At 40.1% G+C, this 72,089-nt stretch overlaps 4 protein-coding genes across 5 annotated transcripts; all 4 read right to left on the bottom strand.

The window, feature by feature from the left end:
• Positions 1-21,667: 21,667 nt before the first annotated feature.
• On the bottom strand, positions 21,668-22,703 carry LOC103433029 (cyclin-dependent kinase F-4-like). Its single transcript, XM_008371253.4, has one exon. It carries the CDS (start codon positions 22,604-22,606, stop codon positions 21,668-21,670), a length of 939 nt encoding a protein of 312 aa, XP_008369475.2. The 5' UTR covers positions 22,607-22,703.
• A 28,114-nt stretch (positions 22,704-50,817) lies between these two features.
• On the bottom strand, positions 50,818-54,310 carry LOC103432981 (putative F-box/FBD/LRR-repeat protein At4g03220). The gene is made up of 4 exons (XM_008371201.4): positions 54,102-54,310; positions 52,186-53,210; positions 51,501-51,674; positions 50,818-51,217 (listed from the first exon to the last, which is right to left on the bottom strand). Exons 2-4 carry the CDS (start codon positions 53,191-53,193, stop codon positions 50,900-50,902), a joined length of 1,500 nt encoding a protein of 499 aa, XP_008369423.2. The 5' UTR covers positions 53,194-53,210; positions 54,102-54,310; the 3' UTR covers positions 50,818-50,899.
• Positions 54,311-58,280: 3,970 nt separating this feature from the next.
• Positions 58,281-61,029, bottom strand: LOC103408276 (phospholipase A1-IIgamma-like). Its single transcript, XM_017324960.3, has 2 exons — positions 59,739-61,029; positions 58,281-59,008 (listed from the first exon to the last, which is right to left on the bottom strand). Exons 1-2 carry the CDS (start codon positions 60,273-60,275, stop codon positions 58,409-58,411), a joined length of 1,137 nt encoding a protein of 378 aa, XP_017180449.2. The 5' UTR covers positions 60,276-61,029; the 3' UTR covers positions 58,281-58,408.
• Positions 61,030-61,473: 444 nt separating this feature from the next.
• Positions 61,474-67,180, bottom strand: LOC103432980 (deSI-like protein At4g17486). Of its 2 annotated transcripts, none has more exons than XM_017332019.3 (4): positions 66,738-67,180; positions 65,014-65,301; positions 64,692-64,772; positions 61,474-61,863 (listed from the first exon to the last, which is right to left on the bottom strand). In XM_017332019.3, exons 1-4 carry the CDS (start codon positions 66,907-66,909, stop codon positions 61,727-61,729), a joined length of 678 nt encoding a protein of 225 aa, XP_017187508.2. In that variant the 5' UTR covers positions 66,910-67,180; the 3' UTR covers positions 61,474-61,726. The 2 variants fall into 2 exon arrangements, with proteins under 2 accessions (XP_017187508.2, XP_017187507.2); XM_017332018.3 differs by having other exon boundaries at positions 65,008-65,301; positions 66,738-67,164.
• Positions 67,181-72,089: the final 4,909 nt, after the last annotated feature.

Below are 72,089 nucleotides of genomic sequence, written 5' to 3'. Positions count from 1 at the left end.
CGAGAACGGTCGATTACCTATCCAAGTCTCGGTCGAGAAGGGTTTTCGAATCCTTGTTGGTCGAGGTCATCTCATTAGCCTTCTCGGCGAGGTGAGGTGTCACAGTTATTACATTCGGCACATTGCAAGCCGAATTCGGTTCGTGAACTTTGTAAGAAATAGCAGCCTTGTCTTCAGGCTCGAGAACCCAAGAGGCCGAGACGTGTTCCTTTCTCGGCCGAATCGCAAGACGCAGAAGTCAGTAGCGCGACCCAACGCAGCATCATCAAATTTACTCCTCGGCCGAGCCCCGGCCGACGAGTTGGCACGCCCGCAATCACCGAAGGACGTAGTTAGCTTAGAATATACTTGGCCTGCGCGCCACGTAGGCTTTGTAATTTCTAGGGTCAACATTTTGGCACGCCCAGTGGGACCCAGTGCTAAACTACGAAGTTCATGCCAATTGAAACACGATCGGTAAAAAAGAAAATCACTATGGGAAAGTCGGTAGCTGATTTGCCGAATCAAAGCATGGGACAAAGTGTGCCACAAGCGCAGAATCCCCTTGGCGCCGTGACACCTGAGTCCACGAGTGCGACCCGCCGAGAGAAAGAAGTTAATCTCGGCAGTCAACTCCGCGGTCCAGAAATCCCTAACCGGAACACCTGCATTCTCACTGAAGGGATAGTAGAAGAGTGTGACGAGGATGGTGGTGAAGGATCTGATCCACCAACAAGGTCGTTTCTTCGAAAGCGACTGGACGAGCAGTCTCGGTCAGTCGAGCAGACGTTTAGTCGAGGCATTGACAAGCTGCATGACGCGATACTCAGTTCCAATGATCGACAAACCAGGCTGCTTGAAATGCTGGTTAGTCAAGTTGGTGGCAGCAGGCCTTTCGATCTTCGCCAACATTGTTTACCAGGAAACAACTCGGTACCGGTTGTACCGGCCGAACCTATTCCTGCCCCGCTCAAACCAATTAACTTGGAGAAGGGAGGAGGGTCGAATAGTAGGTTAGACGGGACCGACCAGAGGGTCGAAGCAACACCTGTTGATATGACCGAAGTTCAGCGGATGATCGACTCGGCCATGAAGAAAGGGCCGAAGTTTCCCAAGTTTATTCATCCGTACCCAGCTTACGTGGAGACGTTTGGATACCCAAAGGGTTTCAAGATCCCAGATTTTAGTCTTTTTGCTGGTGAATCGTCCCTGTCTTCGTTGGAGCATGTGGCTCGTTTCACCGCGCAATGCGGAGATGTTAATAGTGATTTCCACAAGTTACGGCTGTTCAATTTTTCATTGACCGGCTCGGCGTTTGCCTGGTACATCAATCTCCCACCTAATTCTGTCCAAAATTGGGAGGAGTTGGTCGAGAAGTTCCACGAGCAGTTTTATCGGCCGGGGATGGAGATGTCAGTCTCTTCGTTAGCACGGATGGCTCAAGCATCTGATGAGTCACCAATGGATTATCTTACCAGGTTCAAATCGGCTAGGAATTGGTGTCGAGTGCCTTTACCCGAAGTCGAATTTGTCAGGCTTGCTTTGAATGGCCTCGACGTCGAATACAAAAATAAATTCTTGGGGGCAAATTTTCGGGATATGTACGAATTGGCCCAACATGTCGAGCAGTATGATTATTTGCTCCGCGAGGAAAAGACTTCGAAGACTCCAACTCGGGGAACGATTTACAAGAACCCTACTGTTAATTATGCATCAACCGAGGATGAATGTGTTAGTGTGGACGCGGCTGAGATAGTAATAGATAAGCCATACATTTGCAAGGCATTGACTCAGGTTGATTCTAGAGAAGCCAAAAGTCGCTCGGCCACTGAAGGAACATCGAAACCGTCAAAGGTTTATACTTTTGATATCACCAAGGCTGACGCAATTTTTGACCAACTGTTATCAGCAAGAATCATTAAGCTTCGGCCCGGTCATAACATTCCTAAGGCCGAAGAGCTTAAAGGAAAGGTGTATTGCAAATACCACAATTCGAGCAAACATACGACAAACAATTACGTCGTATTTCGTGATAACGTCCAAAGCTGGATTGATAATGGCAAACTGAAGTTCCCCGAGAAGAGGATGAGTGTTGATACTGATCCGTTCCCCACGGCAACAGTAAATATGGTCGACGCGTACCTGCCCAAGGACAAAGGGAAAGGCAAGGCTGAAGTGGTTGAGACACAACGCCCGCGGAATCAGAATGTTCGGCCACGGTTCATGGCCGATTCGCGTTCGAATAAACCATCCGCGGCCTTAACGGGGCCCGCTCTTGTCAAATCTATGACGGAGTGTAGCGCCGATGAAGATGGTAGAACGGCGGTTCTGTGCAGGAAATGTAAAGCGAAGGTCGACAATGAACCAGAGGAGAAGCCTTCTTCGCAACCCATGGCCGTAACTCGGCAAAAGATAGCCAATGAAAACCAACATCATGGGGTTTTTGGGAGGCTCGGTCCTGAAGCACGGGTGGAAGAGACACCCCCGGTCAGGCGGCGCCTCGATTTTGATGCTTCATTTTATGACGATGATTATTATAAGCGTAATTCTAGCGGTTCAGGATCATCGCGGAGTCAAAAGACCTTCAAGCCTCCCGAGCCTAGAGATCAACGTTGGTATACATACCATTCTTCGAAGGGCGTTTACACCGCGTTGTCCAAATCTCAGAAACGCCGGCATCAACGGATAGATTGCATGGCTCGACGACAAGTAGCCCAAGAAGCTTCGGCCCCTAAGTGGCGGCCGAAGGATACAGTTGCCACTGAAGAGGAGCAACCACCTCCAGCAATTATGACAGAGTTGGCTCAGGGGAAACGGTTGGTCGATCAAGATGTCGAGACCATGTTTGAAGCAGCTGATAAACGGATCAAACTTCTCATTCGACCGGGGGAAATGAAGGCACGTCTTGAACATTTCAGGCAAGAGGCCGAAAGCAAATTATCCCCGCTAGCTATGCAAGAGCCTTTGGTCAAAATTAGACGGAGTTTGCATCCCCCGTTCCTTGGGGAGTCTTTAGAGTATATGCGAGAATTTCATAAGAGTCATTCGGCCAACGATCTATATGGTTTGTCGAAGGCATGCCAGGACACCATTGATCTGATCCTGACTTGTCCGGATGCCGAGCGGATCATCCAGAAAACCTCAGACCCCGGATTGAAAGCAAGGTTCCAGCACATACGAGAAGCTCGTGTTTTTGGGTTTGAAGTCGACCCGTACATCGATATCAATGCAGCCGACCTTCCTTTCTCGCTGGAGGACCTTCAGTATTTACGGTATCACTTTGAAGTATTTTCGGCGGTTTCTCTCTTCGGCCTTACGACCGATGAAATCGCACGTATTGCCCGTCTGGATGCTTATCTTGACACTAGGGATGCTCGGCTACACTACCAGGAGCAGGTTCAGGTTTTGACCCCAAGTTCATTGTCAATCTCGACCTTACCTGAGGCGGTCACGCAGAACCAACAAGTGGCCGAAGCGGCTCCGCCGAGTGACATTATTGAAGAAGGGACGGAAGAATCTCATTGTCCGACTCTGACGATAACTGAATACGTAGTCACTAACCAACCGAACGAGGAAGGTCTTGACCAGTTGGGCCCGTCAGTCTTGGATAATATGGAAATCAGTATGGTTCATGTGTTACCTGCTGATTTTCAATCAAGCACGGCTCAGCCAAATTTCCTCGATGAAGATGTGGTTGCTGAGGAACCCGGCCATGTGGATTTTGTGTCAATTGCTGAAGGCGAGCCAACAACAAAAGATGATAGTCTAAAGGCTGCTTTGGCCGAATTGTTCCCTCGTTTATCATCCGCCAAGCTTCACCATTTAAAGCCATTGTATGTAACGGCACACATCGAGGGATATCCGGTTTCTAAAGTTTTTGTCGATTGTGGAGCTACTGTCAATATCATGCCCCTGAACATCATGAAGGCCTTGCGTCGTTCAAATGACGAACTTATTCCGTCGGGGATCACAATGAGCAGTTTTGTCGGCGACAAGTCCCACACTAAAGGTGTGCTTCCGTTAACTATGAATATTGCCGGTCGCACCCATATGACCGCCTTTTTCGTGGTTGATTCCAAAACCGAGTATAATGCACTGCTCGGTCGAGATTGGATTCATCAAACCAGCTGTATTCCTTCCTCGTTGTACCAAGTGCTTGTCTTTTGGGACGGCAAATCGGTCACTGTTCATCCGGCCGATAGCCAGCCCTTCGAAGCCAACATGATTCAAGCACGGTATTATGACGATCACGTCGGCTATATTACGTTGCAAGGCTTCAATGAAGAGGGACGGCCGACTCGGATTTCCGTTCAGAAAGCTATCGAGGTTGGCGCCGAGACTGTCCAGCAGGATTCGGCGATACTCGGATTAGCTAATTTTCTCCCCGAAACCGATGTTTGACGCCGATCGGGAAGCACGTAGGGCCGCGGTTTCATCTACTATGGAACGACTGCTGGCTCATTGGTATACGATATCTAAACAACCAAATTCGGGCGTCAATCTCGTCGAGTTCCTTGCTGAGGGAGATAATGGGCCTGTATTATCTTTTGATAAAATTCGAGCCGCCCCGGCCGAGTTCGAAGATCATCGGCCCCTTGTTAAGGACCCTTTGGAAGAGATTAATGTTGGGACGGCCGATGAACCACGACTTTTGTTTATTAGTTCGTTACTTCCTCAACAAATGAAGGACGAGTTGCGGGCCTTGCTTACGGAATTCAAAGATTGTTTTGCTTGGAGTTATCATGAAATGCCCGGCTTAGATCGTGCTTTAGTCGAGCATGAATTACGTATTAAGCCCGGTTTCAAGCCTTTCCGTCAGCCACCTCGTCGATTCTCGACCGAAGTACAACTCAGTGTCAAGGACGAACTAGTTCGGCTTTTGAAAGCCGGGTTCATTCGGACAGCTCGATATGTTGAATGGTTGGCGAATATTGTTCCTGTATTAAAGAAAAGTGGTGCACTGCGCATCTGCACCGATTTTCGAAATCTGAATCTGGCAACGCCCAAAGATGAGTATACAATGCCGATTTCAGATCTGTTAATCGATGCCGCGGCGAATCATGCAATCTTATCCTTTATGGATGGACATGCCGGATACAACCAAATATTTATTGCCAAAACCGATGTGCACAAAACTGCTTTCCGTTGCCCGGGGGCACTCGGCACTTACGAATGGGTTGTCATGCCATTCGGCCTCAAGAATGCCGGCGCCACGTACCAACGGGCGATGAACACCATCTTCCATGATTTAATTGGCACCATCGTCGAAGTTTATATCGACGATGTTGTCGTCAAATCTAAACGCCGACAGACGCATCTGGACGACCTCCGACAGGCTTTCCTCCGTATGTGTCAGCACAACCTCAAGATGAATCCTGCCAAGTGTGCCTTCGGTGTATCGGCCGGGAATTTTCTTGGTTTCCTCGTACATCATCGTGGGATTGAAGTCGATGAGAATAAGGCACGCGCAATTGTCACCGCCCCACCCCCAACAACGAAGAAACAATTACAGTCCTTACTCGGCCAGATCAATTTTTTACGCAGATTTATTGCTAATTCGGCAGGTAAAATGAAAGCATTTTCCACACTTTTGAAGCTCAAGGACTCAGACAAGTTCATATGGAATGAGGAGCACCAGGCGGCGTTCACACAGATCAAGGTTTCCCTTACAAACCCACCTGTCCTGGTCCCTCCTCAGCGCGGTAAGCCTCTCAAGCTGTACGTTTCGGCGGCCGACGAGTCCATCGGTTGCCTCCTCGCGCAAGACAACGATGCCGGACGGGAACAGGCTATCTTTTACCTTAGCCGTAATCTGAGTCCTCCGGAGATCAATTATTCCGCCGTTGAGAAGCTCTGTCTCGCCGTGTTCTTCGCTGCATCCAAGCTTCGGCATTACATGCTCCCGTCGGTCACCCAAGTCATTGCCCAGACCGACGTTATCCGGTACATGCTTACCCGGCCAATTGTGAAGGGCCGAATTGGGAAATGGACGATGGCGTTGTCCGAGTTTAGTTTGCAATACGTGCCGCAGAAAGCTGTGAAAGGACAGGCGTTGGCCGATTTCCTTGCCCAGCACCCTTCGCCTTACGATTTCGGGGGTGATGATGTCGAGATTGGCATGGTGGTGACCCGCGACAACTATTGGACGATGTATTTCGATGGTTCCAGTACTTCGTCCTCGGCCGGCGTAGGCATCGTCATTCAATCTCCTCACAATGATCGTTGGTATTTTTCGCTCAAATTGGATTTCGACTGCACCAATAATCAGGCCGAATACGAGGCTCTAGTCATTGGTCTAGGCCTCCTTCTTGACCTACATGCCACTCGTGTCCTCGTCCTCGGGGATTCTGAACTAGTGATTAACCAAATTAATGGGTCTTTTCATTGCATGAGTTGTACTCTGGCGCCTTACCACATGGTCGCCAGCTATTTGGCCGAGTCTTTTGACGGTATTACATTCGAGCATATTTCTCGGGTTCATAATACCGATGCAGACGAGTTGGCTCAAATCGCCTCCGGTGCACAACTCCTGGGGGGCAAGCTAGGCCGGGAGATACCAATATTACAACAATTATACCCGGCCTTGGTTGATCAGCAAATCCTCTGTCGAGACAATGTGATACGCACCAGGGTCATGTCCTTGCCTTCGTTGTTAGATCGGCAGGACTCTATAGACATTTGCGCAGCCGAGGCAGTACCAGATGATTGGAGAAAGCCCATTATGCAGTACCTTGACAATCCTAACGGAAAACATAGTCGCAGGACACGGGCTCACGCCACGAACTATGTCACGTACCAGAACGAGTTGTACCGAAAGGGCGAAGATGGTTTGTTATTGCTATGCCTTGGCCCCCAAGAGAGTGCTCGAGCGATCGCAGAGGTTCATGAAGGGGTATGCGGAGCTCACCAGTCTGGACGAAAAATGCGATGGCTACTCCGACGACACGGTTATTTTTGGCCGAGAATACTGAAAGATTGTATCGAGTTTGCACGAGGATGCGTGCAGTGCCAAATCCATGGGCCTATACAAAGGGTCCCGGCCGAATCGCTACATTCGGTCATTAAGCCGTGGCCGTTTAGAGGATGGGCCATGGACGTAATCGGTAAAATCACACCGACTTCTGGAGCTGCTAAGCATGCATGGATAATAGTCGCAACTGATTACTTCACTAAGTGGGTCGAAGCAAAATCATATGCCGAGTTAACATCTAAAGAAGTTTGCGATTTTGTGGAGGAACACATTGTGACCCGGTTCGGTGTGCCAGAAACGATCATAACCGACAATGGAACAATCTTCACAGCCGAAAGGTTTAAGGAATACACGGCCAATTTGAAAATTCGGCTGGAACAGTCCACACCGTATTATCCACAGGCGAATGGGCAGGCCGAGGCAAGTAATAAAGTGTTGATTGGCATCCTCGAAAAAATAATAAAAGAAAGGCCTGGCATGTGGCATTTGAAGTTGAACGAGGCATTATGGGCATACCGAACGTCGCCCCGATCGGCGACTGCAACAACCCCATACGCATTGACTTATGGACACGATGCAGTGCTACCAGTCGAGTTGAGCATAAATTCGTTGCGATTAATTGAACAAAGTAGTTTGTTTAGCGCCGAATATAATCAGTCCATGAGACAGGAACTAGAAGATTTGGAAGAGGCGCGACTTGACGCTTATAACTTACTGGTGGCACAAAAACAGATTGCCGAGCGAGCCTATAATCAAAAGGTACGACAGAAAACGTTCGGCGAGGGTGAATTGGTGTGGCAAACAGTGTTGCCCGTAGGAATAAAAGATCCTAGGTTCGGCAAGTGGTCGCCGAATTGGGAAGGGCCGTTCATTGTGCATAAGGTATACGGCAAAGGGGCGTATCATCTTAAAGACCGGACTGGAGTAGGTCACAAATTACCGATTAATGGGAAGTTCTTGAAGAAATACTATCCGGTCACATGGGAAATGCGTGAATAATTTTTTTTTTTTTTTGTAGAAAAATCATTCCATTAAAATTGATAGGTATTACAAAAATGAGTAGGTCGAATACATTCAAGGAGACGAGGGAAGAAGAGTGCTGAGCAGAGTTTTCAACTCCAACCACCGCACGTCGGCCATGATGACTTCGGCTTGCCGATTCTTTTTGTCCAGCCTCAGGCGCTCGACCCGTTTTTTGGCCGCCGCGTACTCAGTTAGGCGATCCTTCCCGCCTGACTCGAAGTCCCTCGCAAGCTCAGAAGCAACGACCGAACGGCGTTTTGCTAGTTCGGCCATTTGACGGTCGAGCTCGGCTAACGCTTCTCCTTTTGCCCGTAGATCGTCAATCTTCGGACGGAGGGTGTCTTGAACGGTCGTGGCGGCTTGTAGGTCCTGTTCGGCCTTCAGAGCAGTCTGGAAGATGCTAAATGTCTCCCGAACGCGCTCCAAGGCAGACGATGCCCGAACAATGGCATCTCCACTCAGGCGACCGTCGGCTCCAAGGTCGTTCAGACACACGCCGAGCAGATCAAGACCGTTGCGCTCAAGTACTTGCGATGATGAGAGCGACATGACTTCTCGCAATTGGGCTAGGGCGCTTGGATCGGCAGCCTCAGTCGGAGCGGCCGAAGGACCGGACTCTGCGGTCGTGCTGGAGAGGAGAGCTTTGAATTCAACCTCCCATGAAGCCTGCACGAATAGACAAGGTTAAGCTTAAAGGAAGTCATGGCAAGACTAGTAAGAAGGTGTCGTTTTTTTTAACCTGCCGAGAAGAGACCTCGGCCATGTCCCCAGGGTCGTTGCTCGAACCTAAAGAACTCAATGGCCGAGCCCAATGTTTCAGATTGCTTCTCACTTCACGCGGCCGATGGAGATTATCTACGTTTGATGGCCACTGAGGCGGCCAGGAAATATAGATAACGCCCTTCGGCGCATAGAATTGACGGTGAAAAGAATGTACAGGCACCTGACATTTAGTTTTTCCTTGTTTAGAATTCTAAAGCAGAAAAGCAATCAGGAGGAAAATTGAAGGTACTTACAAAAGCCGAGGTAACCTCCTGTGGAGGAATGTGGAAGCCTTGGTCTTGAGGGTGGACCGGCGATTCCGCCGTGGCCTCGGGTTCCTCGAGCAGCCGTTTGCCACGGTCGGCTGCCGATGGGCCAATTGGCGCAGCTGCTTCAGTGGAGGCAGGGACGTCCTGGTCCTGAGAAGGAACAAGAGGTTCAGCCACCAGGGTCGGTTCCTCGACTGTGCGCTTGCCACGATTAGCCGAGGAGGAGCCGGTTTGGACCGCCATCTCGGATACTGGAGGAGGTTGTTGACGAGTATGAGGACGACGCGCCAGTGGGACCTCGTCGCTCCCCTCACTTTCTTCCAACACGAAGACCGTGGGCTTTGGATTCTTAGGAGAGGTTCCCTCGGTCGTAGGAACCGCCTGTTGTGAGACAGGTGCCTTCTCGACAGAGGGAGGTACAATTGATTCGCCGGCCACAGAGGCAGGCCGCGCTGGGGCCGTTTCTATGGCCAAGGCCGGCTGTTTCTTGACCCCAGAATGGCCGGCGGCGGGAGAAGGGGAAGCATTGGGAGTCGTCGTGTGGCTGGAGACAACGTGGATCTCCCGTGCACCTTTCTTCGCCAGTTGTTTGACCCGCTTGGCAGGCGGGGAAGGCTCGATGGCCGGCCCGGCTTCCTGGCGAGGCCATTTGATCAGCACGGCCCTACCAGCGGGTTTGTCCTTTTGGGCCACGACCGATTTTTTCCCGGCCGTAGCAGCGGCAACTGCTTCCGTTTTTCTCAAAGGCCGATTACCTAAAAAGATAAAGACAATTCAGTAAGGCAAATCAATGCGCAAGGTTGATGGAAATGAGGAAAATGGAACAGGTACCTTGAGTATGAGGGGCCGGAGCCTTCTTGGGTCGGTCGCTGAAGAGTCTGCTCACCACATCTTCGACCGACGCACTAAAAAACTCTTGGGTGTAATTTTCCCACCACTCACCGAAGGTGTCGGTGCAATGAGTTTCTGGGGTGGCTGGTCGAAGCCGGAATTTTTGGCAGTGCTCTTGGAATTCCCTCACGGCGGTTCTACATTCCTTCTCAGAGGAACGAGGTTCGCGTCCACGGCTTAGGACCGTTCGGGAGGAGAGAAGAGGGATAGGGCAGCCCTGAAGGTAGCCGAGCTGTCGGGCAAGGAAGTTCGGATGATATACTTCCCAACCTGACCGTTTCCCATCACAGCCAAGAGGGAGGTCACGAGCAAGCACAAACGACCCCCAGGTCTGACGAAGATCGGCGTCCTCCTCCGCGCTCCATGGGGAGGTAGGCAGCCTGATGGAGGAAGGGTAGTCTCGACGACGACATATTAGGAACTCGTCGTTGGAGAAGTCGTCGAGAGCGAAGAGGTACCGAAATACCTCTTCGGCTTGATGGGGAGGTGTCGGTCGAGAGGCCAGTTGAGGTCCAAGCGCCTCTGTTGGTGAGAATTCAGCTATGGCCGGCCGAAGGGAGGCGAAGTATACCTGCAACCAGAGTTGGAAGACCCAGAGAGGACCATTCTGGTGTGGGTCGACCTTGTGGAGGGTCGCTTCGGCCAGGCAGCGGAAAAGTTGGGCGAGAATATTGGAACTCAGTGCCAAGACATGACCACTAGCCAGGGCTTCGGCTACCGGCATGTTCTCAACCAAACACTTGTTTGACCTGGTACAACAAACGTATTTGTTGTACCAGTAGAAGAGGAAGGCTTCATGCTCTCCTTCTCGCAGGTCCTCTTCTCCTCGGCCGGCGAAGTGAAGATAGAGGGTGTTGTAATTGCAGAAGTTCTTGTGGAGCTTCTGAATATCTTCCTTCGACGGGATATGACCGTCACGGTTCAAGGTCTCGAAGGCCCGATGGTCGAAGAGCGTTTTCAGGTCGATATTCGACGGATGCCCAGAGAGGGTCGCGTCGACGGGGATCCCGGTCGTCGAAGTCCCCAGAATAGCAGTGATATCCATGACGGTGGGACCAATGGGACCCAGAGGAAGGACCATCGTGTTGGTGGCCGAGCACCAGAAGCACAGAGCGGCTTGGAGAAGCTCCTTGTCGGGGACGATTTCCATAGACGAAAGGAGGATAGCATCGTAGATGCCAAGGGCTTTCCATTGCTCGTCGAAGAGTCGTTCCATTCGAACGACCCAGGCTGCCTAGGATGTGGTCGTCGAGGGCCAAGAGCCCTGGGGTTTAGCCGCATCCCATCGCGACCATTCAAACCCTTGAAGCAAGGGTGTTAGGCAGTGCTCCTGGAGAAGGCCGATGATAGTCGGCGGTATTGTAGCCTTGAAGAGAGGACCCAGGATTTGGTACTGGGTGCTCATGTCGTTTTCAAACCGGATGGTCTTGATCGAGCTCCGATCAACAATCTTCTGGTGTTGGTCACATTCCCTGGAAAGCTTGGAGATGAAGGATGCCATTGTGAGAAAGAGGCACGGAGTAAAAGGTTTGTCTGGGGTGGGGATTTAAAGACGAAGACTTGGAATAGGAGGAATGCACTAGAAATCAATGGCAGAGGATTTCAGGAAGTTTGAGAGCGTAAAAGTACAAATGAGGGAATTTCGGTATTTATAGAGTTATGAGGGGGGAAGAGCAATCGTTCGAAATTCAAAACAAAGGGCAAAATCGACCGGAGGAATCGTTGATCATGATGAACGTTTGGGAAATGCGGTTGAGAAGATCGACGGTTTTAGGTTTTGGGGGCGCACGATCGCGTGTGACGGCGAAGTTAATGACGAAAGACGGTTCGACGCCTGCACGAGGACAGGTGGGCTCACGGACTGATGTAATGGCTCGCGGATTGAGATAGTGGTCATAATGGCAAGACGGTTCGAGCAGGCGCACGCTTCAGACGTCATTATCGGGGATTGGCCATGTTAGAGGATGCCACGTGGCGAGGGGTTTAGCAGGATCAAGATCGTGCGATCGTGTTCAATAAATGCGCCTTGGAACTCGGGTATTAGGATTCTGAGTGGTAGATTCGCTTCTTCAAGGCCGAAACTCGGCTGAAGGTTTCAGGCCGAAGACCTCAGAAGCGAGGGGGCAATGTTTAGGCCCAAAATAACAGTTTGGGCCGAGGGAGGAGTCACTTTCGGCCCGGGAAGCTGTACGGCGAGAGGGTCATGAGGCGTTCAGCTCATGGGCTTCCAAGCCTAGGTCGGTTAAATCAGAGTGCAAGTCGAGTCCTAATACAATAGGGACCCTCGACGAGATCAGTAAAACTAGAAGGCGAATCCGGCTCAGTTAAGGACTAGATTCGTAGTCCTAGCAAAGATAGGACTGATCGAGGTAATGTTAATCCGGAGAGGGAAACCTAGTTCGAATAGGATTGGAATTCGGGCTCGGTGTTCTGCTACTATAAATACAAGACGTTCAGCAATGGGAAAGCCCCACAAAATCAATACAAAATTGCCCTGCGCAAACTCTCACAACTTGAGATCTTTTTCTTTTCCTTTTTCGCTGACACATCTTCCGTTGGCATCAACAGCACTGTGGAAGCAACCGGTGATATCTTAAGTCGGCATAGATAGCTCTGTCACCGTAGAGTCGGTCGGTCTCGCAGTATCTTCCGTTGGCATCAACAGCACTGCGGCGAGAACGGTCGATTACCTATCCAAGTCTCGGTCGAGAAGGGTTTTCGAATCCTTGTTGGTCGAGGTCATCTCATTAGCCTTCTCGGCGAGGTGAGGTGTCACAGTTATTACATTCGGCACATTGCAAGCCGAATTCGGTTCGTGAACTTTGTAAGAAATAGCAGCCTTGTCTTCAGGCTCGAGAACCCAAGAGGCCGAGACGTGTTCCTTTCTCGGCCGAATCGCAAGACGCAGAAGTCAGTAGCGCGACCCAACGCAGCATCATCAAATTTACTCCTCGGTCGAGCCCCGGCCGACGAGTTGGCACGCCCGCAATCACCGAAGGACGTAGTTAGCTTAGAATATACTTGGCCTGCGCGCCACGTAGGCTTTGTAATTTCTAGGGTCAACAACTTCTTATTCCAATCATCGTTTGGTCAAAGGAGTTGGGAAATAGCTTATAAAGCACATTTGGTTCTTCAGGGCTGCGATTAATTGAAGTCTTAGAATTAGCCTACTAATTTAGTTTTTAAATCTTTTCCTGGTTCTATGTGTTCTCTTGCTTTCTTGACATGTAGAAGTTGGACGGATGTGTTGAGTAAAAGGATTTTTTTTTTATTCTTCTTAAAATAGTGATTTACTTATTGTTTGTCACTTGAAAAAAAAATTGGAATTTGGGACCTTAAATTCCCAAGTTTAAATTCCATGTAAATAGGTGTCATTTTCTAATTTCTATAATTGAGAGTTTAAAAACAACAAATTCCGTATTTAATTCCATTGTTCTTTTAGGTTACCCAAACAAGAAAATTCACAAATTCTATTGTCACATCCCGGCCCGGGCCCCCACCACATCGGAGGCTCGATTTCGCCGTAACACGATATTGTCCACTTTGGGTCCCAGTCATGCCCTCACGGTTTTGTTTCTGGGAACTCACACAAGAATTTCTCAGTGGATCACCCATCAGGGGATTGCTCTCACGCGAACTCGCTTAACTTCAGAGTTTCGATAGAATCCGAAGTTAGTGAGCTCCTAAAATGCCTCGTACTAGGTTGAAATGGGAATATACATATAAGGTTTACAGGATCCACTCCCTTGGACGATGTGGAATGTAACAATCCATCCCCCTTAGAGGCCCGACGTCCTCGTTGGCACATTTCCGGCTAGGGATTGGTTCTGATACCAAATTGTCACATCCCAGCCCGGGCCTCACCGCATCCCCGAGCTCGACTCCGCCGTAACACGATATTGTCTGCTTTAGGCCCCGACCATGCCCCGGCACTGATTCATGAGCTCCCCACGGAGCTAAACAACCCGGTTATGCGAAGAAGACGCATACCTGTCTTGAAGAGTTCACCACGCATCATCTTATGGAACTCGCCAACCAAGAGAGTACCAGTTGATCTTGCTGTATCCAAGCCTCATACAGCGGATTGACTGTATCAGTCAATGTTCCATCAGCGTCGGACAGAAAAGCTGGTGGACAAATGATAGAGCCGTCAACAAAGGAAAGCAGACCACGGCTACGGAGAAGAGGAATTGGGGTGGGAAATGGTATGTGCAGCGGGTAAAGCCATTGAAATGGGAGAAGTGGTTGAGTCGTTGGACAAAGAGAGGATGATACCAAGATAGAAAACTAAAGGTTGAGGGTTGAGTATGATTTTGCTCGGTGAACATTCCTTCTCTATTTTCATCTTTATATAGAGATTACAAAGGAGAGTTTGATGTAGAACAAACTCTTGTATAATAAACAGATAATACAAGTGATAATTGCATTAATCCAAAATACAAAATTCAAATAAGTTCACAGTTAGGATTGATCAGCATCTTTTGAAGATTCTTGCGTTTGTTGCGGCTTCTGTTGGCCAGAGGAAATATTTGAATTTCCTTGTGGCGGGCTGGATGGTTTATCAAATCCCTGGAGCTTTCAGAAGTAACTACCAAAAATGGAAAACAATTACTATGATGCGTTCTCACCTTCCTCGTGAGCAGTTTCCAATGAATTGGGTTCCAGCCTTAACTTTTTAACTTACATCTCTATGAAAGTAGTAGAACCACGATAGTTGCATTATTTTGATTTGTAGTTTGTAAATTTATGTTCTGAAGTAATAGTATAAGTGATCCACTTCAGTTATTAACAAGTATGGACTTGAAAATCCTGAGTCATCATCTACTCTAGTTTACTGCATGTGGCTTTCAACTTCCGTTATATGTTATGGTAGTATCATTAAAACATGTCGACATAGTTCACTACGTATTTGTCACTGTATCTGTTACTCTTCGCCAGTCTTCTCCTATACAAATTCTATGTTCGTTCACTTATTTAAGTCGAATGGCGGGAATAGTTGAGAGTTAATTTATATATGACATTGTTGAGCCACTGTGACAGATACCTATGGTCGTGACGTTTGATGTTTCTTCTGGTTTGCATTTATTGTTCTTACTAACTAATGATTGCTGGATTATGCAATACAATATTCCAACGCTTGTGAGGTAAATGAACTGCATGTTCTTACATACCTTCCAGTTGCTTGTATGAAAAATTAGAATTACCTTTGAAACAGGGCTTCTGTTAGTGTTGATGATCTACCGGCTGACCTACGCTTACCATTGTCCAAGCAAACGATGAAAGATCCTCTGTTAACGACCAAGTGTTGCTGCAAGAGCTTTTGTGATAAATATAAGTTATGATGTAAATTTAACGACCTAAATTTTGCAACTTCTACAGTAAGTATTTCAACTTTATCGATTGTGGTCTTTTTGGACATTGTATTTATTAACTGATTAGTCTGAATTTTCCATGTCCCTTTCAGCACATCAGTTTTCTTTGTATCTACACCAGCTAACATTAACAATTAGGTATCAGGAACTACATTACGTTCAAGTCAGTGTGTGCGGGCCTACAAATACAATTGCAGATGATCTACTGCCATTTACGCCACTGAGAGATCAATTCAATCGCTTCTCGGAATCGGGGTGCTAACACTAGTGCTGACAATGTTGGGAGCACTTTCAAATTTAAGTTGTTTTTCAATGTAGTGCTCTGGGTTTCTGAGACCTTCAACTTTTTTACCTTTTTGATTTAGCGAGTCTAATTGGGTTTTATCTGTTTGGTTGCTGAGAAAACAAGGGCATTCATGAATACATACAATTTAAAAGCTTTTATCTTTAAGCATAATTTACTGCATTTTTTGTTTTGTGATTTTCATCAAAGGGCTATGTCCAGTTGTTACTGCTTATTAGGATATCGTTCGGTCAAGAGAGTTGGGCAAAAACTCCGATACGTGTGGTGATATCAAGTTCTTATGAATTTGGGTTGTCATCGCATGCCTTCAACGTTTCTCCTATTTTTGTTTTGTAAACATGGACATTTATATTCAAACTCTCTGCGGTACTTGTATTCAATTTAGGCATGCGATGGAGAACGTCCCAAGATCTGAGGCTCTCAGAGACTGTTGAACTCTACTATGATTTCAAGTGTCTGTTCCATGATCGGGTTTTGAAGGAATTGATCAATCTACAGTTCTGCCAGAATTTTCAATGGAACAACTTACTAGTTTCGATGTCTGTCTTATGTTTCGGATAATAATGAAATTTGAACCAAACAAAACAATGTGACTCAATAAAATGGAATCTGTAGCTATATATTGTTGGTATATGGTCCAGCCCATGATCAATGTTCTAGATTATTCTAGTAAGCAAGAGAGATGGCTGGAGCATGCTAGACAATTCTAGCATGTTATTAAGTTGATGGAAGAAGCTAGAGAGTACTAGCTTCCTTGGTTGCAAATGGAAAGATCTAAAAGCCACACTTTTGTGGCTAGTCTAGATCTTTCTATGCTAGAGGTTTGAAGAATACACTAGAAACTAGTAGAATGCCAAACCCTCACCTATAAATATGGGTGTGATGTTGTAGTGAACCAACAAATCAAGAGAAGAGTGAGTAGCAAAGGATCAAGTCCAAAGCTAGAGTTCCACTCCAAGAGTGAGAGTGAGAGTGTTCCACTACACATTGTGTGAGTGAAGTTTAGAGTGATAGAAAGTGTGTGTTATACTTTCTTGTATCCATCAAGCCTTGTCTTTGGCTTGGTAAGACTACTCTTGTTGTATTCATCTTTTTCATATAGTGAAGATTGATCCTTGTTTGGTGGACGTAGGCATAAATTGCCGAACCACATAAATTCTTGGCGTCCATTTTCTACTTTACCTTGTGCATTCTCTATCTTGTAGTACCGACATTCCTAACAAGTGGTATCAGAGCCCGGTTGGCTCGTACTGCGAGATGGAAGGAAGTGGCACTATGATCAAACTCACCAACTCCAATTGGGTAACATGGAAGCCAAGGATGGAGGACATTCTCTATTGCAAGGATCTGCATGAGCCAATTGAAGGAGATGCCGCTAAGCCCGAGAGCATGTCCGATGCCGAGTGGAAGAAGATGAATCGCAAGGCTATTGGCACAATTAGACAATGGGTGGATGATAGTGTTTTTCACCATGTGTCTAATGAAACCAATGCTCGCGAGTTTTGGACAAAGCTTGAGTCCTTGTTCGAGAAGAAGACTCCAGTTAAGAAAGCCTTCTTGATCAAAGAGCTCATCAATGTGAAGTACAAGGATGGTTTAAGTGTAGCAGAACACTTGAACAATTTCCAGAATATCATCAACCAGTTGGCTACTATGAAAATGACGATCGAGGACGAGCTACAAGCGCTCTTGTTACTTGGATCCTTGCCAGACAGTTGGGAGACCTTTGTGGTGAGTATAAGTAACTCTGCTTCTAATGGTGTTCTTACCCTTGATAATGTTAAAAATAGCATGCTCAATGAAGAAACAAGGAGAAAGACTTCTGGCACAGATAGCAGCCAAGTATTTGTCACAGAGAACCGCGGAAGAAGCAAGAGTAGAGGGCCTAGAGGTCATGGCAGGAGTCCTAGCCGATCCAAGTCAAGGTTCAGGGGTGCATGCCACCATTGTGGCAAAGAAGGCCATATGAAGAAAAATTGTCGAGTTTGGAAGAGAGAGCAAAGGGAAGGAAACAATCAGAAGAAAGATGATACTGGCAATACCACTGCTGTCATATGTGGTGATGTACCAGAAATATTGTCTGTTGGTGAATGTCTGCATATGGGCAACTCTGACAGAGACATTGAATGGATCTTTGACAATGGAGCTTCCTTCCATGCTACGTCCAAACGGGAGTTCTTCAGTACATACAAAGAAGGTGACTTTGGCATAGTGAAGATGGGGAATGAAAGCTATTCCAAAATTCTTGGAATTGGTGATATATGTCTAAGAACTAATCTCGGCTGCCAATTGATGTTGAAAGATGTGAGACATATTCCTGATATACGTCTCAATCTGATATCCATTGGTACCCTTGATCGACAAGGATATTATCACCATATTGGCGAAGGAAAATTGAAGCTTACTAAAGGCTTAATGGTGGTAGCAAGAGCACGACTTTGTTGTACGTTGTACCGGTCAAATGCCAAGGTTTTGAAAGGTGAGTTGAATGCTGTGGAGGACTCATCTCTAGACTTGTGGCATAAGAGGCTAGGTCACATGAGCGAGAAAGGCCTACAGGTTTTGGCAAAGAAGTCTCACATTCCCTTTGCCAAAGGTACGTCGTTAAACTCTTGTGAGCATTGTTTATTCGGAAAACAAAGAAGAGTTAGTTTTTCTGTTTCATCTACAAAGAAAGGAAACTTGTTAGATCTTGTTTATTCAGATGTGTGTGGTCCCATGGAAGTCGAGTCACTTGGAAGAAATAAATATTTTGTTACTTATATTGATGATGCTTCACGAAGGGTGTGGGTGTATTTGTTGAAATCCAAAGACCAGGTGTTTCAGACATTCCAGGAGTTCCATGCCATGGTGGAGAGGGAAATTGGGAAACCTCTTAAGTGCCTTCGTAGCGACAACGGCGGCGAGTACACATCTCACCAGTTTAGAGAGTATTGTGTAAAACATGGCATACGTCATGAGAAGACAGTTCCTGGAACTCCACAACATAACGGTGTTGCTGAAAGAATGAACCGAACCATCATGGAGAAAGTCAGGTGTATGTTGAGGACTGCAAAGTTATCTAAGCAGTTCTGGGGTGAAGCTGTAAGGACAGCCTGCTATTTGATCAACCGATCTCCATCAGTACCATTAGGTCTTGATGTTCCAGAGAGAGTATGGACTGGTAATGATGTGTCTTACTCTCATCTGAAGGTGTTTGGTTGCAAAGCTTTTGTGCATGTGCCCAAAGAGCAGAGATCGAAGTTAGACTACAAAGCTACACCGTGCATCTTTCTTGGTTATGGCGGTGAAGATTTTGGTTACAGATTATGGGACCCATACCAGAAGAAGTTTATCCGAAGTAGAGACGTGGTCTTTTATGAAGATCAAACAATTGGGGATTCGGATAAAGAGGCACAACCAGATGGCGCAGTCAGAGGAGTTGATCCATTAGCTTCAGATGAAGAAAGTCACGATGACATCCCTGAAGCAACTGCCAATGAAGTGCCTGCAGAATCAGATAATGCTGATCAAGAGGAGCCTGATCAAGATGTGCCAGACCATGAGATTGCTGATCAGGGGGAGCCTAGTCAAGAAGAGCAGATTCAAGGAGAATCCAATCAGGGGGAGCCTCTAGCCCCGCAAGAGAATGAAGATTTGGTCAGAAGATCCAGCAGAAGTCGAAGACCGTCTACCAAGTATTCTTCATCAGAGTATATCATGTTGACTAATTATGGAGAGCCCGAAACTTATGAGGAGGCCAGAGCTCATAACGACAGTGATAAATGGATGAAGGCAATGGAGTCAGAGATGGATTCCTTATTAAAGAATAATACCTATGAGCTGGTGGAGCTTCCAAAGGGCAGAAAAGCATTGAAAAACAAGTGGGTGTTCAAATTGAAAAATGACGACAACATGACAAGGTACAAGGCTCGTTTGGTTGTCAAAGGTTTTGGTCAAAAGAAAGGAGTTGACTTTGATGAGATTTTCTCACCGGTGGTGAAGATGACTTCCATTCGAGTTATCCTTGGTATGGCAGCAAGCATGGATCTTGAGCTCGAGCAGTTAGACGTTAAAACTGCATTTCTCCACGGTAACTTAGAAGAGGAGATATATATGGAGCAACCCAAAGGCTTTGAAGTCAAGGGTAAAGAAACTTTGGTGTGCAAGCTCAAGAAAAGCTTATATGGTCTTAAGCAGGCTCCGAGACAGTGGAATAAGAAGTTCAACTCATTCATGGTGAGTAATGGGTACAAGAGAACTCATGCTGACTCTTGTGTCTATATCAAACAATTTTCTGGAGGTAAATTCATCATTTTGTTGCTTTATGTTGATGACATGTTGATTGTCGGTCAAGATGCTTTTATGATTAAAAAGCTCAAAGAAGAGTTATCTAAGTCCTTTGACATGAAGGACTTAGGGCCAGCCAAGCAGATTTTGGGCATGGAGATAATTCGTGACAGAAAATCCAAGAAGTTGTGGCTGTCACAAGAAAAATATGTTGAACGGGTGCTTGAAAGGTTCAACATGAAAGCAGCCAAATCGGTAAGCTCACCTTTAGCCAATCATATCAAGTTGAGCAAAGAGTCGTGTCCAAAAACATATGAAGAAAAGGAGAAAATGGCAGTTGTTCCCTACTCTTCAGCAGTAGGAAGTATCATGTATGCAATGGTGTGCACACGGCCAGATATTGCTCATGCAGTAGGTGTGGTGAGCAGGTTTCTCTCTAATCCAGGGAAAGACCATTGGGAAGCTGTTAAGTGGATTCTCAGATATTTGAAGGGGACTTCTAAGATGTGCTTGTGCTTTGGCGGTTCCAAACCAATCTTGGAAGGATTTACAGATGCTGACATGGGAGGTGACCTGGATGGCAGAAAATCTACGTCTGGGTACTTGTTTACTTTTGCAGGGGGAGCCGTGTCTTGGCAATCCAAGTTGCAAAAGTGTGTTGCTTTGTCTACAACCGAGGCTGAATACATAGCCGCTACAGAAGCATGCAAGGAGTTGTTGTGGCTGAAGCGGTTTCTCCAAGAGTTGGGTTTTAAGCAAAGTGATTATGGCGTTTATTGTGATAGTCAGAGTGCTCTGGATTTGAGCAAGAACACTGCATACCATTCACGCACCAAGCACATTGATATTCGTTATCACTGGATTAGAGATGCTATCGAGAACAAGATGCTACAGCTGAAGAAGATTCATACCGATAATAATTCTTCAGACATGTTGACAAAGGTGGTTACAAAATCAAAGTTGGAATTCTGCATTAAGGCTGCTGGGATGGACTCCAGGTAACTTGGAGTCATGATCGGAATTCCTCCCTCATGGACTGGAGGGGGAGATTGTTGGTATATGGTCCAGCCCATGATCAATGTTCTAGATTATTCTAGTAAGCAAGAGAGATGGCTGGAGCATGCTAGACAATTCTAGCATGTTATTAAGTTGATGGAAGAAGCTAGAGAGTACTAGCTTCCTTGGTTGCAAATGGAAAGATCTAGAAGCCACACTTTTGTGGCTAGTCTAGATCTTTCTATGCTAGAGGTTTGAAGAATACACTAGAAACTAGTAGAATGCCAAACCCTCACCTATAAATATGGGTGTGATGTTGTAGTGAACCAACAAATCAAGAGAAGAGTGAGTAGCAAAGGATCAAGTCCAAAGCTAGAGTTCCACTCCAAGAGTGAGAGTGAGAGTGTTCCACTACACATTGTGTGAGTGAAGTTTAGAGTGATAGAAAGTGTGTGTTATACTTTCTTGTATCCATCAAGCCTTGTCTTTGGCTTGGTAAGACTACTCTTGTTGTATTCATCTTTTTCATATAGTGAAGATTGATCCTTGTTTGGTGGACGTAGGCATAAATTGCCGAACCACATAAATTCTTGGCGTCCATTTTCTACTTTACCTTGTGCATTCTCTATCTTGTAGTACCGACATTCCTAACATATATTGCAGATTAATGAGAGCTTACAAAAATTGTTTCATACAATATACATTAGTTGTTGGCTTGCTGCCGCTCTTCTTTGAGCACTCAAATAAAATAGACCTGCTAAAATAAAATCTGTAGCTTTTTGAAAGCTAATTAATCAAAAGCAGTTAACTATCCATATTACTCGTGTCAAATCTACACGAAAATAAGAGAAGAATTCGACGCAGGCAGAATATTGCTTTGTCTCAAAGGGATGGCGCGTGGAATCCTGTGGCTGCCAATGAAGAAAGGATGCTTGAGTGCATCAGCAGCAGTAGGCCTCGCAGATGGGTCCCAAGAACAAAGGGAAGAAATCAGCTTGATAGCTGATTCACTTGCGGAAGGAATCATCGCAGACAGACCAAGCCCGTCAATTTGTGGAAACTGATAGTTCATCTTGTGTGCAAGAAGAAACCCATTGCGCCAAGACCCCAAAGTTGGCCTACCAATCACGCTGCAAATCTTGAATATCTGATCAGCATCACTTCGACCAGGAAATAGAGGCTGGAGTGAGAACAGCTCTGCCATGATAGCACCCATTGCCCACATATCGACCTTAGGACAATAGCGGTCTGACCGAAGCAACACCTCGGGAGCTCGATACCAAATAGTGCCGATGTAGTCTGTATAGGGAGGAGGCGAATTAATCTCCTTAGTAGAACCCAAATCCCCAATCTTGACGGCACCCTCCTTAACCAAGACATTCTCTGGTTTCATATCGCGATGGAAATAGCCAGTTTTGTGCATGTAGGCCAAGCCCTGAAACATCTGATAGCAGATGTTTCTAATTTCGTCCTCTGTGAATCCGGTTTGCCTTTTTTTCTCAATAAGATCAAGCAGACTGCTGTGCATGTACTCAAACACAAAGAAAGCAGACTCATATTCGGCGACTACACTCTTCAACCGGACAATGTTGGGATGGTTGAGTTTGGAAAGGGACTGAACTTCTGGTAGGCTAAGACACTGCTGCAACGAACTGCACCTTTGGTTCAGTTTCTTGATTGCAACAACTTCGTTCGTCTGTTTGTGCCGTGCAGCAAAGACAGCCCCGAAAGCACCACTCCCGAGTTTCTTAATCATCTCGAACTTTTCCATGATGGGTTTCTAGGAACTGATGGAATTATGAGTACTTGAAGAAGTAAACTAAACCCCTCAAAGCCAAAGAAATCTGTGACAAAGTTCAGGAAAAAGCACCAGTTTTGACAAACTAGAGAGCGTTTTGATCGGAGACAGAGACAGAGGCAAGTTTCTAAACTTCTAAATGTGAGGAGGGTTGCAATTTATGGGTTCCTGACCGAAAGGAAAGGCGGCAAGCAACTCAGTACTTGGATTGGATTACTACTTTAGTTGGGTTTCGTGCAATCCAAGCAACCTCCCAGTTGCGCGTTCACCTCGTTCCTAGTATATGTTGAATTATAAATGTATTTGCTGATTTATGTTATGATTAATATGAGCCATTAGATCATATTCTAGTTAGATTAGATGTAGACAAGTGTAATCATTGTATTCATTTAGTTATGGATGAATGGCTGAGATCAGTTTGTGTAACGATGATGCATGAATAGCTCAAAACATGTGTAATATTCCTCACACCTTGTGAGATAATCAATCGAAGAAGCATTCCAAAAATATCTGTGAAATTCTCTCTAATTTTCTTGTGATTGTTCCTGAGATATATTCTCAGGTTGTTAAATTCTCCATTAAATTCATCATCAAAATTACATTCTAACAGTATAGTAGTCCTTACCACTGTAGGAAAATGTAAAGGGGTTTGTCGTCAATTGCAAAAGTCTGATTTTTAGTTTTTTGGTTTTTCAATGCTTCTATCGATGGTCATTTAACCACATCGAAATGTACTCAATTTGTGTTGTACATTTACAAATCTTTTCTCAATTTTAATTTTTAATAGCATATATAAAATTTTATATTTTATTTTAATGTAAGTCTGTAATAACATTGATTTATCTCTAATCTCGTATTGGATAATACTTATGTCCCTGTATGTGGGGATGCACATATCCTCTGTTTGCGAATACTATATATGGACCAAATGAATCAACGTCTAAAATGTTCAATTTATTAATCTTTATTTGAAGATCACTCGTACAAGAAATCATTCGAATTCGAGATCGTTTAAACATCCAAACATATCAAATAAATGTCCAGTTCATTATGAATAAATGGACTGTTCATGCCTAAATGATTTTTGATTGAAATGGTTTTTTAGGGGCAGTTCTAAAAAATAACCTAGGCGCTGGGCGGTAGTGACTCGAGGCGTTTTCTTGCAAATCAATTGGAAAAATCGGTTGGGCTCTAGGCGGTGCTAGGCGGCTAGGCCGCTTTTATTTTTTATTTTTTTTGAAATCCTAAAAAAAAATCCTATCTACATTACTATATTTCCTTATTTTCCCTCCTATTTTGCATTTTATGTGGTTTTAAAATGTGAACTTATTGTACATGTGTCATCCTACAATACTCTTCACTATGGTTATATGTAGGCTTGGCAATCCCTGACACGACCCGATAACCCGACATGACACAACATGAAATTAACAGGTGTTTGGGTCGACACGATAACGAATCGGGTCGTTATCGGGTAACCCGATAAGCACCTGTTAAGATAACGGGTTGATTCGGGTATACACGTAGGTAACACGATACACGATAAGCAGAATATTAATTTTATAATTTTATAACCCTAAAAAAATACTATAATAATTATATATATATATATATATATTAATTTAACAATTTTATACCCCTAAAAACTATAATAAATATATATATTAATTAACTATAATAATTATAATAATTATACCCCCAAAATATTAACTATAATAATTATATATATATATATATATTAAATTTTAAATTAAATTTTATAAAAACTATAATAATTATTAATTAATATGCATCCATTGATTCCATAATTTCATTCCATTCCTGCTGCACCCTTTGAAGAAAAAATGAGGGAAAATGAAAATTATAAGAAAAGCTGAAAAGGAAACAAAAAAGGAGAGGGAAAGATGGGTAGGTTGATGCCCTTTGAAGAAAAAGAAGGAAGGGAAAAATGAAAATTATAAGAAAAGTTGAAAAGGAAACAAAAAAGAGAGGGAAACATGAAAATTAATAAAAGTGGTGAGAAATTTTATTTTTTTGAAGTTATTAACTTTTTATCACACATATAACATATCCCACTATTTAATGACATGTGATGTACTACTCCATGTACCGGTCAATTATACATACAAAATAAATAGATTTAAATCTACTTAATAAAAATATATATGTACACATACACCATTGAACTTGATGGGATACAAATTATACAAAACTAATTTCAACGATCCAACCGTCAAACTTGTATATGCTTCGAGATCGTATCAACAAAAATCGCAAAAAACAAACATTCCGAGATCAAGTAACCGAACAAAACTTTTCGATGGTTATAAAACAAAAAATCACTATTTAATGGTTATTTTAACTTCGATTTTGATTATTTTTTATAGTCACACTCCTTAATCATATATGAATACAATGAATGAATTCGATCTTCAATTTAAAATATTTACAATAGTGGATACCACAAAATCTTATGTTATACTGAATGAAAATATGAATAAACTCTTAAGTATTAGTGAATCTATTGTTTTGATGGGATACTCATTTTACGAAACTAGTTTCAATGATCCAACCGTCAAACATGTTTGTATATACTTCGAGATCGCATACGCCAAAAATTGCAAAAAACAAACATTCAGAGATAAAGTAACGAGACAAAACTTTTCAACGGTTATAAACAAAAAATCACGATTTAACGGTTATTTTAACTCCAATTTTGATGATTTTTTTACAGATATACTCCTTGACCCTATATGAATACAATGAATGAATTCGATCTTCAATTTAAAATATTTACACTAGTGTACCACAAAATCTTATGTTATACTTAATGAAAGTATGAATAAACTCTTAAGTATTAGTGAATCTATTGTTTTGATGGGATACTCATTCTATGAAACTAGTTTCAATGATCCAACTGTCAAACATGTTTGCATATACTTCGAGATCGCATACGCCAAAAATTGAAAAAAACAAACATGCAAAGATCAAGGAACGGGACAAAACTTTTCGACGGTTATAAAAAGAAAAATCACAATTTAACGGTCATTTTAACTCCGATTTTGATGATTTTTTTGTAGCTACACTCCTTAACCCTATATGAATACAATGATTGAATTCGATCTTCAATTTAAAATATTTACACTAGTGGTACAAAAAAATCTTATGCTATACTTAATGAAAGTATGAATAAACTTTTAAGTGTTAGTGAATCTATTGTTTTGATGAGATACACACATTCTACGAAATTAGTTTCAACGATCCAACTGTCAAACATGTTTGTATATACTTCGAGATTGCATACGCCAAAAATTGCAAAAAAACAAACATTCAGATATCAAGTAACGAGACAAAACTTTTCGATGGTTATAAAATGAAAAATCATGATTTAATGGTTATTTTAACTCCGATTTTGATGATTTTTTACAACTACACTCATTGACCCTATATGAATACAAATGAATTCGATCTTCAATTTAAAATATTTACACTAGTGGATATCACAAAATCTTATGTTATACTTAATAAAAGTATGAATAAACTATAATAATTCTATATATTAATTTAACAATTTTATACCCCTAAAAACTATAATAATTATATAATATAATTATATATATATATTAAATTAAATTTAAAAAAAAATTGATCACCATTCGATCGGCTGAGATCAAGCCAATGTTCCAATACAATTTCATGATGATCGATGTAAATCGAGGATTTTGTAAATTGAGTTTAAACTTTTGATAAAGACTTCACAACCTCGAAAACAAAAACTTTTTCATTTTGCATATCCTTGCACGTTTAATATTTGTAATAGATTAATAGTGTATGTATTATTTTTTTATTAGGCACTTATTTTCGAGTGTAGATGTAGTACTTAAACGACAAATATGTTTTAATGTTTTGAAGTAATATTTATGTGGTAATGTGTGGTATGTGCAAATTTAAGAAAGAAAAAAATATTTTTCTTAACGGGTCATAACGGGTCGGGTCACTTTACCCACGGGTCATAACGGGTCGGGTCACTTTACCCGTTGGGTAAAGTGACCTGACCTGTTAAGGACCCGTTAAGATAACGGGTGTGACACGACACGACCCGTTAAGATAACAGGTGTTACACGAAAACGACACGAACATGACAGACACGACCCGTTTGCCAAGCCTAGTTATATGGCATATATGTTTAATGTGTTTTTAATTTTGGACTTGTTGGATACTCTTTTTGCATTTTATCATTCTTTTATTATCTTATCCATGGATTTCATATAAGTATAATTTTTTGTAAGTGCCAATATGCACTTATTTACAAGATATACAAGAAATTTACCTAAATCCGCCAAAGCCGCCTAGGCGCTAGGCGCCAACCCACCGCCCAACTAGCGCCTAATGTTTTTTAGAACCTTGTTTAGGGGTGATCTTCAAATGAAGATTAAAAATTAAACGTTTGCAACTATGAAATTTGTATGGTAAAGATACATTATTCGCGAGGAAATGAGCTCACCCGCCAAAAAGGAGATGCAACACATGTCTTGTGTTTCTGTTACAAAGTAAATTGTAGCAATGATTCATCAACTTTAATCAAATTGGTGCAATGGTTCCTCAACCAAAAATTCATTACCATTGGTCCCTTAACTCTTCAAAATGTATAGATATGGTCATTTTCGTCAACTCTGTCAGAATTCTATTAAAATGAGTTATGTCGGAAAGACCATTGCTATAATTGAGTTAAAGTTGAGGGATCATTGTCCCAATTGGGTTAAAGTTGAGGGACCATTGAAACAATTTTTCTTATTTGATTTTCCATATTGCCTCTTGATTTAGCCTCACATGCATGTCACGTGACTCATTTTGATGAAATTTGTAATGGAGTTGATGCAAAGAACCAGAGCTGCACATTTTGATGAGTTAAGGGACCAATGGAAATGGATTTTTAGTTGAGGGACCATTACACCAATTGAGTTAAAGTTGAGGGATCATTAAAACAATTTACTCTTCATTTAACCATAAAAATATTTCTAGTTGTGTGACTGTCTTTTTATTTTTTATTTTTTTATATCAAACTAAAATACTTCGATTAAATAAAAAGAAAAAATAATAAAATAGACTTCAAATCTTTACATTTTAATAAAAAATCATACTCTAAATTTTATTTAATGATAAGAACAAAAAATAAAAATAAATAAAAAACTTAAAAAAAATCCAAGTGCACTCCCTTCCCCCCCCCCCCCCAAAAAAAACTTTGTAACTCCAACTCGCCCTCCTTCGTAAACCCCATCCCAATCCCCTCTCCCACAATACCTATAGTCTATCTTTCCTTCACTAATACCACTAATTCTGCTGCGAGGTCACCTTCATCCTCCACTCCCGTCGCTCGTTACTCTTCACCATTGTCAATTTTCGATCCCCCAACCTTTACAGAAAGCTTCGCCTATGACCCATCTGCCCAACACTTCATCGTTAGCTCCATCCACAAACGCACCATCCTCTCTGTCTCCGTGCCTTCTTCCACGACAAAGCCTAGCAAACCTATACCCTAATTGCCTAACCTTCAAATCAACCCAGTTTCCTCTGTGCCTCATTTTCTGGAAAGCCGTAGCTTGATGGAACAAGGTTGCATAAGGGAAGGTTTGCCAATAATAGAAGGGAACAATATCAAATCAAATCAAGTCCATTAACTGCCTTTTTCAACACAAAGTGAATTGTTTGAGAAAATTGCAAGTTCTGATTGGTATGGCAGGTTCTAGATGGTGGCTAACCCTGACTGTATTTTTATAAACAATGTAGTAAGTTTCATAAACAATTCGTAAGTTTCATAAACAGTGTAGAAAGTTTCATAAACAGTTTGTGCGCGTGTCAGATTTTTTTTTAATATTAAAATTATGTCTTTTTCATTAAAATTTAAGTTCTTTTGTCCTTTTATTAAAATTTAAGGGTTTTTTCATTAAATTTTAAGTCCTTTTAATTAAATAAAGTTATAGCATGGTATTTTTTTATTAAAATAAACTTTGCCCAAGCCATTTTCATGAAAGTTCCCTAAATAAAAAGGCAAGTACAAAGAAAAGGCAGCACACCACCTAAATACTAGCCCAACAGTAAGTAAGAAAATACAGTAAATAGGCCCACAAGTCGAGTAGAAGCACACAAGTCGAGTAGCAGAGGTTGGTAGTAGAGGACGCGCAATGTACATTAGCATCGGAGTAGGAGAAGGCCATGAAGATCCAAATCTGAGAGCAGCTCATGGGAATTGAGACAAAGTTCAAAGAATAAAGCTCAAGGGAAGCCAAAACAAAAACCAAAAAAGAAAAAGTGAAGAAATTAAAAAACCTTTTTAGTGAAAGGATGGGGAAGGATGAAGGAAATGAGGGGGAAGAGGGAAGATGCAAAGAGTGTAGATGGATGGGAAAGAAGGAAGGATAGGGAAAGATGGGGGAAAATGGCATATGCAGAGAATGGAGAAGGAAGAGAAAGAGGGAAGGAGGGTTAGAAAGAGGTAGGAGTCAGGCTGCAGCCAACTCTAAGCCGGAGCAAGGAGCGGCGGCTAGGAGGATTTGTTTTTTTTTTTTTTTTTGAAGGCTGAAGAGGAAAGGTTCTAGAGAGAGGTTAGAAAGAGAGAGAGAAAACACTTTTGGACTGTCTTCTTTCTTAAGCCTTTTACTTTTTGTGTTTCTTCATCTATTTGGTTCATTCTTTTCAATCACAAAAAATCTATATTACTATCAAGTCAGGATTTCTGTTTGTAAATATATATATATATATATTATATAATTTTTTTACTTTGAGATAGGTTTCCACTAGGGTTGGCCTTGAGAATTTGGGAGCCCTTGGCGAGCCTTCAAAATGGGGCCTTAGAGTTCTTTGACTCCCGACCCTTTGTACATTGACATGTGTAAAAAAATTCACTAAATACATGAAAAGTCTATTTCTACATCAAATATCATTAAAAATTAATATCGAAAGAAGAAACATATACAAACATTACTCAAATATTACTCAAATATTACCCGTCTCACGTTTTTAGATGCAAATGCACTTATTAAGTTTACATAATCTAATTTTTCAACCAATTCAAACGAAAGAGAAGTCCCTACGCAGTATGCCAAATTCCAATTATTTTTCTATTGTTACAATGTTACTTATTACATTCAATAAATTAATGAATTGTTGGATTACAAAGACAACATCTTACTACTAGGAAAAATACTAGAGTGAAGAGGATAGTAATTTTCGTATACATGACTAGGCAGACGAAACGGATTTGAGTAATTTATTATATATTATATAAACTAATTAATTATAAAACCCCATAAAAATAAACATAAAGGTGATATTTAAGAGAGAAACAAAAAAGTAAAAATAAGATGGTGTGGACTATTTAAAAGGAGAAGACGTGTAGCTATAAAAAAAGATGGTGTGACCATCTTAAGTAAAATCGTGCAATTAAAATGATGTTGGGAATAGGGTTATCTTCTTCCTCGCGCGAGGCCGACCCTGCAACAAAAGATTTCTAAATTCTAGAGTTTACATATAAGCCCGCATAGCTCCCGCCCATCCCCGTCCAAACCCACATAGCTCCGCCTAAAAATTAGGGGCCCTTCCGAAGTGGGGGCCCGAAGCTGGCGCTTCCTCGAACTACCCTAAGGGCCGACTCTGGTTTCTACCTTGCCAGACGCGATTGTAGTCCACACGCACATATTGTTCTCCATCGTACTTTCTTGTTCACTCTTCTATGAGTTTGTTTCATAACTATTTAGTTTTCAATTCTTCACCTTTTTTTTTACTTTTTTTTTTCTAATAACTTTTCGTTTTCAATTCTTATTCACTTTTTTTTTTATTTTTATGATAACTTAATTAGTTCTCAATCTAATTTTTCTGCTTTCCTTTCTCATTCCCAATTCTACTTCACAAAAATGTACACTATTTATTTTGGGATATAACTTGTAATATTCTTCCTTTTGTTGTTTATAGAAAGTAGAAACCACCATTAATCATGTAAAAGAACAGAAGACAAACACCCAAACATATCACTTCAACCTTCCAAATTTCCAATCTATTCGAATCCTAAATCACGAAAGCCCCATTAGGCCTCTATCCAAACAAGAGCAATTTTCGACACGGGAAAAAACCGATTCATCGGCAACAAGATTTCTTGCTTACTAGTATTTGTGCTAAACAAATTTGAAACAGTACACCAAACACAATATAACTCATGTTGTGAACATCAAAGTCAAACTTCAACTATTAGGTTCGGAGAAAATAATCCGCATTACAGTCATGAACAAACATTACAATATTAGGGCTATTTTCCCAGAATCAAATACCTATAGTATGTATCAAACCAACTTTCAAATTTATGTTGAAATGGTACCATGCCATAGGCTTTTCTTCTTTGATTAAAGCTAAAGATCGAAGATTTGAAAATTGAAAATGTTGCAGAAAACTTAGAGAGAGGCAGAGTTTTTTTTTAGTAATTCTTCTATATGATTCACTCACAAACCCTAGCATATAGAGGGCTATTGAGATCCTTGTAAACACAAAAATTCTGTAACGAATGAAACGAGAACATGTGTACAAAGTAGATTTGCATTGATTTAAATTTGTAGGTTACAATCTCTGTTTACAATTTTCCTCTGATTTAGTCTTCAAATTTGATGTAGATGTGTAGGTTGTTGATCTAAGGGTCGCGATGACTTGATCTCGGACGAACGGTTGAACGATTGCTTCAAGTTTTGAGCTTGAAACAATGCGTGGATGATCTTCACCTCAAAGTTGCGGTAAAGGTAGTGTTGATGTAGGATGATCTTGAATCGAACGTCATTACAAGTTTTGAGCTTGCAACAAAGTCTTGAAGAAATCGGCACAAGTGCTTGTTGATTTTCAAGGGAGTGCTTCAGCTTCAGTCGAAAGAATGATTCAGCTTTGGTTGAATGTTATTTGAAGAGAGTTTTGGCAGCGTATTGGCCTTCAAAGATTTGGCAGAGGTTCTCCTTTTGTGAGAATTTTGGCCCTTCAAAGTAGAAATTGTCAACCTTGAATGTAGAAATTGTCCACCTTTATGCTTGTCATGGGACCTTGTATTTATAGACTTCCAACGCCATGCCTTTGGGTGGATTTGGCTTTTATTTGTGTCTTTATTCATCCATGGAAGAATTTAGGCATGTTTTGTATCTTAATTTCAACCACTTTCCCTTTCTTGGTTGAATTATAGGGCTTTCTTGCCTATTTTGTGAGCAATATTCAATTCTTGCTTGTTTTGTGAAAAGGCTTTAACTTTTTTCCGGTTTTAGGAGCAATTTGGACCCTTTGCCGATTTTAACGAATATTTCCCCCTTTTGGTCGAATTTTGGGGAAGTTTTGAGCTTCCTTTGCTTGATTTGTGCCATATGTCATTGATGCCTTGTCCATTTACGATGAGTCATATGCCACATGGAGCTTTGTGATGCATCATTTGCATGCAACGAAATGTACATGTCTACAATCCTACTTTTGGGATCATTCACAGTCGTTCACTACATCGTGTGCTGGGATTATTCCATTTGGGCATAATCCGGCAACACAGTACAACAGAAAGATAAAAATAAAATACAATTGCACATACACTATAAATAGAAACTAAGTTAGCCATTGAACATTTAAACATAACGGCTACTTCCATAAATAGAAATGTGAGGTTTCTTCTTCATTTCATCACTTATTCTGCAGATGTTTCATCTGCAGGATCATTCAAGGTCTGTGAGTAGCTTAACTTCCAACAGCCTCTCCTAAGCTGCTTACAAGCTTCACACCAAGCTTCAACCTTAAGTAATTGAATCTTTCCCTAGGCAAAGCTTTTGTGAATATGAGTTACCAACTATTCTTTACTCCTACAAAACTTCACATCAATCACATTGCCTTGAAGAGCTTCCCTTAGGAAATTGTATTTTATGTTTAAGTGTCTCGTTTTCTAGTGAAACACATGGTTCTTGACCATGGATATTGAAGACATATTGTCACAAAATAAGGGAGTTGCATCTATTTGCATTTCCCCAAAATCATCAAGGACAAATCTCAACCAAATGGATTGAGCTGTCACTTCTGCTGTTAAGACATACTTAGCTACAACGGTGGATAGCGCCACTATGTTTTGTTTCACTGAAGCCCATGAAAACACACCACTTCCAAAGTTAAGTGCATAACCAAAGGTACTTTTGCTATCATCTTCACTTCCAGCCCAATCAGTAACAAAAAAACCAATCAGAATAGCTGCCTTGTCTTTCATATACTCAATGTTATAGCTTAGAGTTCCTTGTACATACCTCAGAACCTTTCTTTCCTCCCAGATTTTTTTTTTTTTTGGTAAGGGAATTCTTGAATCTAGACAACAAACTTTCTTGAGTTTTTCTCCAGTGCGTAGAGGAATGGACACATGTTTGTGGTTGAGTCTAAACTTCATAAGTAGTGACGATGCATACTTGCTTTGATGAATGAACACTCTAAATCCCATTCCCAAGAAATGGTGAAGTAAACCAAGATTTGACATTTCATATCTCTGCATCATCCCCCTTTTAAATTCACTTATCAGTTTCTCACTATTTCATGTGTACACAAGATCATCAACATATATTGACACAATGATCAATCCTTATTCTTTATCAGATTTTGTATATAGGGTAGCTTCATTGGTTCTCCTCTTGAACTTACAACTAATCAACTAATTGTCACTCTCATCATACCAAACTTTAGGAGCCTGCTTTAAGCCATACAGTGCTTTCCTTAGCTTATATACTTTATGACTTGCATTTCTCACCATAAAGCCCTCAGGTTACTTAGTGTAGACTTCTTCTTCAAGTACCCATTCAGGAATGCTGATTTAACATCTAGTTGAAATAGTTTCCATTCCTTTTGTGCTGCTAAAGCAATGAGAGTTTGAATTATATCTAACCTTGCCATTGGGGCAAAGGTTTCATTGTAGTCAATACCGGGTTTTTATAAAAAACCTTTTGCCACAAGTCTAGCCTTGTGTTTTTGAACAGTTCCATCCAAGTTTAACTTGGTTTTAATACCCATTCTACTTCTATGATAGGCTTATCAGTTAGTCTATCAACCAGTTGTCAAGTATCATTCTTTTTAATCATTTCAATCTCAGAGTTCATAGCCACTTGCCAGGCTTGATCTTCTACAGCTTCTTAATAATTCTCAGGCTCAATGATGCACATATGGCATCTTGCATATATTTCCTCTAAACTTCTTAGCTTCACAAGAGTTGAACTTGGAGTTGAGTTTTAACTTGAGTTCTCTAAGTCACTTCCTAGTTGAACTGTTAGAATTTGAAGTTAGATGCAGGTTATGACAATCACTAATAAGAGGTTCATCTGTTGATCCCTCTTGCACTTCATTTTCACGGATTTCACTACCAAGGTTGAGAGGTAATGAGAATGACTCAACTTGGTTACATTCCTAGTTCCAAGCTTTGCTTTCATCAAATACAACACTTCTAGAGAGGATGATTTTCTTTGTTTGCAAACCATATATTCTATAACCCTTCTCACACTAACATATCGCATAGATATGCCCTTGCTAGCCTTCTCATCAAACTTTTGTCTACACTTTCAGGTGTTTTATGCCTAGTTTCCTACCTATGAAAGCTTCAAAATGAGTCTTGTCCTTTACTGCAGTATTAAAACTTCTAATTGCAAATACAGTGCATTTGCAATAACTTCTGCCAAACAAACAATAAGAATCATTTTCTCAGCCATTATGGACCTAGCTATTTCTCCATTTGTTCTATTCCTTCTCTTAGCAGCACTATTTTGCTGAGGAGAGTAGGCAATTGTCAACTGCCTCTCCATTCCTATGTCAGTGTAGTAATTTAGAAACTCAGTGGAGGTATACTCCCCACCTCTATCACTCCTTAGCCTTTTTAAACATAAACCACTTTGTAATTCAACAAATGCCTTGAATTTCTTAAAAAACATTGAACACATCTGATTTGTTTCTAACAAAGTACACCTAACACATTTTGAAAAATCATCCATGAATGTAACAAAGTATTTGTTTCCACCAAACTCATTTTGCGTAGGGCCACATAGGCCAGTGTGTACAAGCTCCAGTGGGCAGCTTCCTCTCCATCCATTCTTTTTATCAAAGGGTTCTCTGTGAAGCTTTCTAGATACACAACTTTCACACAATTCCTTCTTTTCTAAGAACTAAGGCAATCCTAGTACCTTTTCACCTTGCATCATCTTTCTCATACTGTCAAAGCTTAGGCGTTCTAGTCTTTTATGCCAGATCTAAGAATCTTCAACAATTGATGCTTTTCTTTCCACAGAGTTTATGAATTCCAACTGCAATGGGAAACATCTGTTTCTAGTCATAATAACTTTGGCAACTGCATTCTTAAGGCTATTGTCATCAAATATCACTGCCATGTTTCCTCCAAATAGAACATAGTATACATGCTCCATCATTTGTCCCACAGTTAGTAGGTTTTCATCTAGTCCTAGAACTAATAACACTTCCTTTATGTATCTCTTGCCATGCTTTGTTTCTACTATGATTGTGCCTTTTCCAGTAGTTTGTACTAGATCTCATGTTCCTATTTCAACTTTGCAGGTTACATTTCTATCAAGGTTCATAAGTAGGGACTCTTTTGAGGTCGTATGGTTGTTACAGGCACTATCCACAAACCAAATAAACTTATCTTGTGAGATTGAGGCAACATGAAAGGCATAGAACATTGTCCCTATGCTCACTTTTTCTTCCTTGGCACAATTTGCTACTTGTTTGCTGTTATCACACTCTTTAATACAGTGACCAAATCTGCTACATTTTCCACACTTTGGTTTGCCTTTGTATCTACAAATCCCAAAATGATATTTCTCACATACTTGACATTGTGGTTTTACACCTCATGGGCTGTTGCTTCCTTGTCTGTTTTTAGAAGTAAACTTGTTGCTCCAATTTCCTCCACCCTGATTATTCCAGTTAGAACCACTGGTGTTGTTCCAGTTATTGTTTTGAGACCAAAATTTTCCCTTCTTGTTTTGGCCCCATCTCTGATTTTGTTGATTTTGAGGACCCTTATAGTTTCCAACAACATTATTGTTAGTCCCAACCTTAAGACTGCTAAAAGCTCTCTCAGTGCCTATGAACCTATCTTTTTCATCATGTATGTCTTCTCTCTTGTCATACACTTTAACATATGCCATAACTTCCTCAATTCTGATAATGTCAAGATCTCTAGTTTCTTCTATAATCGACACTGCGAACTTGTATTTACTACTCAAACTCATCAATAGCTTTTGCACAATTCATTTTTCAGGTACATCCTTCCCTAGTGACTTCAAATTATTCACAATTTTGAAAAACCTAACTAAGTAGTCATCTAGGATTTCACATTCAGACATTCTCAAGTATTCCAATTCAGCATTAACTGCTCGAAGTTTTACAACTTGTACCTTTTTGTCACCTCTAAACTCTCTTATCAGAATATTTCAAGCCCCTTTTGCAGTCTTCTCATTTTTTTTATACAAGGAAAGAGCTCATCAGTAATTACTCTTTGAATAAGACTTAATGCCTTGGCATTTTTTATTCTTTATTCTCGAGAAACTGCTGGTGCTTCAACTAGAATCTGATCTAACTCCTTTTTATCGTCTTCAAAGTGTCATTCCCTGAGTATTTGTTACGATAGTATTGCAAGCTCTACCGTATCCCATAGATCGTGTGCTATGAGGATGCTTTCCATCTTAACGGCCCACAAGTCGTAGTTGGTGCCATTGAACTGTGGAGTTCGTAAATCTCCACCAGAATAGCTTAATCCAACCATTTTTAAGTTGTGTATGCATAACAACTTGAAAAATGAACCACCTTTACCCTTTTCTGAAGATTTTGAAAGGAAAAACCTTGCTCGTAGTTTACGCCCCTTATTTGGAATCAAACCTCAAAGCTCTGATACCATGTTGAAATGGTATCAGGCCATAGGCTTTTCTTATTTGATTATGGCTAAAGATTAAAGCTTTGAAAACTAAAAATGTTGCAGAAAACTTAGAGAGAAAGAGGCAGAGTTTTTTTTCTTTTCAATAATACTTTTATGTGATTCACTCACAAACCCTAGCACATAGAAGGTTAGTGAGATCCTTCTTCTGGGATCATTCACAGTTGTTCACTACATCATGTTATGGGATTATTTCACTTGGGAATAAACTAACAACACAGTACAACAGAAAGATAAGAACAAAATACAGTTGTGCATATACTATAAATAGAAAGTAAGTTAGCTGTTGAACATTTAAACATAACGGCTACTTCCAAAAATAGTAATGTGAGGTTTCATTTCCGTGGATAACTTGAAACAAGAAGTTTTTTTGCAACCATCATCTTGGGATGTCAAGAGTTTATCAGTAAAAGAAGGTATTTTAGTGTTTTTGGTTTTATCTCTCAAGCTATAGTTTACCAAGACGTTTCAATAGAACAACTTACTAGTCATCGATGTCTGATTTGTCATACGTTTCAAATAACGAAATTTGAACCAGATAAAACAATGTGACACAATACAATGGAATATGTAGCTATATATTGTAGATTAGTGAGAGTTTACAAAAACTATGTCTTACATACATTACTTGTAGTTGGCTTACTGCCACTTTGCTCAATTAAACTACTGTTGCTAAAATAAAATCTTTAGCTCTTGATTTTTCCAAGAGGTGATCTTCTCCATGAAATGTGCTCCTACTCAGTGCTCTCTGAACGTGGTCCGCATGATGGTGGGATTCCACAACTTAAGCAGCTTATTTGACTTGGACATTACTGCCAATGAGTTTTGGTACTCCTTTAACATAGACCACATCAATGGCATTGGGCAGCTGAAGACCAACCATAGGTTCTTCAACCACTCAAGAAAAAGGGGATCATGACTGGTTTAGAGAGACCCCAGAGATCAGCAAAGAGGGAATCTGACTCCTCACCTGGGCTACGCGTTTCAACTGCTTTCATCGATGGTAAGTAGGTTGCTCAGTCTTTAAGATGCTTTATTCTTTTGTTGATCCGTCTTCTAATTTGTCCTCCTCTGTTTATGTAGATTCAAAATTCGGTTCAACTCCCAAAACTTATCTAGACATGAAGAAGGTGCACACCGTTTTAAGGATCCCTGTCAAATACCGTGACTGGTGTTGGCTACTCAGTCTCTTCGTATGGAGAAATGTGGGCTGCCCCTCTTAGAAGACATTAGGATATTAAGGGTGAGGTGTTTGCTCGTCCAATCGCCACTATAGAGCATACTGCAAGTGAAGGCTGGAGAAAGAGATCTTTGTCACCTACTCGAGAGCTGTTGGTAGAGAAAAGGTCAAAGACTTCGTCTGCTGAAGGCTCATCCATTGCTGAGAGGCTCGTGATTGACTTGACTTCTTCAAATGGGAAGAAATAGGATGCTGGATCTAAGCTTATGAAGCCTGATATTCCAAACATTGCTAAAACTGTTGCTAATAGGATTGCGCAGCGAAGGAGTTCTGTCATGCCCATGTGCCTGGGTTTACTCTGAGGCAGCCTTTTATGCCCAAGTCCGATCTGATTCCAAAGGTGTGTGCAGTGATGAAAAGCGAGGATGATGATTCCACTACCAAGGCAATGCCATGGCCAGCCCCTCTGTTGAGAAGGAAACGTTTGCCTACACAAGCAGCCGTGATTAGCCTGCCAAACCAACCTCAAGGGCGGTTTTTGAGATCCATTCGATGTTGAAACCTGACCTGCTTGTGGACTTGCAAGCATATGCCAAGTTTGTTAATGGTGTGAGCAAATTTATTAACTCTAGTTTCTTTGCAAGGCATGAGGCTTAGTTGTGAAGGGGTTCTCTGCTTGCTATGATGCAGAAATTTGTGATCTTGGCAGCCGAGTACACTTATATGGTGCAGGATAATGCTAAGGCTACTAGGGAAATAGTGTCATCCATGGTAGCAGAGGCTTGCTTGACTGGTGATAAAATTAAAAAGTTAAAGTTTGAACTTGCCTTATTGAAGGGATCTAATATCTCTACCCCCCCCCCCCCACTGCTTAGCAGCTGAAAACTGCTCACCAAGAGAAAGATTGAGGTTCAAGCGTTGCTAGTGGATGACCTTGAGCGTGCCATTTTAGAATTTTGGTTTGGCCGTGATGCCAAGGATGTAAAGCTGCTCGCCATGCATAATGACATGGTTCGACTCAAGAAAACTGCCAATAGTTTTGAGCCCAATAAGGTGGAGCTGCAAAGAGCATTATCTGCCAATGAGAACATGAAAAAGAAACTAGATGAGTTGCAGAGTGCTCATACTAACTTGATTGAGGAGAATAAGTTGAGCGAGAAGTCCAGTCTTGAGGTTGTCTTTGCCCAAGGTCAAGCTGACTTCTATAAGCTTGGCTATACAAATCATTTACTTAGTATGTCGTATGACTTCGCCTTTTCTGATAAGGACCTCGAGCTTTTTATTATTTCTTCCGAGAATCTTCTTAAATTTTCCTTCGAAAGCGTCATTGGTAGAACAGCTGAGGATCAACCTACCCAGGTAGGGCGGCTGATGATAGTGTTATCCAAGATGAGGCAACTGTAGGTAAAGTGCTGGAGGTTGATGCTACTGGGAGCAATGCAGCTAGTGAAGATGTCCAAGCTGCTAAGGAGTAGTCTTTTTATATAGACTTTACGATTTACTTTTTTTTTTTTCCTGCCTTGTTTTTTTCTTTACTTGAACTATGTTGGCCTTCATGCTAGTTTTTTAGAAATTAATAAACTATTTTTCTTTGCTTTACTTCATCCTTGTCTTTTTTCCTTGCTTTAAGCTTTCGTCGTAGAATGAACAATCGAGCAGGCTACTTTGAACAAAGCAGTGAAGCTCATCTTTATTACTTTAGGCGCCAACTTTAGGTTGTTGGGTGCGAATCTTCGCTTGCTTGAGGCATCTTTCAATACTTCTAACTTGCTGGGCCGAATGACCTCCGTAGTTACATGTTTTGTAATGGTGGTCCACTAGATCTTTAATCACAAGGTTGTTAGCAAAGCGCGCTAATTTTTAATAAGCAGACGGGCTTGTATGACCTATGTGACTGCCGACCTAGGCTTAGGACCTCTGCAAAGCTGTTAACCAGAGAGTCATGACTACTCGGTTTTTAACTTTGATCTTTTAGGGCATTGAACCGCTAAGCTTTATCTCGTGTTGTTGCCTCCTGACATAGGCTTCTTAACTGGTTATCATTTCTCTAATCCTTTAAGCTGCATGGCCTGCATCACAACATATTAAAGATTGCTAGGACACAAAATTCACTAACCTTTTGCATCAAAAGTACGTGGTTCTATGGAATTTTGTGGGTAGTGGTTCGAAAGAACTCTTTGCACTTTATGTAACCAATTTCGTAGGTTGCGTAGCAAGTAGCACAACACTTTAGGAATCAGTGTAAACCTAAGGGGTTGTTCTGTGGTAAGCACTTCATATTCACAGTAACCTGTTAACCTTTCACAAGTTGTGTGGTTGTATAAGTTTATGCAGCTAACTGCTCGAAGGGTGTACCATAGGCAATCTTCCAGAAACCATAGGCTGCTCATTAAGTTGGCAGGGGCTTCAGGTTCCCAAGGATCTCCAGAATTTGTAGACTGCTCGTTGAATTAGCAGCGGCTTTAGGTTCCTAGGTACCCTGCAAAAATCGTTGGGTGCTCGTTGTGCACCCTATGCGTGTAACCGAAGCTAGAATTCTGTATTCTTGCATAGATTGCCTATGTATTACACCAGGGATGCTCAGTTGTGAATACTAGCTGGTCACATAATGGATGCTTAAAAGGGATAACAGGTAAAGGGAATAATATTCCATAACATAAAGATCGCTAGTTGGTCACAAACAGAATGCTTAGCAGGGATTGCCAGTGGCTGATCACATCAATGATGCTCAACCGCGATCCATCTTCATGGACAGCCATCCAAAGGGCGAGCTGTAGCGTGCCTCCTCCGTCTTTGAGGCCCATGTCCTAACAGATTAAGGTAAATGTCTAAAATCCTTCAAATCTAGCTAAGCCTTAAAAAATACCATTGTGGCTACTTCTAGGGATGTCAGCTCTAGTTACACCAGGGCAGCCCAACCTATCCACATCTCGATATTCAGAGTGTGTAGTTTACCCTCTCCTAGAGGGAGAGCAAGGTTGGTCATCGAGAGGGGGTACAATTCTTGTGATAAGTCCCTGATTAGGCATGATCTTAAATGAATAACTTTGGAAATCTTCATTGAAATCTTCATCGAAAAATGAAAGGAATGATATCGAACTTAGCATAAAGGTAGAAACTGCATAACAACTGGATAGTCCTCAACTTATGAGGTAAGGCTCGTTGAGCTAGTTAAGTCTTTGAGCTTTATTTCGTCCAAGCAGAGCTCAGAGAAAAGTGAGAGGTCATGGTAGTACTTCCACAAGTTGTAGGCATTCCACTGCTTGTCGATCTATTTGTCACTCATGGTGGTGAGGGTGTAGCTACCCTTGCTGCCTGTTCTGCTGACTTTGTACGTACCTTCCTAAATAAGATTCATCTTTTTGTAACCTTCTCTTCTGGCAGTGATGAATGCTTTTCTTAGAACTAGATCTCCAAGCTGAAACTGCCGGATCTTTACCCTTTTGTTATAGCTGGAGAGTAGTTATTGCTGGTAAGCTACAATACGGGTGATAACCTTCTCGCGTTCCTCTTCAGCCAAATCTAGATGTATGGCCATCTCATTTCTATTATACTCCAAAGTTGCCTGTATGGTCCCTGATGCTCGACACGATGACATTGGGAGGAATGATTGCTTCTGAACCAAATGCCAAGGAGAAAGAAGTTTCATCAGTTGCTCATCGCTTAGTTATGTGATATGCTCATACGACATCAGGAAGTTCGTCTGGCCACTTTCTCTGCTTGTCTGTGAGGGATTTCTTGAGGCAGTCCAAGATTATCTTGTTGGATGCCTCCGCCTGCCCCTTGCCTTAGGGATATCTAAGCATAGATATATGCTGCTTGATGCCATATTTCTAGAAGAACTTTACCAAGTCTTTGCCCACAAATTACTCGCTGTTGTCAATAATGATAGATTATGGATGAAGTGCTCTATGTCTGAAAAGTAGTGGTGGTCATGAGCTCAGCTTCTACCCACTTGGTGAAGTACTTGGTAACCACAATCATCATGCCCCTGCCACTTGTATCGGGCAGCTTGGGCCCTACTAGGTCGATTGTCCACGGCATGAATGGTCATGGGCTTGTCTGTGGGTACAGGCTTGAAGCGTTGACATCTATCATACTTTTGAACAATTCCTTAGCATCTTGATGCACGATAAGCCATTAGTAGCCGGCATTGAAGACCTTCTGTGCTAAAGATCGGCCTCCTTAGTGGTTTTCACAAACTCCTTTGTGGATCAAGCTCATAACTTTTAAGTCATCGAGAGGCGTTAGGCAGCGAAGGACGTGGGCCTGAAAATGACCTTCAGACGAGAATGCCGTTCCACATATAGTAGGGTACCGCCTTTATTTAGAGCTTTCTAGTTTCCAATCTTTCTACAAATAGTGTCTTATTAACTAGGTAGTAGATTATGGGATCTTGCTAGCTCGGGATTGTAGTGACTTGTAACCCCTTGGCTGTTGGTTCTTCTTTTATACTTGACTTTCCCAAATACTCGATCGGGATGGAACACTGAACTGGTAGTCCAAAGCAGAGCCGAAGGCTGTCATGGTGTCTACATGAGCATTATCCTTGGATGCTTTGCTATATACTCCCCGGTAGTCTGGCTATTGATAAGCTGAAAATCAGAATGGATTGCGAGCTTCTTGACTGCCAGATCTTATGCCATTCGGAGACCTACTAATAAGGCATTATACTTAACTTCATTGTTGGATGCCTTGAAGCTTAGAATGATTGCTTGTTCAAGCATCGAGTCGTCTAAGGTGATGAGAACTAAGCCTACTATAAAACCCTTGAAGTTAGATGAACCGTCGACATGGAAACACCAAAGTTCGTATTAGGATGGGTTAGTGCAGCTAGGGCGTGCTCAGGAAGGATTGGGCCCCCAACTATTCTTATATAAAGGCAGAGCTTACTACTGCATCTGAGACTGCCAAGTAGACGTATAATTCCTCGGCTACTTCCGGCTTAGATAGTAGCGGAGGGGATGTCAAATATATCTTCGAGTCTTGAAATGTTTTCTTGTACTCGTCGTCCCACTTATCTCTTTGCACCCCTCGATGGCCTTGAAAAAGGGCTTGCATCGATCAATTGAGCGCGAGAGGAAACGGTTGAGCACGGCTGCTCATCTGGTCAGACTTTGGATCTCCTTCAAAGTGGTTGGGGATTTCATCTCCAAGATTGCTTTGATTTGCTTAGGATGCACCTCGATTCCTCGTTGGGTTACGAGGTACCCTAAGAATCGGCCTCAAGAAACTCTAAATGTGTATTTGGCAGGGTTGAGCTTCATTTTGTACACACTAAGGATATTGAATATCTCTGCCAAGTTTATGAGGTAATTTGACCACTAATTTCCTTTTACCATGATATTGTCAACGTAGACTTCCATGCTAAACCCAATCTACTTCTTGAACATCATGTTTACTAACATTTGATAGGTAATTCCTGCGTTCTTAAGGCCAAAAGGCATAACCTTGTAGTAGTAGGTGCCTTGCTCGATCACAAACGTAGTTTTCTCTTTGTCAGGCTCAAACATGGCAATCTAATTATAGCTGGAATATGTGTCCAAGAAGCTGAGCAATTGGTTCCCTGCAGTTGAGTCTACTTGTAAGTCAATTCGGGGGACATGGAATGGATCTTTCGGGCTAGCCTTGTTGAAGTCAATGTAATCTACGCATACTCTCCATTTGCCCTTCTCTTTCTTCATTACCAGCACGATGTGGCTAGAGATGTTGAATGTGCCACTTCCTCGATGAATCCGGCTTCCAATAACTTGTCTATCTCTACCTCAATGATCACTACTCATTCTAGAGCAAAATGTCTTCTCATATGGATCACCGGTTTAACAGCAGAGTCGACATGTAGCTTATGGCAGACTATCTTTGGATCAATGTCGGGCATGTCGGAGGGTGACCATGTAAAGACGTCATGGTTTTTCCTAAAGAATGCTATGAGTTCTCATTTTCCTTCGGGCTCAATTGTGAGTCGATTTTAGCCGTCTTCTTCTAGTGTCATCTTCTGTCAGTGTGTCCTTATCGTCTAGTAGGCTCATCATTCTCAACCTTTGTAGCTCTTACGAATCTGCTTACTGTAGTTGCTATTTGTTAGCAGGCTTATCATTCTCAACCTCTGTAACTCTTACGGGGGTGAAGGACTTCTTCTTTGTCTGATTCAAAGTTTGCATCACCCATCATTAGGATATGACCTGGTCAGACTTGATCTCTTCGACTCTTTCTCCCAGGACGTGAAATTGGATTTTCTGGTACTCGACGGAGGTTACGGCGCCCAGTTTCACTAGCCAAAGCCTTCTTAGAAACCCATTATAGGGAGATGGATCGTTTAAAACTAATGGTGGTGTTCTCACATTGAGTGTTATGTTGCCAAAAACAGTTGAGGTGTATCCGTTCAATCTGGTTAGTACCTCTACTCGGCGTATTATCGTGCTTTTTTTAGGCTCATTTTCTAAATGACGGATAACTAAATTAGATTTATTATGTTGTCGTTGTCCACCATCACTTTGTCGACTATAGCGTGTGCCAGTTGAACAAACACTACCAGAGCATCGTCGTGTGGGAAGTCAACTCCCTTAGCATCCTGTTCGGTGAAACCAACAATGGGTCTAGGTTTAGCGTAGGCAGCCTGAACCTGGGAGATTGTTATAGTCTACTGGATCTTCCTCTTCTTAGAGTTGTTTGTGGCCCACTAGTATTCAGACACGACAAAGATATTATTGATTCTGATGGTCTTGGCAGGCAGCCCCTTATCTGCATCTGCGTTCCTCCTATGCTGCGCAACTGGCTTATCCAGGTATCTTGGTGGTTTGGCCTTCTTTTACCGAGGACCGGTCTCTGTACTTGGCTCCCTACCTGCTTTGGTCATTTGACTGTTTCTTGTCCACTTTCTTTTAGGATGCCTCAGATTTCTTCTGAGGCTGCTCAGGTGCCTTGATTGCTCGTCAGGCCTCATCCCTAAGCGCATGCTTCTCTGCCAGAGCGAATAAGTCTGCTAGAGTCAGGTATTCTTTCATGATTAATTCTCCAAATAAAGGATAATCTGATATGAGTCCCTTTTAGAAGGCTGCGTTAGTGATTGAGTCATTACAGATGACTATCTTCGCCTTCTTTACCTTGAACCTCTTGACATAGTTGCGGAGTGACTCCTTTCGATTCTTCATGATGTTGAAGAGATGATAGAACTTCTTCTTGATCGAGCGGTAGGATGAGTGCTCCTTAGTGAAAACTAGGGAAAGCTCGTCGAAACTCCAAATAGTTTATGGAGGCAGGGTATGGAACCAGTCTTGCACCTCATCCTACAAAGTAATGGTGAATATCTTGCACAATAAGGCACAGTTGGCACTGTAGAGGATCATCACGTTAAAGTAATGCTTCAAGTGTTTTTTCTAGGTCTTCATCTCCCTTGAATAGGGTGAAATGTGGCATATTGAACTTACGCGAGGTTCCTTTACTCGATCTCCCTTGAAAAATGATCTACCCATATATGCCACGTCCCTACAAAGGGCTTCGTCTATGGTCTTGATGCGCTAGAATCTACGTAATCGCTCAGTCATGAGCCTCTCTACTTCTTCTTGAATTTTTCTTTGTCGAGGCAACAAGGCTTCCGACTACCCTCGGTCATGACCTACTGGTCTTGACTTTTCTTCCCTATGCTCGGCTCGGCTATGCTGCGATTGTTGTGCATGTAGTACATTATTGACAGGCACGCAGATTACTCGTAGGCTACTAGTTGAACTTGAGCCAAATTATGCAACTGTTTCTCCTCGTCCGCCATGCCACCACTCCGATGTGAGGTGGAGGATGCTCCTTTCAAGCCTAGTCGAGTATAAACACTTTGCCTAGAACGTTATCCATGTTGATTATCGAAGTATGGCCCCAACCGTGAATGTATGCTCGTCGAGGGTATAACCAAGAGTGTACACTTATCCGCACACTAAGACGAGTTACTCTATCTCGGTACACTGCCAAAATGCTCGAGTTCATGGCTGGTCAAAAGGCTACTTACTGGGACGCCGTTGGAGAAAAATGTCATCACATGCCCTTGTTCTACTTCTAGACACCTCGTTAGGGGCACGCTGCATCTCGGTGCGTTGCATAAACTAACTCACCAAGGTATTCTACTGCGCAAGGGCGCTTGTCAGTTTGGTGACCTATCAGGATAAATGTTGTTCACCATTTGGAATGGAAGAGTTGGGACGGTAGGCGTCTACTTAAGTTGTGGAAATGTAATGGACTTCGGGTGTAAAGCTTGAGCCATGATAGGTTAGATCTGCAATAAGGTAGGGTGAAAATACCCTTGGTTCAACCGTCGATCTTAAGATCTGGATCTGGGCTGGTTGAACTGGTCTGGGACCATGTTGGACCATTTGGAAGGTTGCGGAAGCAGGTCGAGCTTATGAGGGTTAGGCCACCTCGGTTGACGTGGCTCGGGCTGCCTAGGTATGCGCCTACTAACTGCTTACGTCCTGGGCCTCCTGCCCTAGGGCTTTCTCGCTTTGAGTTGAGGATTCCCCATGGGCCACTACAGCGGCAATTGCCATTGCTGGCATGGCCACGGTACCTCGTTGTGGAAAAGGTACAGTCTTTGTCGTGGTAAGTCTTAATGAGCGATGGTGTGGAGCCATGTCGCGATCTCTATCGGGTGGTCCATGTCCTTCAAAATAAAGGGTCTTATCCGTTGTAGTTTTTGAATTTTCTACCATTGTAGTTATGGATCTACAAACAAAGGAAATTGAAAGCGAGAGTTTTCTTCAAGTCTTCGAATCAGAGCTCTCAATGAAAGCACCAATTTAAAGATGCAAATTTCCACCATCATTTGATTGACGAATCTGCACCTGCAAAATAATAACACTTAAGATTAAGGCCAAAAGCATCATGCACCCGCGATGAATTGGGGGGGGCTTTGGCCAAAGAATCTCCAATGCCAAAGTTAGAATTATAAAAGAATGTGTTTTAGTGTTTGTGGGAAGCAAAACGCCTCTTTAGGGGTAGCTAAAGCTTCTCCTAATTTTGGAGATAAAGTGGGTATTTATAGGAGAGAACAAGAGTATGGACCGGCCCGCTTGGGTTTATGATGGGCCGACCTTAGGCTTGTGTTTAAGTGGAAATATTCCAAGATATTTGTGTAAATAAATATCTTGAAGTAATTAGGAAATATCATAAATAAATGGGATTAGGATTACTTACTTGAAAGAGGTTTTCTCTGATTAGGAATGTATTTATGATAAAGGATTATTTTATCATAAATACCTTTGACTTTTCCTACAGGAATGGGTGCCTTGAGTAGTCGTTGATATATGCATGCTCTACCTCAGCTACGCATGGTGAATAAGACTGCTTCCTGCTCATTTAATAGGGGTAATTTTGTCTTTCTTGAGAAATAATCCATGTGTCAGCTCCATGATTTTTAGAATTATTTTTTGCTCCACATCTATGACAAAGTTCTGGAAAAAGCACCAGTTTTGACAAACTAAAGGGCGTTTTGATCGAAGAGAGGGGCATGTTTCTAAACTTCTAAGGCCATCTCCAACCGATGGTTGGCCAAATGTCTCATTTTAGCTCTCTGGCCCTCCAAGATCCTCCAAGATATTAATATTTTAATGAACAGTACATGGCCATATTTGCCTCCTTCTCCAACCGAGGGCCAGATGGCTCATTTTAGTCCTGTTACAAAAAACCATCTCCAACCGAGGGTCATAGGGCCAAACATAATTTATTATTTAAATTTAAAAACTACAACAACTTAAATTTAAAAACAACAACAACTTGAATTTAAAAACTACAACTTATATTTAAAAACTACAACTACAATTTAAAAACGACAAATTAAATTTAAAAACTACAAATTAAATTTGAAAACAACATTAACTTAAATTTAAAAACTACAATAACTTAAATTTAATATCTATAATCAACATCATCTTCATCATCCGCCATCGTAGGAGTATAGTCAGAGGTAAACAACGGCTATCGGCTCATAATTTCTTTTTTTTTTCCTATCAAATAGGCCTTACACATTGGAGTGTAATTCGAAGTGTTCCCTTCTATATTCTTATCATCCATCTCTTCTTGTATTTGTTTGGCCCATTCTTTATGCCTACATTTCCTTTCTTCCGCCTCAAGGGCATTTTGCTCCGCCAATAATCGCAATGAGGCCGCCACTTCATGTTGAGCAGCGTAATCATCATTTGCCTTGCCCTTTTCGTTCAACCTTCTTGCCTTGTTTCGTCTCATAGCCCTAGGTATGGAAACTTCACCCGAAGACAGATTTTCAACCCTTGTTTGTTGAATGGTTGGAGATCCATCTTCATTCATATCTGCAGTTGAGGATGTAGTTCCGAACACCGGCATAGGAGCTCTCTGTGGTGGATCTTCAAATAACACCCACCCTTTACAAATTTCCCAACAAATGTGAAACTGAAAGGGTTTCAAGCTGCTCTCCATATACAATTCCTCCGCTTGGCGTACCTAGAAAAAAATTAAAGGAAATTAATTTATGAAATTAAATATAATATAATTAAATATTTAAAATAAATTGTGAAAATACTTACTTTGTCGTAGTAATTAGCGCCGCTTTCATGTCTACTTGCGGCTGCTAACAATGCTTGATGTCATTTGTTCAAACTTGGCTGAAGATGTTTCTTCCATCTTGAAGAACAACTCTCGTGGTTTCGAATATTCACTGGAGTGGTGCTTTCATAGAACTCTAAGTATTTTTTGGACATACGAGTCCAAACACCGTCATTTGTTTGATAATTCCCCCCCTCACCCTATCTTATGACACCCATTTATAAGTCTTGCAAAGAGCTTCATCTTCTTTTCAGGTCCAAGCCCTACCTTTCATTGCAGACGAGGCCATTTGAAAATTATTGAAAAAATTGAAGGATAGATTTTTAAAAGATGAAGGAAAATATGAGAATTGAAATGGTGTAGGAATGGTGAAAATTTTGTGAGGAATGGTGAATGAATGGTTTAGGTATTTATAGGAATTCCTGTCGGTTATAACCGACATGATTAAGCGGTTTTCTGGCCAGCCCTGGGCTGGCTGGCTAGCTGCTTGCAGCCAGCCCTCCAGCCCTCTCTGATTCCGTGGGGCTCTCTCAGATTCCACAGCCCTCTGGCCTAGCACTCGATTGGAGATGATTTTCGAGCTATTTTCAGCCCTCTGGTCCCCTGGACCTTTCGATTGGAGATGGCCTAAATGTGAGGAGGGTTGCAATTTATAGGTTTCTCATCGAATAGGAAAGGCAGCAAGCAACTCATTAGTTGAATTGGATTGCTACTTTACTTGGATTCGTGCAATCCAGATAACCTCCCAGTTGCACGCTCACTTCGCTCCTTGTCTAGTAGTCCTTACCGCTGTGGTAAACGGTAAAGGGGTTTTTCATCAATTGCAAAAGTCAGATTTTAGTTTTTCTAAAGGTCTGATTCTTAGTTTTTAAGTTTTTCAAAAGTCTTATTTTAGTTATTTTAGTTTTTCAGAAGTCTGATTTTTGCTTTCTGTTTTTAAGCTTCTTATTTAACCAAATCCAAATGTATCTAATCTCATATTGGATAATACTTACATCCCGTATTTGCGAATACTATATCTTGACCAAATGAATAAATATCGGAGCTTTCAATCTATTAATCTTCATTTGAAGATCACTACTACAAGAAATCATTCGAGAGCGTTTAATCATCAAAACATATCAAATAAATGTTCTTTATGAATAAATGGACGGTTCATCATGGCTTAAATGATTTCCAATTGAAATGTTATTTTATGGGTGATCTTCAAATGAAAATTAAGAAATTGAACATTTCTGATTATAAAATTTGTATGGTCAAGATAGTTATTTGCAAGGAGGAAATGAGCTCATCCAAAGGGGGGAAATACAAGTATTATCATTTCATATTACAGTAGCCTTTGAGGATTTGCTTTTTTAATAATACTTCAAAAGTGGGACATATGATACCAATTAGTCCACTATTGTTATAACACATAAGAGTGAAATGGTACAACACCCTTTTTTTTTTTAATAAGACGATAACATTAGTGGTTAGATGTTTAAATTAGAGAACCGGCGGAGTTGAACCCACGCGTCTTGTATTTTGTTACCCATAAATATATATTTCCAACAATGTGTTATGTTACTGTCTCCATTCTTAAGCCTTTTATATTTTGTGTTTCTTAATCAAATTGGTTTACTCTTTCAAGATTCCAAAGATTCGTTTCATAACCATTTCGTTTTCAATTCTTATTCACTTTTTTTCTCTAATAACTTGTTCGATAATTAGTTTTCATTCTCATTTTCTGCACTCCTTTCTCATTCACCAATTCTACTTCACAAAAATATACACTATTTTTTTGGGATATAACTTCTAACAGCCCTTTATGCAAAGGGATTCCCATTTTTTTCAAAAAATGAGGATTAGGTGTAAGGCCCACTTCACATCGAACTTTAATGATCCAAAAGTCTATTTTGTAAGCCTCGATTCATAGATCATCCTTGCAAAAATTCAACTCAATCCGAAATCATTTGTCTATTTAACTATCAAGATAAAATTTCATTATTTCTTATATAACAAATTATTCATTAATTTCTTTGAATTCAATCAGATGTCTTAAACATTTCCGATTTGGCTAATATTTTGTAAAGATGATCCATGAGGTGCAACTTGAAAATAAACGGTTCGGATCATTAAAGTTCAATGTGATGTGGACTCTACAACTAATCCCCATTTTTATAAAAAAATGGAAATCCCCTTAAAAGTTTCCTAACTTGTAATATTCTACCTTTTATGCTCATAGAAAGTAGAAACCACCTTTAATCATGTAAATGAACAGAAGAACAAACACCCCAACAAATTTTCACTTCAACCTTCCAAATTTCCAATCCATTCGAATCCCAAATCACGAAAGCCCCGTTAGGCCTCTGTCCAAATAAGAGAAATTTCCAACACCGGGAAAAAACCGATTCATCGACAACTAGATTTCTTGCTTCCTAGTACTTCTGTAAACAAATTTGAAACAGCACGCAGAACACAATATAGCTCAACTGTTGAGAACAGAAGCGAAACTTAGAATATTAGGTTCTGAGGAAAATAATCCGCATTACAGTCAAGAACAAACATTACAATATTAGGCCGACTTTCCCTGATTCAAATACTTATAGTAAGTACCAGATTCAGACCAGCTTTGTAGATTATGCAGATCTCTTTTCTGATAGTCAATGGAGGTAGTAGAAATCATCTTGCTTTTACGTAACCTCCTTTCAACATATGATTGCTTAGGTGGATAATGTATGACCATTTTCTTCAAATTCTGAGCATGCTCGAGAATATACCTTGCAAACTCCATTCCATTGTACCCGTTGGAAAGCTCTATTTTGACCACCTCGAGACAATGAACAAAGTCCAAGTTTTGGGATTTCCAATATTTCCTATTAAACTTGCATGACTGGAAAGGCAACAACCAAATCAAGTAAATTTGTTTAGCAACATACCAAAAATAAAAAAAATAACTTCCCAAATAAAAGGAAATTATTTCCAGCACTGCACTACCAACACAGGATACATCTTAAGAAGATGAGGGTTATACATTGCTCTTGTCTAGGAATAATGGCTTTAACATCTCTGCCTTAGAATTCTAGAAATTTCAGATCGTATAAGATTTTCTGTTGTGTGTTGTGTGTTGTGTGTATGTGTAGGGCAGAGAGAGGGAGAGAGAGACCTTAACTTACTTTTGAGCCAAAGAATCGAGGGTAAGAGTTTATGTGCAAAGTTTTCAAGTTAGGCATTCCTCTCAAAAGAGAGACCATAGCCGGGACAAGGTCATCAAACACGCCCCCAGCATGCAAGCTCAAGTAAGAAATATCATCGAACTGTAGTTGCATGGAACCTTCCCTGAACAGTGCCTGCATCATTTTAAATATTAAATCAATTTCTTATATGGAAAAGTATGTGTACACAAATACCCTATGAGAAAAAGGTAATCAAGTTGAGCCTCGTGAAAAATATTTCCAGTATGTGTACACAAATACCCTATGAGAAAAAGGTAACAAAGTTGAGCCTTATGAAAAATATTTCCAGTATCTACATACATAATCAGTAATTCCTCAAAAGTTAAAACCACGATTTTGCTTCTTAGTTTGCCAACTTCATATGTCTAACCAATGTCTTTATAGTTCTTGTAATGTTTATGTCTTTTAAACAACAACTCCAGCACCAATATAATTTGGTTCCATACAACTAGAAAGAAATTTTAAAGTTTAAGAAGCAAAAATCAGGCATCCGTATTATTAGTATGACATGGCCTCATACCAAGAGATATGCCTTGTTATATCTATTAAAAGATTCCAGAAGGAGAAATATACATAAGTTCATATTGCATAACATCCTGAATTTCTAAAGGATACTTATCTTTACCTGTGTGGTATCTTCACTTAGAATAAGATCTTTAACCTTGCAGATGCTGCACAGAACCTCAAATATTTTCTCAAAGTCATAGTCATCTTTCTTACGCTTCAGAAAAATCTCAGCTTTTTCTAAACACGTTAATTTCCCAAGATTATGGTAATTCAGTATACTTCCGATCCATGTCAAATACTTCAGATTTGGAGCAAAAATATTCATTGACTTGCTGCTGCTGTCAAATTTATAAAACTCTATATGTATATCTACAAGCTTCTCACATGAAATGTTAAGATGGCATAAGCGAATGCCACGTAAAGAGGAACCCACCAAACTAAATGATTCCAAAGATGAGCTTTCAATGATGATATTTTCTATTGAAACATAACTAAGCTGCAATTTCTTAATGCATTTGCAGGAACTTGAGATCCATTTGCAAAACCCTTCATCCATCGTAACACTTTTTAACGTTAAGCATTGGAGATTACTTGAGCAAGCAAATGAGGGCGCTTTAAGAATTGTATCCATGTGCACCAATAGTGACCTCAAAGATCCACAAAGAAAGACGCAAGCTGGGAGTTCTAATGTCCCAGGTATATGCTTGCCATTCAACGCAAAATCAAGCACTTCGACATTACACCTTGCCGCAATATGGATCCACGTGATCATACGAAAAATCTTGTTGGCGAGGCCTGAACTGATACACCAACTAATAGAAAGGCGTTGTATCTTACTATCCCCACGATGAAGCAAGAATCTATCAAAAGAGTCCAGTAAGTTCAAATGCTTCTGCTTGTTTCCTGAGTCTGGTGAACAAATTACCAATGAAGGGGTGGATAGAAAGAGCTCTCTGCATCTTTTGGAAACGCTGCCCACTCGAATGAGTTCCTTAAAATTGAGGAATGATAGCATTTGATGAGCCACTTCATCTGGAAGATTACTTAATCTATCTATTATATAGTTGGGACAAGTTCCTCGAGCTTGAGAACTTTCAGCAGCGACTAGCTTATGTTTGTGTTCCATGATACTTGGTTGCTCTTCTACAACAATTAACAAGAAAACAAAGTTATGTAAATATACATATCATTAACAGCATCAAGCCAAAGACCTACACATACGATTTTCTAAACTAAGGACCCAGTAATTATTTCGTTTCAAGTTTTTGGTTTGCGCTTTTTGGTTAGATATAAGGAGCAAATACAAGTGATAAAGGAGGATTGATTAAGGATAGAGGATGGGTGGTGTTGAGAAGGATGTGGTCCTGCGGAAGAAAGGTACACGATATGAAAACCAAAAATCAAAAACTGAATACAATTTCAAGTAGGCTTGATTTTCTAGTTTTTTGTCGTTTGATAACCATTTCATTTCTAGTTTTTAGTTAGGAATATGGGAGAAAAGAGGGATGAGCAGAGTTGGAGAAAGGGTGATGGAAAGGAAGCGGAACAAACGTACATTGAAGAGTACACAAAGAAAACTAAAAACTATTTTATTAAACTGTCGTTTCTAGTTTTCCTTTTCCTACATTCTCTTATATTCCTCCCTCCTCCTCCTCGTTCCTCCATATACATTCCCTCTATCTCAAACATTTGACACAACGAAAACTAAAAACTAAAACGAAATGGCTATCAAACAGGCCGAAATAATAATCAAACGGACCCTTAAAAAAAGGTGCAAAAACTACAACTTGGTAAGGCATTTTCTGCAACTAATTCTTATGGGTGCCCTGTTGGTTAACAGAACCAGAAATTTGACAGATTACAGAGAGCTTTGAAAGAAAATAAAACAATTATATATGCATAAAACTAAAAGGGTCCCTCTAAATTCCTATAAATTGAGTCTGAAATCTTCAAATGTTGCCAATCACAAAACCAAAAATTGAACATAAAATTGAAGAAAAACAAATAAGAAAATATCAGTAGTGAAGGGCTTACCCAAAACTTCCTTCAACGCGACAGGCCTCTGTCTGCTCCAACTCTCCTAGGCCGGCACACACAAGAATCCCGGTCGGAGAGGAATGCCAAGGGTTTTTGAAGGTTAGGGGAAACGAGGTAAGAGCGGGTTGGGGTTTTTCCTCTCCTTTTTGGCTCAAGCCTCGAGGTAAAGCCGAATTTGAAAAGCCACGAAAAAATAAATAAAACTCGTTTGAAAAGTATATTTTAAAGGAACTTTAACGAAAAGAACCTGATGCTGTTCACTTTAACGAAAAATCACATTTTTACACTAAAAAGTCAATCCTGGTACTATTCATTTTACCCTTTATTTTGTCCTTATCATTAAAACTCAAAGTTTTCAAGCCCTTTTCATTAGTTTTCCTTATTTTAAATGATTTAAAACGAGATGTTATAAATTTAAGAGTTTTTTTTTTTTTTTAACTCACATTGTCATACAAGGATTCAACACATTTTCACAATTTTGATAAAGGAACACTCGCTAAATTTTAGAGTTTATATGGTACATTAATCTTTTTTTAATGTTTTCTTCTTCATCTGATATGTCAAATTAAATTAATATTTATTAGATATTTTACTTTTCATAACTGTAACAAATATTCTTAGAATAAAAAACAGTAAAAAAAATGATACATCATACTCCTTTCTTCTCTAAAATCCTCCAAATAATATCTCTTGAGTACCTATCATACACTTTTTTTTCAAATATATAAGCAAATCCTTTTTCATATCTCTTTATCTTTCCATTGATCGTCGTAAGAGAAGGATTGCTTCAATGGTTGAGCGCCCAAGCATGAACTGGAATTGATTGTCTAAGACCCGTCTCTTGCCTCAATCCATGCTCAATTACTTTCTCTCAAAGCTTCATTGTATGATTCATTAACTTAATATCCCAATGGGCATTTGTTTGCCCTCACTAACTGTCACTGGACTAAACTAGACTAACTATTAGTCCAGTCCGGTATTTGTTATCATGCGGGACTAGTCTTAATGAGACTAGCTTGGACTCACCTACACTAAAGGCTTCACTAAGAGGTCTTAGTGAGGCCCCCAAAAACTACGAGATTGCTAGTCTCATCTCCCTCTTCTGCAAGCAGCATCGTGCGAACCATCCCCCGCGCCTTTTTGTCATTGTGTCTGCTAGAAAACTCACCTTCATCTCTCTAAAACAAAAGTCAAAAGTCACATAAGATATTCCATTAAAGACTGACCTTCATATCTCTACAAAAACTAAGAACGGAAAAAAGGGGAAAAAATTCACTTCTTGTGTAATCAGTAGAGAAAGCAAGAAGGAAAACAATAAGGGAATCCACAGTTCTCTGCCCACTCCCAACACCTCATCACGCTCAGTTCAAGAACCAAGTCGTATATGGCTTCAACCACGACCTCAGTGGAGATAGAGAGGTTGGGATTTTAAGTGAATTTTTGGGGTGGGGGATGAGATGGGTTTGTGGGAAGAGGAGGTGAGGAAGATTGAGGATTTTAGTTGCATTATTGGTGAGGCAAATGGAGAGACTCTCTACCATCACTTTGGTTGCATCACTTGTTTGGGTTAGAGAGAGACGGTGGGAGGGAGAGAAGGGGCCAGTGGGTGCGAGGGACAAAAATGGGGAAAAAGGGAAAGGGGGATGGAGAGACGGAAGGTTACTAGGATTGGAGAGATGATTCTAGAAAGAAAAAAAAGGAAAAAGATAAAGTAAAAATAAAATATTAATTAATATATATTAATTTAATATAAAATATTTTAATATTGCAATCCTGCTTCTTAGTCCGACACTGCACCAAACGCTTCACTAAGCTAGTCCAGCTTAGTCTAATCTAAGCTAGTCCAGCTTAGTCCCTGCAGCTAGTCCAGTCCGAGATAGTCCGGTGCAACAAACGCACCCCTATAGTTCATATAATTTTGCACGTCGCCCTTATTCATATAGATAGGCACATAAGTGCTTTTTCGCCACTCATTTGGTATCGTCTTCTTTTTCAAAATCTTATTGAAAAGTTTGCGAGTCATGCTATACCCTCTCCCAAGACATTCCACACTTTGATTGGTATATCATCTAGGCTCACTGCTTTTCTATGCTTTATCTTTTTCAAAGCTATAACCACTTCTTCCTTTCTGATTCGATGGTGGATGGGGTAATTATTACACTCTTCTAAGTTACGCAACTCTCTCGAAAAAGTACTCCCTTCATGTCCTTTATTGAAAAGATTACGAAAATACCATCTCCATCTTTCTTTAATCGCGTTCTCTATAACTAGGACATTTCCATTCTCACCCTTGATGCTCCTTACTTAGTTCAAGTCTCTTGTCTTCCTTTCCCTAGATCTAGCTAGTTTATAGATATCTAACTCTCATTCTTTGGTATTATATCGCTTATACATATCATCAAAAGCTACTAGCTTCACTTCTCTCACGGCTTTCTTTGCCTCATTCTTTGTTATTTTATACTTTCACAGTTTTCTTTGCTCTATCCTTGTATAAGGCTTTACAACATTTCTTCTTAGCCTTAATTTTTGTTTGTACCTCCTCCTTCCACCACACCTTTTGATGTGGAGCGAAACCCTCGGACTCTCTTAATACCCCTTTTGCCACTTTTCGGATACAACTAACTATGGAATCCCACATTTGGCTAGCATACCCCTCTGTATCTCAAACACATTGGGTGAGTACTTTATTTTTGGAAAAAAACTTGTTTTTCTCCTTTTAGATTCCACCATCTAGTCCTTAGTCCTTGGACACTTCAAGGTCTTGTTCCTTTTTCTATCTCTTTTTATATGTACATCCATCATCAACAAGCAATGTTGGTTAGCCAAGCTCTCTGCCGATATAACTTTGCAATCCTTACAAGTTATACAATCCTCCTTCCTCGTTAAAAGGAAAGCTATTTTTGTTTTCTATGACTCGTTCTTGCAGGTGCTCACATGCTTTACTCTCCTCTTAAAGAAAGTGTTGGCTAAAACGAGATCATATGCCATTGCAAAATCCAAGATAACTTTCCCATCCTCATTTCTCTCCCAAAAACCATGGCCACCATGAATACCTCTGTAGTTGCCTCTCTCTTTGCCCACATGTCCATTTAAATCTCCTCTTATGAATAACTTCTCCGTTTGAGAGATCCCTTGAACCAATTCTCCAAGATCTTCCTAAAGTTTCTCCTGCAAACTCATATCCAATCCAACTTGAGGTGCATACACACTAATCACATTGACGAGTTCTTATCCTATCACAATCTTGATTGCTATTTTATCCCCGTCCCTCTTAACATCTACAACATCTTATGTTAGGGTCTTGTCCGCAATGATGCCAACACCATTCCTCTTTCTATTTGTCCCGAATACCGAAACTTAAGACCTAAAGTTTCGAGATCCTTTGCCTCAAGACCAACCCACTTAGTTTCTTGGAGACACATAATGCTTATCCTTCTCCTAACCATAACTTCTACTATTTCCATAGATTTCCCATTAAGATTCCTATAATCCATGTTCCTAAACGTATTCTACTCTCTTGAACCCTACCCTCCTGTCCTAACTTGTTTACCCTTCCTCGTCTAGTAAGGCCAAAATACTTGTTTTGCATTCCTAGATAAAGTTGATGTGAGCATATGCTTCCAAACAACTTTTAGAGAGTCGTCCAAAAAGAAGTTTCTACGGCCCCCTTGGTCGTTTAAAAATGCATCCGGGTGTCGATGGAGATACACGCCACTTACAAATGACAACCTAGCTTTAGCGCAAATTCGTTTAGAATTCATATAAAAAATTAGCTAATATAGTGTTACATTTATTTATTATTAGGCCGCGTTGTGCACACTTCATGATCCCTGCATTAGGCATTATTGTAGGACAATACATTATAATTGACGTAGAACATTAGTGAATACACGAAATACCAGACGACGAACACTGGAAGGCAAACTGTATTTTATACCAAATTTATTCAAATTGTAGGCTCTTTATGTTAAACATTAAAGTTGATGTTTTGGAGAATCTAAATAGCCATGTATTTTTTGTCTTTTTTTTGTTTGTGCTGGCAGTGTCTAGAATTATCTTTTTGGGCATTATTTATTAGGTCCAGCTTTATTGTCTATGAGAGAAAAAAAAAAGAGGAGTCTTTAGAAAGAAACGAAAAGACACTAGTTGTGCCTTTCCTCCTCCCTGTACCAGATCTTTTTTGTGTGTGCAAAAAATAGAAGTTGGAGTTTTTTTATTCATCTTTTTAGCTTGTTCTTCTTTACATCTTTGTGTGTTGATCTTGGGCTAGTGTATTGTATTACACTATTGTTGTTGTTTACACTTTAAACATCATCCTTTTCATGATCCAACAGCACCCAAGAGCCATCATCCATTTGAACCATAGACTTGTTCTTTTCAGTCCACCATTTAACAATTACATTATATTCATCCTTTAGACCATCCAACTTTTTGTTTACTAATGCAATATCACGGTTGATTACCAATTGAAAACCATTTCGCCCTTGTGTTCCTGCAACTCCATGTAAGTAAATCTCCAAACGGTGCGCGTCTTTTTTTGCATTCTTCAAATAGGGCGACTTGAGGGTGTCAATTTTCAGCTCTTTTCCGACATCAACATACTTTTCTAACGGTGGTAAGTGAGGGACTATATCGTAGCTATTTGTGACTCGCAAAACGTGAAGATTTTTAAGACTTGAGAATACGTCGTGGAAACCTTGATCTCCAAGACGAGGGCTAGCAAACACAATGGATGTAACAAGACAGGCTTTGTCTGGACGGTCTGTAGGTTTGTTGTACCCATTACAAACTATGTCTGTAGCATTTAAAATTGCAAATGCACCGCCCATGCTGTGGCCACAAACAGTTATGCTGATTTCCTCATCCTTGTATTGATCCACCACTTCTTTAATTGCAGTCAAAACCTACAAAGTAATGTTGGAATGCAATCACAATATGAACGGATATAACGATAACAAAAGCGTTGTAACAACAGTAAACTCAATATAACAGTCAACATTATAACAATTTTATCTAACGATATAACAAAAAACAATATGATAAAACATGAACTAACAACTGATATTAACAAATTTGTGTAATATGAGTAGATAATACGAAAGTATGCATCACAGCAAAGCAGAACAATAGTGTTGAACGAGAGTTGCGAATATTGATGATTTGACAGTATATATGAAGAGAAAGAGGCTTGCATATTGTTACAATGTCCTTTATAAACCGAATTTCGCTTGTTCTCGAGTGCTTGTAGTTTGTTAGATGTTGTTCACGATCCATTATCCTATCGTATTTTGTTTCTGGATGTACAAATTACAATTTTCATACCAAGAGATGTCGTATGTGTGTATATATATGTGCAATAAAAGTTGAAACTAAGTATTGATCCAATAAATTATCATGCCATGAAATTTAAATTTAAAAGTTATTCCAATGAACTTGCATTCTAACAGATGCAAGAACCAAAGAAATAAGAAATCAAATTACAAGTGCTTTATTGATATAGAATCCTGCGATGTATTGGTGATGAGTAGTAAAGTCTTGTGCTATGAACGCATAAGCAGATAAAGAGTACATCTGTTGAGCAACCATGGACATAATAACCCCATAAATACAAAAATACAAATAAAAAAAAGTTACCTGTGCTCTACAACTAGTTTTACTGTATGGAGATTCAGGGTCGGCAGAATTGTAATAGGAATGAAAACCATGGTGCACCTTAGGATCATACTTGTCTCCCAGAATATCAGAAGCTGACACTAAATCAAACAGTAAGTCAACACCCCACTCTGCATCCAGTTCAGTTCCTCTCCATGTAACCAAAATGTCCCTCCTCCCTAACACCTCCTTTCCCTCATCCGTTGTCACCGCCACATAACCTAACCAGATCGATTTCCCGGGTAAAACTTCTGTTGCTGCATATATATATTTATTCACAGTGTACTTGTACGGATTAGAATTCTCCAAACCCACCTTAGAGAACAAATGTGTCTTTGTGTAACGGGGAAGTCCACAATTCTTCGATCTTGGATCACTGATGAAGGAGTCGCCAATGGCGGCAACTCTTTCGCCAGAGTGAAGGATACAGCGACGGAGATCAATGTCGAGAGGGTCAAGTAGACCCTCCCAATCAGTTTCGCCACCAAGAAGCCTCCACCTTGTTGCTATGGTATCCATGATCTCCTTCCCTCTTGCCTAACAGACTAACTCAAAATCGATAGATATTTTAATTGCTTAGTTATAGCCAACTTGGAATTAGGATTGATATTCTTGCACGCTTAACCAACTCTAAGGAATTGGTCATGCATGCTTGTGTCATGACTCCTGTACTATCCGTGCTCCAACCTCATACTTCACGATTCATTTTTGCTTATGTTTTTCATACTCTTATATATAAAAAATTTCTAAGTTATTACGTCAATGTGCCCACTTAATATTACGGTCTAGTGGTATTTCTCTTCACTTGTAAGTTAGAGGTTTTAGGTTTGATTTTCGCCAATTTGAACCACATTATTACTAGTACATTGTGAGACTTAGCCCACTCTCCCAAAATAATATCGTTTGTTAAAAAAGTAGGCCGTTGTGAATTTTTTTTTTCTTCCAAAACAATGACTGACGTAAGGAGTTTATTACTCAATTGATTAAGATCACTCACCCTTACATTTGATGTAACCTCTCCTCCCCAGTATTTTGCATATAAAAGAAAAGTAAAAACAATGATTGGTAAATATAAACAGGCACACACGTATTCAACTATTTTGTTTTTATATTTATGAAGTGCCAATAACAGCTCTCATGCAAGCATAGAGAATTAAAAACTAAAAGAAATTATATAACATTGTAGACCAATTGGGCTAAAACTAAGAGGGCAATCTAAACCAACAACGCTCTCCACTTTGCGACAACGTTTATTGTACGCAACCTTACGCTTACTTTGCAAATAAGCTATTTTCACAACTTAAACTCATGACCTTTCAATCACAAATAAGCAACATCTCCATTGTGTTAAGGCTCGCTCCCACCAATTGGGCTAACGCTAAGAAAAACAAAAAAACAAAAGCAAATAAAGTCGTGCCAAAACCACCATGTCATTGGACGAGGAGCTAAGATTAAATTATTCAAATGTTATGTTTGTATGCCCCCTACATATGGTGAGCCTTATGGATCCAGTTCCGAGCTCAACGTCATCATATAATCACTATAATCACTTTAATGTCATGTTTAGTTATATAAGCGTGCTACATACTAGCGCTACACGAGTCAATATAATTGATTTAGGGATTTTCAACTCGAAGAAGCAGAAACTTTTTTTTTAGGATGTTCCCGAAGGGACAAACGGACACTTTGACTGTGAATTCTTTTTAAATAAACAGTGTATCTAATAACTAATCACTATTCATCAAACATATGTTACAGTTCGGATATAAGTTGAATCATATACATACATTTCAACGACACACACAGCACTTCTCAAGCATCATCACTATACCAGGAACTATCATCCAAGGTCTTGAATGATCATATAATACGGCTTGGTGATACATTTAGAATCATAGACTACGTACAAGTACAAACGGAGACACAAGGATACCACAAATAATAGTGAGCGGAATCAATTATAGTTCCCTTCATAACCTCGGAGGTTTTTCCTTCACGAAAGCTACATCACCACTCGGTACATTCAGGAGATGATGATTTGGCCCCTCCTCACTTGCTGCTGTTCCAGATGATACAATAGATTCTGATCCGTCGTCACCGTCCTCGTCTGTATACAGTAAAGGGGAAAAAAGTTTATGCAAGCACATCACAACATATGTCAAGTTCCCAAACCCCCCATCTCTAGCATATGCATCATACATCCTCGTCTGTATACACACACGATTCAAATCCTTTTCAATAAACAATTAAAGCTACACGAAGGACATGAACTAATTCAAATTGTAAACCGAGATTCTAAGAATCGATGGGAAAACCTGCATGGCAGGATCCGGTAAATACCATCAGACATCCACGACAAATATCTTAACCCACCTAAGTTCCTAAATTTAGATCGATTCTCAACCATCAACCAGAGTGATGATTCAACCTATTCTGTTTCTTTCCAGAAGAAAAAAAAAAGAAGAAAAAGGATAAATGATTCTATTTTATTCCTTCAACTGAACTTTATTCTCACAAACGCAATCAAAAAGCAAGGCAAATCCATGGTCACAAGTCATGGTATGAAAAAGATAACAATAAAAAACACATTCGGTGTTCTAACTAAATGTCATGTTTATGGAACAGAAAAAACACACATTTGTACACCATGAGGTGGTGCACCATTCATGGGTTGAAACCACATTTTGTTTTACTTTGTAGGGAACACAAAAGCGACCTATTGTATCGTATCAACTTTCTCCCTCTTACCCTCTCTTAGATAAAAATCTGTGCGCACAAGCTTCCCTTTTGTCTCTCTCTCTTCTCCATGTCCCTAAACTTCTCCATCATATTAACAAGCTGGATTCAATTTAAGGATTGAAACTTACCCCCATTTCATTTGGTAAGCTTAGTACCAGTACCATCCAGAGAAGAAAAACAGAACATCTGTCGAAATTTTTTGTGTGATGAACTACTCTAAACTATTGTTAGATATTTTCTTTTATTAACATCTGCACCACAACTACATGTTGTGTTCTTTGCTTCATTTGTTAATTCATCTTCTCCAGAACCTTGTTGCATGGTAAAAGAAAACTGAATGATATGGTCAAAGAGGAATTTGGGTTGCTTGTACCACCCTATCATGACTTGTTCATGACTAATTATGTTCTCCAAAAGCTGATCTTGCAACTAAAGCTCTTTTAAAGCAGAAGGCAAGCCAATTTCAGCCATCCAAATGATATTCAACTGTGTTGAAAAGGCTTTTGGGAGGAAAAAAATTCAAAAGCATTTTGCAGAAAAGTCAAAAGCATTTAGAGGAGAAGTCAATGGCATTTTATTTAATCAGAGGGTCTTAAAGAAATTCTTTTGGGTGATTTTATTGAACTCCAAAAGATGCCTTTCTTAGATCCTATTTACAATAAAGTAACGTACTCTATATCACCACCCACCTATACCCTAGGAGTTCTTTACCCTTTCTCAAACACATAATCTCTCTAACTTTCATAATTCTTTTACAAACTCTCAACGTAGTTTAATCTTACCACATTGGCAAATGAACAAGAAAATTGCGATAAGAGAGGAATCTTCTAAGAAAGAAGTGTGAATTTATGATTTATTTTTGTTATCATGCATTTTAGTTCCAGGTTCAAGCATTATTCAACCAACCAAGACCACATTATGCATGGACACCAGAAATCAGACATATCTCCTCCATATGCTCAATCGATGTCCACAGTCGCTCAGACGTATCATGCTTGTCCATTTATAAGCAACTTAATATATTTCATTTGTTCAACCTCGAACGGAACAAGTTCAAACACAGAATTAAGAAAACCCATACACATCTGATATCATATTTTTATTATCTCACTCGTTCTAATGAACATAAGACCACCAAAAAGTTTGAAACAAAAGAGTGAAAAAAACAAGCAGACCTTAAGTCTAAGGTCGTACCCAGTGCACAAGGCTCCCGCTTTAAGCAGGGTCTGGGAGAGGTGAATGTCGGCTAGCCTTACCCCCATTTATGGAGAGGCTACTCCCAAGTCTCGAACCCGAGACCTACCGCTCATGGGCGAAGGCAGTTGCCATCGCACCAAGTGCGACCTCTAAGCAGACCCTAAGTCTAAACAAACTAATTATATTCATAAATTCAGTTCTAGGGAATTCCAAATGTCAAGAATTTAAGCCACAAATCAATCAGAAACTTTAAGCTTTAAGGTGGAGATTACTCTGGTTTAGAGAGAAATTGGTGGGTTGAAATTTTGAAGAGCAACATATGGTAGTGGATTAGTTGAGCACTTTTGATATTGGGTTAGAAAAGTAAACATAAAATTGTAAAAGTTGATCAGAAAGAAGCATTATGTCTAACTCTCTTTATTGTTGGTTTTATATATACCCAACAACTCTAAAATTATTTATATGCATTATGTCCAACTCTCTTTAATTCAATGTTTCCTATTTTTACTCTGATCTCCCTTCTTTTATTATATTTTTTAATGTTATATTATTCTTTTTTTCAAGTCTTTCTATTTATCCTTATTTCTCTTTTAATATATATATATATATATGCATTTACTTAAGTAGATGCTTGAATATTGAATAATTTGATTGCTTGATTAAACTAGGTCATGTGAGTTATACTTGCATATAATTTGTGCACTTTTCAAAGACAATGAATATTTGTTTTACAAAGTATTATAATATATACATATATATAATATATAATATAAAGTATAAAAACTAAGTCCTCACGCCTCAAGGCTTTCGCCTAGACGGGGCTATCCATCAAACGCCTCACTCACGCCTTCGCCTTTTAAAACATTAGAAGCTTGAGTACCATAAGACTATAAGAGGAAAGTATAACTCTAATGCAGAAAAGGAAGTCAGAAAAATATGCAAGATTGTGATTCAAAACTCCTTATAGAACAATTCTTTTCCCAGTGGATGGGAACATACCAGAATATGTCGGGTGGTCAGGAAGATGTCTCACTGCTGAAATTTGAATGTTAACTGGAAGAAGACAGTTGCAGAAAGAACCTGAAAATTAAGAGAAACCTTTACTAAGAAAAAGGAAAAGCTCATTAAACATTTGTGGTCCCGCCGAGGGTATAGAATCTATGGGCACACAGAGCCAAGTCAATCATATAATAATCACACAATTGTGCATTTATAATCCGAAACGAGGATATGTCATTCATTTACAAGGTCTAGAAAACCTAATGTAATTCACGTAGCGTGTAGGTCTTGTGAGTATTGAAGTAGAGTATCTTACTCTCACCTACTCGGGCTAGCCGATTTACCCATCCAGGTATAGTTTTTCCAGTTAGCCGCATACAAACTTCATCAGTGAAATGGTTGCAATTCTTGGCAATTAAATGATAGGTATCTCCATGATACTTTCCAGAAAGGTTCTCCATAAACGACCGGAATTCTGAGCGAGACATATCAGTGCTGCCCACCAGGACGGACTTTCTGAAGATGAAGCCAGGACAACTTCTTGGTTCTACCTCAAAAACCCCACTGCTGGGGTACTCATGGGCTCCAAAGCCATACTCCAAGCCATGAACTGTAAACGAAAATAGGTGGAACTTTGTCATGCTTTCCAACTACAATTTTGTATAACTGCCAGTGGGATGCCGTCAAACGCCTCAGTGCAAAATAAAGAAAAACTACGAGCAAAACATCAACAATAATAAGTAAATGATTCTACAAATCCAAGAAGTAATGTACTTTTCTAAGATTTCCATTCCAGCTTTCTGACATTTAGCTACTCGTGGTTCAAGAAACATTATACCTAAATTCAACAGATAATTATTATATGTTCTGCAATGATATAGCTGCAATAACCCTTTATGTGGGTTGATGATTCACACAAATTAAAAGTTCTGTATAATATATCAGTTAGAATATTTTGAGTATTGTTTGGCCACACATGTAATCTAGGCTGCAATGTACTTAGCGTAATAGATCTTTATGTGAATGATTATTTCTGACATCCCTCATTGAGTTGGACTTTTAGTTAGATATGGCATAGTAATATTAACTCTCTCTCTAATAGGGGTGGCGGATTTGGACTGTATTAATATAGGTTGGGTCCCTAATGTCATAACTACATGTTCAATACAGAGCTTGCCCTATTGTATTGCTTGAAGCCTTGAACATGCAGAAATGCAGAGAGGAGGAGACTATCCCAAAGGCTCTATTCATCATGGCTGCCACCAGGTGAGTTTACATACCTCAATCCTGATTGCTCCATTTCGTACTACATTGTAATCTATAGGTTGTTACCTATCTGCATATTTATGATTTGACGCTTTTATTCGACAAGCACCATTGCAGACTTACTATATTCTAGTAAGGAACATATAAAACTTACAATTCTCTCATTAAGTAATCCTACTTTCTTAATCAGCAGATTTGTGGAGTTGTGTAACAAAATGGTACTTTTTTTTCTTACTTCACACTTACGAGAAGAAGAACTGAAATTTCATCTTCCTCAGTTACGGATGCAAATATCAAATATTGTTTCAATAAAGTTCCATTAATACTCTAAAGTACTAATCTTTACCTAAACATGTGTCTCATTATGCATATGAACGTATAAACGCAGTTTCCATTTGTGACAAAAAAAGATTTCTTAGAGAGGCACATCAATGTTCACAAGCTGTTTTAGGTTTCATTCCATCCCATGATTATCTGAAATCTTCAGTAGAAACGTTATAATTGTTTGAAATCTTGTCAATAATAAATTAAGCAGCATGCTTTCGGACGCAAGCACTCTCTTCTATTTACCATTTCAGTCACTCTTTTCTTACAAAACACCAGCACAGTCTAACAACACAATACACTGTAGAAATTCCTCAAAATTCATAAAATGCATCACAATAAACCCAAATTAACCACAATTAAACAGCAATAACACCTAAAATGAACATAAAACACTCAAAATTCAAACTTCCTTGCATCACTCAAAAACCCGAAAGAGGCACAAAAATCCCAAACCTTCTATGCCGGAGTGGAAGATCCCGAATCCAACCCAGTAAAGGTAGTTGTTCACAGGCGTGAGATCGTAGACATTGAGGTACAAAAGGGCGCGATTTTTTTTCCGATCAGTGAGCTCCTTGTCTGCTCTGGCGGTCGAGCTTGGGCTTGAGCTCAAAGGAAACAACCGCATTGTATATTGAGTCACTCGTAAACCCTAATCTCCTCAATTGAGTTCGGAAATTAGCACAACCTGATCATCCCGCTCGCCGATCAAAACGAACCTCGGCACAAAGTTATTCCGCCGTTTGGATGCCGAGAAACGGGAGGAAGATTGAGAGAGAAAATATGGAGTTTCAGGAGAAATATCAAAAGTATATTTTAAAACGACTTTTTGGTTATTGGTTGTGTGTAGTTTGTACGTTGTTGTCTTGTGGAATATCATCAAAAATAAAATTTACCATTTTCTTGCCGACATTCCGTCCTGCATATAAATTTGGGATTTATAACTTAGATCGATACGACAAATATTTATTGACTTTTTTTTATTAGCACCCCACAGTTAAATACATATCATATTCAAATTTGATATTAAATGACTTATACATTTTACTATGCAATACCAATTTTGACCTTATTAGGTTTTAAAAAAATAATAAAAAATTTCTTAATAAATCCCAAATCACTTTTAACGTATTATTTACCCACAGTTTTTTGTCTTCCCAACAAATGCAAGGAAAATGATGAAACTGCAGGATTAGAACTTGAATGGAGTGCGAAGAAATTAACGATATTTCCTTATGTATGTCGTCTCACGGCATAACCCCAATTTAAAGAAATGATAATAGTAATAAAATGGCTAAACACAATCTCTGTTCTGCAATTCAACACCAATAAATAAATTTTTTTTTTTTTTCATACATCTGAAAATGCAATGAAACTACATCAACATTCAACTAAGTTTTTGCCAATCTGGGCAAAAGTCCTAGTGCCATTCACATTACAAGAGACCCTCTGATTGTTCTCCTTTCCTTGCTGCTTTTACCCTCGAATTTTTGTCATTAAACCTCAGCGTATTACCTCGTCTGCCACCTTCAACAGAGTCTCAGCAGCCTCATCTTCCTCCAATCTTAATTGTGATTGAGTACTATAAGATGTGAAGAATGTGTGGTGTATAAAAAATGTGGGGTGTATATAGAAAATGTAAGGTGTATGTTGAGAATGTGGGTGGGAGGGTAATATGGGGAAGTAAATAGGGTGTATTAAGATAAATTTTAATTGAAAAAGTAAATGTATGGTGTATTAAGTATGTGAGGTTTATTCAACAATATGTGGGGTATAAATATAATAAGCCATATTTATTCGGCTGCTTTATTTTTCTCTATCGTTACTTAACAGTAATACGCATACACATTGCCTCTTAAATAAAAGGTTGCAAGTACTTTTAAAATAGTTGAAATTGTTTTTAGAACCAAGCTTTAATAAATGGTAAGTAAATCTTGAAATGTTATTTTATTGCTTTATGCAAAAAGCACATAAAAAAGCACTGATTTTATATACTAAAAAAATTTTCTCTAAAAATGTTTTCGGTAATGTTAAAAGTTTACAAACCAACCCCTAAACTATTAAATGAGTTTGACTTAATCTTCTATGATCACAAATTTTATAATTTAAAATAAAACAATGATATAAGATGATGAGTAAAAATATTTTCTATTTATTCACCTTTGAAGAATAAAAATTGATCAACAACTACTCAGTAAGTACCACTCGTAAGCCTTGGAATGAAAATGAACATCTTACCACTTTGGCTTCTAATTGATTTTTGGGAAAAGACACAAAATGGCGCAGTCCATTGTTTGGCTTCCTTAACTCTCACTAGATTAGACTGGACTATAATCCAGCGTTTGTTAGATACTAGGATTATGTTTAATGAGACTAAAGGGGACTTGTGTGGACTAACAGGCTCGCTAGAAGTTCTTAGCGAGAGCTCTCGAAAAGGAAGGGACTAGCTAAGACCGTCTTCCTTCTCTACTCCCTTCCGTCTCTTCCTCCTCCAACAAGACCTATATAACTGCACCACCTCCAACCGTCGTGGGCACAGATCGCTGCCAATGGTCTCCGTTCTAACCCAAATCATGGGATCTTTGTGAACCCAGTGGTGGGTGAGGATCACGACAACTATTGAAACCCAAATCATAGAATCCTTGTGAACCCAGTGATGGGTGAGGAACACGACGTCGATGAAGGAATATTGGAGGCCAAAACGTCCGCGCCCACAACAACAACGAAAATGGCAAAGGTCTTGGATTAGGATGACAGCGGCTTGGGATCGTCGGTGATAAAGATGGGGTAAGCAACCTGAGATGCCAAATTGTGGAATTGGTTTTGATTTAATCTCAAATTGTGGAATTTAAAATTGTTGGGAGTTGATTTTGATTTGATCTGTAATTGCGGGGAGTTGGTTTTTATTTGATATGTAATTGTAGCAAGTTGGTTTTGATTTGATCTTAAAGTGTGGAATTGGGTTTCAAAGAAAAGGAAGAGTTTTCAGGAAAAAATAGAGGAAAAAATGAGAGAATTAAGAATAAAATATTAATAGAGATTTAGATAAATTAATATAATATTAGAATTTATTAATTATCCTGCTTCTTAGTCCGACACTGCATTAAACGTTTCACTAAGTTAGTCCAGCTTAGTCTATTCTAAGGCAGTCCAGCTTAATCCTTAAAGCTAGTTTAGTCCAAGATAGTCTGGTGCAATTAACACACCCTAAGTGGTCTACAATTCTTACATGACTAACTGAAATACCAAAAGCACCCATTCGCTGAGATACATTAAATGTCGTAAACACCCTTGAACAACTAATTTAAAATATAAGAATACCCGTCATGGTTTTTTTTTTTTTTTTTTTTTTGTTGAGTACATCATTATTTTTATGGCTTAAATGTTAAAATGGTCTCTATGTTTTAGTTATTGGGTCAATTTAGTCCTTGTGTTTTCAATTTGGTACTTCTATTTATCTTCGTTAGCTAATTAAAGACATTTCCATCTAATTTCTGTTAAATTTTTTATAAATTCTTATAAACTTATTTACAAAATTATTTATTTGATTTAAAATATTTAAAAAAGAAATAAAATTAAAAATTAAAAGAAAAATTATTCTTCTCCTAACTCCCCGACCTCCTCCCTACCTTTATACTAAAGGGAAGGGTTTAGCCATACAAGAATACCCTTCATTAATTGGCATTTGTTATGATATTACATTAAATATCGTAAACACCCTTGAACAACTAATTTAAAATACTAGAATACCCTTTCTTAAATGGCATTTGTGATGCCATTAAAACCCTTAGTTAAGGGTTCTGCCGTCTCTAACCAACCTGTGAATAGTAGCAGAAACTGAACTTGTTCTGCAAACTATTAAGGGAATTGCATAGAACTGAAAACCCATTCTAGGTTAGAAATCAGGTGGGACGAGCACACATGGGTTGATCGACTTAGGGGCAATGGGGTTAGCTGACCTTCTGAACTCCGATGAATCTCCATGGATGACTTAAGTGCTGCTCTTTTGAAGGTTGGAGTTACCCTTCATATATGCCCTCCAACTGCTTGATAAAATGCAATAGAGAGGTGATGCCCCTTTACAGTCTAGTGCTAATATAATTTACTTCTGGTTTGTTTGTTGGTTATGATTACAATTGTAGGAAGAAAAAAAAGAACTAAGTAAAAGACTATCCAAAAATGCAAAATAAATGAAGTGGTAATCTCATAGAATGAACAAAGCATTATCATTCTTGGATAAACATACTAATGGGATGCAATGATATCAATCAATTTGTTAGTGTGTTCAAGATAAGTGTGTTCCTTTGTTAAGCATTTATATGGTAGCAGCCTTGGACATGTTAGTTACCCACACAAAGGAGGCATTAACAGGTGTACATGATGCCTTTGCAAATGACTTTAGGCCTACCAAGACTCAAAGAAATGGCGATATGCATGTTATTTCTGTTAAAAAAAATGTGTGATGCGTGCTATTCTTATTGACCACCCTAATAATATTTCCTAGATCTGCCACTGTGAGCACATACACTTCATCGCCAAGGAGCAAAATTGCACTAGGTAGACATGACAGGTTAACAGAAGTCGAGTTGATTAACACTAGTTGTGGATAAGGCAAATAAGTGTGGACCACGAATTTTTTTTTAGGTGGAGTAAGGCGAATCAAAATACAAATGACTTCTAAATCTCGTTATGGACTAACCAACTTCGATTAGGTTGGGTCATACAAAGGGGACCAATGGTGCGACTACACCCCTATTGGACTCCGGAATGGTTGTCTAGGATCGCAAGTCTTGACGACGAGCCCATGCTTGCTCCGCAAGACATGGAGGCTTGTTCCGACAAACTCGTTTCCTATTTCTTGGAGATTCTTGCAATCTTGGAACAACGTAAATCCGACCATGAATCTGTAAGAAAGTAAAGAACACAAGATGTATCGTGGTTCACCCCAATGTTTGGGCTACGTCCACACTGATGTTGATATAAGTTTCACTCTGAATGAGGAATATACAAGAAGGTTAGAGGCAGTGTGCTCTCTAGCCTATTTTCTGTGGCCTAAGCCTTGCCCTCGATCTTGGCCCAAAACTTGGCATGCCCAAATGAGAAGGGTGAGGAGTCATTTTATAGGATAAAGGCTCATCACTTATTACATATTTGCCCCTTCATTTATTATATAATTACATTTGAGTCCTCTGAGTATTTATACGAGATCTAAATACAGAGGCCCTAAGTATGGTACAAACAGTAGTACCCCAAGTTTTCAGTCAAAAGAGTCTTTTGGCTGGAGACTTGAAATTCAGTCCATGTGTGGGCTGAAGTAACTAGATGTCGTCTAGAATTGATACTCAATATGAGGCAGTGCTCAATGTGAAATGATGTTCAATTAGAAGTAGCACATGTTGCAAGATTGCTCGGCTTGTGGCTTATGTTGCCTTGGTTGGCTCGACTTGTGGCTTATGTTGCTTTAGTTGGCTCGGCTTGTGGCGTTTGAAGGTGAGGGAGTCCCTTTTATAGAATAAGGGCTCATTCCTCAATACATAAATGGTGGGCTAGAGTTGATACTCACGGCAAGGCGGTTGCTCAGTTGGCAGTGATGCTCTCTAATGATGGTGATGAAGTCCCTTTTATAAAATAAGGGCTCGCTTCTCAATACATAAATGATGGGTTAGGAGTGATGCTCGCGGCGTGGCGGTTGCTCAACTGGCGGCAATGCTCTCTAATGATGGTGAGGGAGTCCCTTTTATAAAATAAGGGTTCGCTCCTCAATACATGAATAATGGGTGCTCTCTAATGAAAGTGAGGGAGTCCCTT

Source organism: Malus domestica, chromosome 04 (genome assembly GCF_042453785.1).
Source record: "Malus domestica chromosome 04, GDT2T_hap1".
NCBI lineage: Eukaryota > Viridiplantae > Streptophyta > Magnoliopsida > Rosales > Rosaceae > Malus > Malus domestica.
Note: the sequence above shows the minus strand (reverse complement) of the source record. Positions and strands in the feature narration are given on the sequence as shown.

Bases quoted from the DNA above. Each gene is read 5' to 3' on its own strand.
- LOC103408276 (XM_017324960.3), bottom strand. From the start codon at position 60,275: ATGGATACCATAGCAACAAGGTGGAGGCTTCTTGGTGGCGAAACTGAT. The intron at 59,009-59,738 runs GTAACTTTTTTT...ATTACTTTGTAG, and splicing joins AAACTAGTTGTAGAGCACAG to GTTTTGACTGCAATTAAAGA.
- LOC103432981 (XM_008371201.4), bottom strand. From the start codon at position 53,193: ATGGAACACAAACATAAGCTAGTCGCTGCTGAAAGTTCTCAAGCTCGA. The intron at 51,675-52,185 runs GTAAAGATAAGT...AAAATGATGCAG, and splicing joins TAAGTGAAGATACCACACAG to GCACTGTTCAGGGAAGGTTC. The intron at 51,218-51,500 runs GTAAGTTAAGGT...TTGCCTTTCCAG, and splicing joins CTCGATTCTTTGGCTCAAAA to TCATGCAAGTTTAATAGGAA.
- LOC103433029 (XM_008371253.4), bottom strand. From the start codon at position 22,606: ATGGAAAAGTTCGAGATGATTAAGAAACTCGGGAGTGGTGCTTTCGGG.
- LOC103432980 (XM_017332018.3), bottom strand. From the start codon at position 66,909: ATGCGGTTGTTTCCTTTGAGCTCAAGCCCAAGCTCGACCGCCAGAGCA. The intron at 65,302-66,737 runs GTTTGGGATTTT...TTTCGTTTACAG, and splicing joins CTTCCACTCCGGCATAGAAG to TTCATGGCTTGGAGTATGGC. The intron at 61,864-64,691 runs GTATGTTCCCAT...TACTGTATACAG, and splicing joins TGACCACCCGACATATTCTG to ACGAGGACGGTGACGACGGA.